Here is a 53,899-nt window from a genome sequence, read left to right on the forward strand (position 1 = left end):
GGTGCACCTGTATTTGGGGAGTTTCTCCCATTCTTCTCAGCAGATCCTCTCAAGCTCTGTTATGTTGGATGGGGAGCATCGCTGCAGTGCTATTTTCAGGTCTCTCCAGAGATGTTTGATCTGGTTCAAGTCAAGGCTCTGGCTGGGCCACTCAAGGACATTCATAGACTTGACCCGAAGCCACTCCTGCATTGTCTTGGCTGTGTGCTTAGGGTCATTGTCCTGTTGGAAGGTGAACCTTCGCCCCAGTGTTAGGTCCTGAGCGCTCTGGAGGAGGTTTTCATCAAGGATCTCTCTGTACTTTGTTCCATTCATCTTTCCTTTGATCCTGACTCAAGGATCTCCCAGTCTTTGCTGCTGAAAAACATCCCCACAGAATGATGCTGCCAACCCCATGCTTCACCGTAGGGATGGTGCCAGGTTTCCTCCAGACGTGACGCTTGGCATTCAGGCCAAAGAGTTCAGTCTTAGTTTCATCAGACCAGAGAATCTTGTTTCTCATGGTCTGAGGATTTTTAGGTGCCTTTTGCAAACTCCAAGTGGGCTGTCATGCGCCTTTTACTGAGGAGTGGCTTCCGTCTGGCCAATCTACCATAAAGGTCTGATTGGTGGAGTGCGGCAGAGATGGTTATTCTTCTGGAAGTTTCTCCCATCTCCACAGAGGAACTCTAGAGCACTGTCAGAATGACCATCGGGTTCTTGGTCACCTCCCTGACCAAGGCCCTTTTCCCCCAATTGCTCAGTTTGGCCAGGCAGCTAGCTCTCGGAAGAGTATTGGTGGTTCCAAACTTCATCCATTTAAGAATGATGGAGGCCACTGTGTTCTTCAGGACCTTCAATGCTGTAGCAGTCTTTGGTAATCTTCCCCAGATCTGAGCCTGTCTCGGAGCTCTACGGACAATTCCTTCGACCTCATGGCTTGGTTTTTGCTCTGACGTGCACTGTCAACTGTGGGACCTTATATAGACAGGTGTGTGCCTTTCCAAAACATGTCCAATTGAATTTACCACAGGTGAACTCCAATCAAGTTGTAGAAACATCTCAAGGATGATCAATGGAAACAGGATGCAACTGAGCTCAATTTCAAGTCTCATAGTAAAGGGTCTGAATACTTATGTAACTAAGGTATTTCTGGGTTTCTTTTAAATACATTTTCCCAAATTTCTAAAAAACCTGTTTTCACTTTGTCATTATGAGGTATTGTATGTAGATTGATGAGGAACAAAAATTATTTAATCAATTTTATAATAAGGCTGTAACGTAACAAAATGTGGAAAAAGTGAGGGGTCTGAATATCTTCTGAATGCTTAATATTAGATTCCCCCCCCCCCTGTTTTTTCCTCCACGTTTCATTTAAGAAAAACTATCGGAGGTGGTAGGTGTGGTGAAGTTCTCGGAGCCCAAGGCTTGCACTGACGGTCAGGATAAAGATGAGTCTGTGACAGTAGGAGTGATGTTTTTGGAAAAAGTGGACCCTTGCCTTTTGGCTGATCCATTTGTGGTTACAGAGTAGGTGAAAACAGAGTTGGGTGCTGTGGAATCGGTGAGGGTAACCAGAAGTGGTCTTGTGATAATTGTTTGTGTTTCTGCTGGACAGAGGGAGAAGGCACTCTGCGTTAAACGAATGGGGGCAAGACATGTGAATTGTTTTGCTCTCAAGAAAAGGGCGCCATTGAAAGGAGTGACTACTGGGGTAGCAGTAAAAGTTGACCAACTGAAGGGAAGATTCCTGATGTTTGTGATGCTCGTCGTTTGGTGCGACGCAGACAGAGCGGCGTTAGTGGTGAAACAGAAGTCATTGTTCTTTTGAGTTTTAATGTTGATTCTTTGCCCGACAAAGTGATGTTAGGATATATAAGTTATCCTGTACGAGCTTTTGAGCCGAATACATTACGTTGTTACAGGTGTCAAGCTTATGGGCATATGGCAGCAGTGTGTGGGAGGGAGGCTCCTAGGTGTGAGATGTGTGCAGAAGGGCATGAGACAAAGGAATGTGTAGCATTGGGGAAAGTAGTGGTGTTAATTGTAGGGGTGCCCATGGGGCTGGGGATCAGAAATGTCCCGTGCGAGAGAGGGTGGTGTTCTTTTTTATGATTTTTGTTTTGTGTTAGATGGTAGGGTATTTGTTTATTTATGAATTTTTTCAAGCAAAGTATAATGGAGTTATACTCCAGTCTAGTAGGTGACGGTAATGCAACATTTATTGGATGCCAACCGCCGTTAAACCTCATCGAAGAAGAAAAAGACAGTCATCAGGCAGTATTGGTTCTGTTTTCATGTCCAGACACTTCTCTTGTTTTGTAACGCTCCATGTTCTTTATTATTAAACTCACCATCTGCACCTGCTTCCTGACTCCCTGCATCTTCATTATATTGGGGTTCGTTCCTTGTTTCTTGTCAATCATTGGCTCATTGGTGAAATTCAGACAATATCTTTAATTAAATCATTCAAAACCCTTTATTAATGCAATTGCAGACAGAAGTTGACAACAGGAACATAGCACGCATGTTTCTGAGTAAGTTCTGCAAAATAGAAAAGGGTCCGAGGTGTTTTATTATGCCTACAGTCATATCTTAGTGATGTCACTGCCTACGTGATTACCTTCTACTCATGAGACCAAACCCATGCCTATACAGCTATATAAACAAGAGTTTCAGTGTTATCTAAAAGCTCAGCAGTAAATATCCACTCCCACATTGATTTATAGTGGAATGTCTGACTAGTCTCTTATCTCTTACACTCCCCTGCAGAGTTCTGTCTCACAGTCACACATTTCTCTGACCGTTTCTTTATAAGAGGCAGTGACTAGAAGAAACTGTGGAACAATATTAAACCTTTATAATGAATATAAATATTGCTAATCTGTAGTCTAGGACCTTATAAATGTAAGGAGGGAGGGGTCTTATAACCCCTCCCCTTATATTAATACAACATAGGCATAATCAATTATTATAATACATCAAACATTTGGTATCATTACCCCAAGGTGAACCCGACAGTTACACAGCCTGAATTCAAAACGGATAAAGAATATCTCACACAATACCCCTTAATGACAAAGTGAAAACATGTTTATTGAAATTTTAATTGAAAATGAAATACAGAAATATCTAATTTAAATAAGTATTCACACCCCTGAGTCAATACATGTTAGAATCACATTTGGCAGCAATTACAGCAGTGGGTTTTCTGGGTAAGTCTCTAAGAGCTGGATGGTACAATATTTTTCCATTATTCTTTTGAAAAGTCTTCAAGCTCTATAAAATTGGGTGTTGATCATTGCTAGACAACCATTTTTAAGTTTGCCATAGATTTTGAAGCAGATTTAAGTCAAAACTGTAACTCGGCCACTCAGGAACATTCACTGTCTTCTTGGTAACCAACTCCAGTGTAGATTTGGCCTTGTGTTTTAGGTTATTGTCGCCTTGTGTTTTAGGTTATTGCCCTGCTGAAAGGTGAATTCATCTCCCAGTGTTTGGTGGAAAGCAGACTGAACCAGGTTTTCCTCTAGGATTTTGCCTGCGGTTAGCTCCATTCAGTTTATTTTTTATACTGAAAAACTCCTCAGTCCATAACAATTACAAACAAACCCATAACATGAGTCAGTAATGTGTTGAATTGGATTTGCCCTAAACATAACACTTTGTATTCAGGACAAAAAGTTAATTGCGTGGGCCAGATTTTTTGCAGTATTACTTTAGTGTTTGTTTTCCATGAAAAATACATGAAATGAGTTGCAAAATGAATAGGAAATATAGTCAAGACGTTGACAAGGTTAATAATAATGATTTTTTATTGAAATAATAATTGTGTCCTTCAAACTTTGCATTCGTCAACGAATCCTCCATTTGCAGCAATTACAGCCTTGCAGACCTTTGGCATTGTAGTTGTCAATTTGTTGAGGTAATCTGAAGAGGTTTCACCCCATGCTTCCTGAAGCACCTCCCACAAGTTGGATTGGCTTGATGGGCACTTCTTACGTATCCATACGGTCAAGCTGCTCCCACAACAGCTCAATAGGGTTGAGATCTGGTGACTGTGCTGGCCACTCCATTATAGACAGAATACCAGCTGACTGCTTCTTCCCTAAATAGTTATTGCATAGTTTGGAGCTGTGCTTTGGGTCATTGTCCTCTCGTAGGAGGAAATTGGCTCCAATTAAGTGCCGTCCACAGGGTGTGGCATGGCGTTGCAAAATAGAGTGATAGCTTTCCTTCTTCAAGATCCCTTTTACCCTGCACAAATCTCCCACTTTACCACCACCAAAGCACCCCTAGACCATTACATTGCCTCCACCATGCTTGACAGATGGCGTCAAGCACTCCTCGATCATCTTTTCAGCGTCTCACAAATGTTCTTCTTCGTGATCCTTGAATGAAACTTAGATTCGTCTGTCCATAACACTTTATTTTAATCTTCCTCTGTCCAGTGTCTGTGTTCTTTTGTCCATCTTAATCTTCTATTTTTATTGGCCAGTCTGAGATATGGCTTTTTCTTTGCAACTCTGCCTAGAAGGCCAGCATCCCGGAGTCACCTCTTCACTGTTGACGTTGAGACTGGTGTTTTGCGGGTACTATTTAATGAAGCTGCCAGTTGAGGACTTGTGAGGCGTCTGTTTCTCAAACTAGACTCTCTAATGTATTTATCCTCTTGCTCAGTTGTGCACCAGGGCCTCCCACTCCTCTTTCTATTCTGGTTAGAGCCAGTTTGCACTGTTCTGTGAAGGGAGTAGTACACAGCGTTGTACGAGATCTTCAGTTTCTTGGCAATTGCTCACATAGAATAGCCTTCATTTCTCAGAACAAGAATAGACTGACGAGTTTCAGAAGAAAGTTCTTTGTTTCTGGCCATTTTGAGCCTGTAATCGAACCCACAAATGCTGACGCTCCAAATACTCAACTAGTCTAAAGGCCAGTTTTATTTCTTCTTTAATCAGGACAACAGTTTTCAGCAGTGCTAACATAATTGCAAAAGGGCTTTCTAATGATCAATTAGCCTTTTAAATTCATAAACTTGGATTAGCTAACACAACATGCCATTGGATTACAGGAGTGATGGTTGCTGATAATGGGCCTCTGTACGCCTATGTAGATTTTCCATTCACAATCAGCCGTTTCCAGCTACAATAGTCATTTACGACATTAACAATGTCTACACTGTATTTCTGAACAATGTGATGTTATTTTAATGGACCAAAAATGTGCTTTTCTTTCAAAAACAAGGACATTTCTAAGTGACCCCAAACTTTTGAACGGTAGTGTATATACATATATTTGTATTGTTTTTGAGGGGGATGCCTGTTTTGCATGTCACATATCAGTTTGCAAACAATATAAACAATTTTTTTTCATATCATTGAGTTAATAAAGCCGCATACAAACATGGTCTGTTTTTTGCTTAATTGAGTAAGGCAGCTCCAAAATGCAGGTGTTTCAACCTAGCTCAGTGCTTTATGTGGTGGTGAGGAAGCCAGCGGAAAATAGAGCGTAGGGGTTGGTAATGTTCTGTAGTTGCGCCGTGATTGGCTCAGTGTTCTGTCAATCGTAGGGACTGTCATGGTTCCTCCTGGCACCAGAGGGCGACAGAAACCACCCTAGAGACTTTTATAGGCCTCAGGTGTCTTATTATTTCATGATTGTGTCCCTGTTGTGTTTTGAGGTGTGTTTTCTGTGATCCTTTGCAGAAGCTTGAATTGTCTACCGTGTGCGTTTGTTTCCTGAGTGAGTTTTCGAGACTTAGTGTTTGTTGTTTTTTCAAGTGTACTGTGATCCTGTGGCTACTGTTTCTCAGTAAAGTATTATGTTTATCATTAACCAATGATTCCTCATCTGGTCTCTTCTCTGCACCTGGGTCCAACCTTACCACGTCACAGCAAGCTTCTGCCACAACATGGACCTAGCAGATATCACCCAGATCCGGAATGTGGTAGCCCCTCAAGGAGCACTGTTAGGACGGCAGCAAGAACAGCTCTCCCAAATCTCCCGGACCCTTCTGGCGCTTGCCGAGTCCCTCCAACCACGGCACGCCCCCAACCCAGGAGGAGCCAATGCCCAGGTCTCATCGCCCAGTGCTACAAACGTCGTAGTGGTTCCTCCAGGGAACCTGCACCGGGAACCGAAGATCCCAGGCCCCGAGCAGTATGACGGCCAACCGGGAGGATGCAAGGGGTTCCTCACTCAGTGTTCTCTGGTGTTCGAGCTACAGTCCTCTTCGTTCCACACCGATTGGGCCATAATTGCCTACATCATCTCTCTACTCTCGGGCAAGGCCCTGACGTGGGCAAAGGCAGTGTGGGAACAGCAGCCACTGTCCTGTAGCTCCATATTAGCCTTCACTGCCGAGCTGCGATGAGTCTTCGACCACCCAGTAGGCTGACGAGAAGCGGCCAGCCGACTGTTCAAACTCCGCCAAGGGGCCAGACCAGTGGCTGACTTCGCCATTGAGTTCCGCACCCTTGCCGCCGAGAGTGAGTGGAATACAGAGGCACTGGTTACCGTTTTCCACCAGGGTCTGTCTAACTCCATCAAAGATGAACTGGCCGGTCAGGAACTGGGAGAGGACCTCGAGTCCCTGATAACGCTGGAAATCAGGATTGACAACCACATCCGGGAACGGGTGAGACAGCGCTCTTTTGACACCACTCCAGCATTCCGGTTTCCTGAGCACCCCAAGCCCACTGAGCCCAGCATGGATGATCCCATGCAGCTGGGTCACACACGTCTGAGCCCACAGGAGCGTGACATGCGCATGCACGAAGGCTGCTGCCTCTACGGCGGAGGTCTTGGCCATCTCCGTGCTACCTATGGGAAATTCCAGGGCTTGCCAGGACAGGTGGAGAGCCTGATGAGCTGTGCAGTTACCTCCCGGCGACCCAGTCACCGTCTGTTACTACCCTCAACCCTCCACTGGGACAACCGTCAGCACTAGATTCAAGCCTTTGTGGACTCTGGGGCCGCTGATAATTTCATTGATTAAGACTTTGCCAGAGTTACAGATCCCCTGCGTGAAATGTACCATCCCTCTGCAGATTCAAGCCCTTGGCTCCGGTCAGGTGGAATATCAGACCAAGCCCATTCTACTGCAGGTTGGGGTGAACCACTCTGAGACTCTTAGTTTTCTGTTGATCACTGCTCCCGAGAACCCCCTTATCCTAGGGTACCCTTGGCTAGTACCCACTAGTTTCTTGGTCCACGGGACACCTACTAGACTGGGGTAAGGACTGCCAGACTAAATGTCTAAGACCCTCACCAAGAGCCTTGCCGTGTCCTCCTGCATCCCTTGAAGACCAAGACTTTTCCGCTCTCCCTCCCAAATACTTCGACCTCTGGGAGGCCTTCAGTAAGAGGTAGGCCGCCACCCTTTCCCCTCATTGTCCTTACGACTGTGCCATAAAATTCCTACCCGGCGCCACACCTCCCCGGGGTCGTCTGTATTCCCTTTCAACCCCTGAAGCAGCAGTCATGGATAGTTACATCCAGGAGTCGCTGGAGGCAGGTTTCATTCGCCACTCTACATCTCCTGCTGGTACAGGCTTCTTCTTAGTGGGTAACACCCATTAACACCCCTAATGGCTACAATGAGTATTTAGTCATGCCCTTTGGATTATTGAACTCACCAGCAGTCTTTCAAGCATTGGTCAGTGACACCCTGAGGAAATGAGGCTGAATGAAATGTTTCACTGCCAGATAAGGCTCTACTGATAGCAAGATGTAGCAGTGGTAAGGTGTTGGGACTCTGCTGTTGGGACAGCTTTATGTACTGTAGGCTCTAACAGTGTGTGGGCACCATTTGTCACCGTTATAGTGCAATTCATGTATTGTTTAGTATTGTGTTGTGTAGTAGGTTTGCTGGCATAAAACAAAGGTGTTTTAGTTTGCCACACCAAGATTTTCATGCTAAAATCGTCACTCAGTAACTACAATGTCTGAAACTGTTCTAAAGTCACCATTGGCCTCATGGTGAAATCCCTGAGTGGTTTCCTTCCTCTCTGGAAATTGTATATTTGTATTGACTGGATGTATTGATACACCATCCAAAGTATAATTAGTAACTTCACCATGCTCAAAGGGACATTTAATGTCTGCTTTGTTTTATTTTACCCATCTACCAATAGGTGCCCTTTGCGAGGCATTGGAAAACCTCAATGGTCTTGGAGGTTAAATCTGTGTTTGAAATTATTTAGGCTTGCCAATAACAAAGGGGTTGAATACTTATTGACTCAAGACAAGCTTTTCATTTTGAATTAATTTTGTAAAAATGTCAAACATAATTCCACTTTGACATTATATGGTATTGTGTGTAGGCCAGTGACCTATTCTTTCAAAATAGTATTTATTTATTTAAAGACACATATTGATGCCATAAGTCAATGGTGCCACCTGTCCATTTTTATTGAACCTCTATTTTATCAGGGAGTCATACTGAGATTGCGGGATAATTATGATTTAAATGGTTTCACTGTCTATATTCCAGATACAATGCATGCCTGATTAACTCCAGAGGTGGTCAGGAAAATCTGATCACAATCAGATCACAATGCATCTTTAATCATCTGCACCTTTCAGAAAATGTGGGCACAATCAGAATGTGGAAAAGATCAGGACAAAGGATGCATGTTAGGACCAGGTGACTAGAGGGAGTACAGCTACTAACGGAAGTGGCTTTTCGTAGCAGGTAAGGAGAGCATTTAAGCAAACACTTACCCTTTTCCTAACTTTAACCTAAATCTCCTAACCTGCCACGTTAATTAACCTAACCTGCAGCATAAATTAACCTGCTACGGTCGACTTCCGGTCGTAGCTGTACTCACTCTCTCTAGTCAGAACTGTATAAACTTCTGAATAAACTCTATTAACTGAAGTGTTTTAGTTACCAGAGTGCTCCTCTTGTAGTCTAAGTATTGTGGACTGTATGGGTCAGAGGACTGGGTGAAGTGTGAGTCCCACTTCAGGCTGCAGAACACAGATGCTGATTATCCTTGGCCTAGAGACAGTGCTGTCAGCAGGACACTATGGGAGCCATCAGCGATGTAGAGGCCTGCAAAATGGAGGTCAGCCCTTTCCTGCATGCACAGGTAATTTTCAAATATGACTTTGTCCATTCCCACACAGAAGTGTTCACCAACTTCTCATTCTTGCCCCACAAACCCCCCAAAAGGGCAAAGCCAAAGGTTTCCCTAGCTAACTAGCAGAGACGTCATGCCCATTTTTCTCTACGACCCCGAGTGTCACGGCACTCATCTGAAGGTAACACATACAAACGAATGAAAGTAGGGAGGTAGTTTTGTGCCAACAAAAATAAGTGCCAACATTAAATATGTATCCAAAAAAAACGTAAATATTTATTAGATATAGGACAGACACTTCAAAACCTTATTCCTTATTATAAATTGTTTGACTGTCTTTTTGCCATTTATAAATGTGTTATTCAATGTATTTCTATTGGCTATAGTAGTAAATGTCAAATTCAATATTTAATAAAAGAATTTGTAAATATATTTTATGATACCGAAAGGGGTCCTACAATTCCAAATAAAATAGCTAAATGGTATGACCATCTTAAAAAAATTCCATATGTTAGCTTAGTAGAACCCCCCCCCCCGCCCAGCCATCCTCACATAGTTTGTGCCCTCATATTTTTGGGGTGCAAGACGCCCCTTTAGTTGCTAGCTGGCTAGCAGTAGCTAGCGAAATACTTTCAATGCTAGCTAGCTATCTTTGGATTGCTAGAGTGATAGATAATGTCAAGCTACCGTGAAAATACATATCTAATTGCTCATTATACACATCCGTAATATTGTTAGAAATAGAAAGTGACTTCCCGAGATCGTTGGTACATTGGCACGTGGACTTGCTTGCCTCTGGCAAAGATGTTCGCATATGATGTCATTTTTTTGCCTAGACTGTTTGAAAATAGTGCATTTTCGATCGCAAAGATGTCACGTGCGCAGCTCACCTGCTTTTCAATAAGCTTTTTGTCACTCCAAGAGAACCTTTATGATACTTCTAAGATTTATTGGCGAATAGTTATTCCAGGAATCCCAACGGACACTAAAGAACCACGGAACCATTGAAGAACCTTTATTTTTTGCACTGTTTTCCAGTTTAGATCTGACTAATGTGTGGTAACATTATGGAAATGACTAGAGGGGTTCTGTTGCATGAAACAGTACAGTGCTCTAATAAAAAATGTAATCTTTATTTTCAGGTTGTTATGATTACATTGCTGGTCCTTTGATCAGACACTGCTCTGGAGTCTCTTGGTTTGGATTCGCCATATTGTGTTGGACAGTGAGTACAGAATGCATTGCATCAACTTCCATAATCATAAAATGTTTTTTTTGCATGCAATAGTATTCAAACAAATCTTCACTGCAGAAGAAATATACATTGCTTTCAGAAAGTATTCACACCCCTTTACTTTTTTCACATTTTATTGTGTTACAGCCTGAATTTAACATTGACTAAATTGAGATTTTGTGTCACTGATCTACACACAATACCACATAATGTCAAAGTGTAATTGTCTTTGTAGAATTTTTTTTAAATGAATAAAAATGTACAACTGAAACGTCTTGAGTCAATAAGTATTCAACCCTTTGTTATGGCAAGCCTAAATAAATTCAGGAGTAAAAATGTACTTAACAAATCAAATAATAAGTTGCATGGACTCTTCCCATGTTCAATAATTTAATAACTACCCAATCTCTGTACCCCACACATACAAATTATCTGTAAGGTCCCTCAATCAAGTAGTGAATTTCAACCATAAAGACCAAGGAGGTTATTCAATGTTTTGCAAAGAAGGGCACCGATAGGCAGATGTGTAGAAATGTTTTAAAAAGCAGACGCTGAATATCCCTTTGAGCATGGTGAAGTTATTAATTAGGCTTTGGATGGTGTATCAATACACCCAGTCACTACAAAAATACAGGTGTCCTTCCTAACTCAGTTGCCGGAGAGGAAGGAAACCGCTATGGAATTTCACCATGAGGCCAACGGCGACATTAAAACAGTTACAGAGTTTATTGGCTGTGATAGGAGAAAACTGAGGATGGATCAACAACATTGTAGTTACTCCACAATACTAACCTAAATGACAGAGTGAAAATAAGGAAGCCGGTACAGAATAAAAATATTCCAAAACATGCATTCTGTTTGCAACAAAGCACTTACGTAATACTGCAAAAACATTTTGTCCTGAATACAAAGCGTTGTTTTGGGCAAATCCAACACATCACTGAGTACCACTCTTCATATTTTCAAGCATGGTGGTGGCTGCATTATGTTATAGGTATGCTTGTCATTGACAAGGACTAGGGAGTTTTTTAGGATAAAAATAAACAAAATACAGCTATAAGCACAGGAAAATCCTAGAGGTAAAACCTGGTTCAGTCTACTGGGAAACAAATTCACCTTTCAGTAGGACAATAACCTAAAACACATGGCAAAATCTACACTGGAGTTGTTTACCAAGACGACACAATGTTCCTGAGTGGCCAAGTTAGTTTTGACTTAAATCGGCTTGATAATCTATGGCAAGACCTGAAAATGATTGTCTAGCAATGATCAACCATCAATTTAACAGAGCTTGAATCATTTTGAAAAGAGTCATGGACAAATGTTGTACAATCCTGGTGTGCAAAGCTCTTAGAGACACAAAAAAACTCACAGCTGTAATCGCCGCCAAAGATTCTTCTACAAAGTTTTGACTCAGGGGTGTGAATACTTATGTAAATCAGATATTTCTGTATTTCATTTTCAATACATTTTCAAGCATTTCTAAAAACATGTTTTCACGTTGTCATTATGGGTAGATGTGTGAGAAAATAATATTTTTCATCCATTTTTAATTCAGGATGTAACACAAAATCCAAGTCCTTTCTGAAGGCACTGTAGTTGCTCTTGCATTGAGACAATGTATGCATTAATCAAAATCAGTTTAATTTCAGCAAATAGGCCCAAATATTGTAAAATGGCATTACTTAAAATGCCACTTAAATGTTTTGAGGAAAAGCCGAAAATAGCAACATAATGGAGAATTAGATCTTTGTTTTCCTGCAGTTCTTTGTGATATTGGGAGTAATTTTCCACTACACTGAGTCGGATTTCTGAGGATGACAAAGAATGTTCCAAATAAACTTCAGTGCAGAGCTACCAGTAAGGAAGTAATACAAATATTTACCTTTTTTGTTCAATAAATAACCTTAAATTCAATACATTTTCATCTCTCTTATCAAAATTAAGAGAACCAATAAATACAAAAAAAGTATTTTGATTTGTTTAACACTTTTTTTTATTACTACATGATTCCATATGTGTTATTTTATAGTTTTGATGTCTTCACTATTATTCTACAGTGTAGAAAATAGTGCACAAATAAAGAAAAACCCTTGAATGAGTAGGTGTGTCCAAACTTTTGACTATGTTGTAAATAAATCATTATAAACTGTAACATATAAAAATAAAGAAGTCACAGTGATGCCGAAACATTGGTGTTTTACCCAATAAATTACTGGGAGTTTATATATATATACAGTGTGCGACTCTCTTTATTTTTATAGCTTACAGATTATTTGCAGTTAGTCAGCACCTCTAAACTAAATCAATTTCTCTGGGTGTACGCCAGCTCATGCTTTTTTTTCAAATAAATCATTACGACAAATCATTCTATGAACAAATTCCTAGAAAATATGTTAAGCCTATACGTGTATTTTTCATTTTCATATCTTTCTGTGGCTATACACAATACATCCAATTTTGGTCCATACAGAATTGTACAGGTCACAAATGTAGTATTATGTCAATACAGCTGCAAACAACCAGCATCCCTCTTCTGATATTCGTTTAACTCTTCGCAACATTTAAAGCATAGTGTTTGAGTCCTCTCTTTTACAATCTGCACTTGTATCATACACAAATACAAGTGTCAGCACATCCATTTCTCTCACTTCCTTTTCATTAAAACACAAACATTTCTCATCAAAGCCTGTTTTCATCACAACAGTCACTTTACATTAGGTATTTTTGTCATCTGTCCTCCTCATCCTAAAACTTTACCAAAACATTACTTTACAGTCCAATTAAGAGAACACCAACTATGTCAGTTTTGATCAATCCCTGGTAGCACTGGTAACACATACCAGTATAACTATTGGTAACATTACACAATATAGAATTGGTGAAGTAATGTCTGGCTACTAGAATTGAAGCCAAATAAAAACAACAACAACAAATAATTGGTCAAGTATGTTAATGACTATCTATAGATTCATAATTGGATAAATAAATACCATTAGTGTCTATAATACAATTACAAGTAAAGTAGCCGCTTTCTCCTGTTCTCATTACTTAGAATGTTGGAAAAACACTATCCTGATACTATGTCAGGATAAAAGCTGATCACAGCGACAATAGCTGGGCGCCAGTGGGTTCATACTGTATGAAGTCATTATTCAGTTCACAAAATATGTAAGAAAAAAGGTAGAAATAAAATCAAAGCAGCGATCACTGAAGGTACAACTCTCTTTGGCAAAAAGGCAATCTTGTGATTACCAATGATGACATGCAAACTAGTAAAAGACATTTTCTCAAATACCAATGGCACTATGGGTCGATGTAACATTTTCCTTTCTTTGGCTGTCTATCCTTCATATGCATATTACAAACATGTCTAACATTTGAATAAAAAATATATAATTTGAATATTAATTGATCATTACTGCATATGATTTGGACTAAAATCTTCACCACTAGTCAAGAATACTTATTTTAGTGCAGGACAGAGAGGTGATTGTAGGAGCATTGGAAACAAATAAACGGTTAATTTCCCAGAATAGTTTCATATCAAAGGTAGAATTATAGGCCCAATATTGCTCAAATAATTTACATAAGTCCAAGAACAGGGACGATGAGCAGAAGGATAACCAGAGTAGTGTTAGGAAACTGGTTAAACTGTCCAGTGTCTCATTCAATCTGCCTGTGGCTCCTGTTGTCAAATATCATGGACCTCCTCTGTGGCTGATAAAAGCAGCTGGTCGAGGTCTCCAGCCTCTGTCCACTCTTGGGTATTGTCATTTTGTTCCGCAGGGTCACCCCCTCTGGGGTCCTGAGATTCTCTGCCATCTCTTTAGAAAAGACATCGAGTGCTGATGTTTCAGTTGGACTTCTGATGGGCGAGAAGAGGAGCTTGCCATCATCCCCTAGCGGTGGGTAATCCATGATGGGGAAGGGTGGACTGAACAAGATGAGGCTCTGTGGTCTCTGGCGGTTCCTAAAGGACGGTCTTTGTAGAACAGTGGACCGTTCAGGTCTTGGACAATCAGCAAAGGCCTCTGCATTGGAGGAGCGTTTCCTCCTCAGCACCGGGGGGTCTGAAGTAGCTGTAGTTTTATTAGTCTCTGTAGATTTCTCTGCAATGGGCTGCCTTATTTGGGATTTGGGGGCTGGCTCCTTATTCTCCAACTCCTCCTTTAGATCCCTGATAGATGGAAGAAGAGGTGCAGTATCTAGTTTCTCTCCCCTGGTTTTTGTGAGTTCTTTCTCTGCTTCATTTCCTTCGTCATTGTTCGTGGGATGAGGTATGTGGCTGTACTGCACCTTTGGGGGGATGACAGGCACGGCTTTGGCCTGGCAAGTCTTTATCATGAAGGCCGTCCTGACAGACGACACACTGACGGGGGCGGAGTTCCGACGCACAGGGGCCTGACGATCGCTCAGGAACAGCTCCAGTTCCTGGGACAGGCCGTTGGATTTGGTCCCAGACGGGGTCACTGCCCCTCTCTGAATGGAGGACAACTCAGCTGATTCAAGGTTTTGCCGATTGGAAATGTCTCTGATGCATCGAAGTCCTAAATCCAAATTGAGTGAATAGGGTCTGTGTTTTGAAAAACTGTCCTGCACAGCTTTTTCTGAATAACATGCTTCATAAGATGTCTGTCTGTGAAATCTCTGGGAGGAAGTGGTGTGTTTCTGCTTGGCTATACAGCTGTTCCCTCTGTGTGGTCTCGTTGCGTCATCACTGACCACGGTGGTTTTGGCAGGTGACGTAAGTGGATGTGTGATTTTGGTCTCTGTTTTGCCGCTGCATGCTAGAGAGCTATTTCCTGGGAACACTTCTATGCTCCTAACAGGACATGATCCATTTGTTGGTTTGTCTTCTCTAGATTGAGGAGGAACGTTTAGATCTTTGGAGCTCAAACCTTCTCCCACAGAACAAGACGACGAAACATCTAGTTTTCCAAACAAATCCTTAAATGTGGGTGAATGAAGAGGACTGGTTACCCACTGTTTGGTGGAGCTGAAGACCTCCTCCCAAGGTTCCTCCTCCAAGTCCTCCAATTCGGAAAGTCCTCCACATCCATCCTCATCGTCTTGGTGTGGTAGCCCCAAGGTGTGGGGTCTTTCCTCCAAACATATTGAAAGCCTCTCAATGCCTCCCATGACAACTGACAAAGCATTCTTTCCATCATCATGGAAAACCCCTTTGACCCAATCTTGACTTTTACTTTTCCACGATGGCTCTTTTCCTTTCTCTGCTACAGACATGCCTATGTATGTTATGCCGTCCCCTGGCTGCAAATGGTTTATGACCTGGCTTTGTTGAGTAGAATGTAAACTTGGCTCTGCGAGGTGAGGAACCACAAGTCGTGGCTTGATGCTGATGGGTTTATCTGTTTCTGTGAGCTTAGATTTTGGGGAAATGTGTGGTTCGTTTTCTGTGTTATCTGTTGAGTCAGCAGCATGTAGAGATGTATTTTTCATATCTGTGCCAACCATGAAATGTAATGTTTTGTCAAATGGAAATAGTGTGTCTGAGGAGTTCTTTCTTGCTGAATGTGCTACTGTAGAAGCACTTCGATCAGTCAATGCTGGCCTGGTGGGCATCAAAGGCTGTCCCTTATATAATAATGAGTGAGTTGGAAGACTGGTTCTTCTTTTTGCCTTAACATCCTCATGAGTGTTCTTGTTGGAACAAACAACAGGCATAAACTCCTCTTCCATAATGTCAAGCTCAGGCTCAGTGATTTTCAGCTCAAGATGGAGTTCACACCACAGTTCTTCCTTGATAGGTAGAGATCCCATATCCTGCAAAACATAAATCACAATCGCCCTAATAAAGCGACAGCCATTGTCATTGTATTATCCTTTGTATATTATATGTGATGAAGCACAGAGCTAAACTGGAGATGAAACATACCAGTTGTGTCAGTTCTTTTGTCTCAAGCTGTGGTGCTGGCGGGCTGTCCAGTTGATTCCCAGGAGATTGCTGTTTCTCTTTATCTTCCTCTCTTGTGTTGGGAGTGGAGGTCTGTCTCAGGTCAGATGCTTCCACCTTCTCTTGAACCTCTTTCACCTCTCCTTCACTTCCTGAAACTAATAACATGAATAGATATGTCATTATTTTTATTAATAGAAGCTGTTACCATGGATAATAAGGATAATCAGGTTTTCAATCTGAGTGCATGCACACACATGCACACACACACACACACAGTCACAGGCTTTTTTCTATGTTATCAGGTGAAAATGTCCTACCTTCTGGCACACTTTTGGAAGCTGCCTCCTCTCTGCTCCTCTCCTCTGCTGTTCTCGCCTCCTTTTCCAGAGGGGTTGAGCTGCTGTTACTGTAAATACTGCTCTCACTCCCCACACTGCTCTCTACAAGGGGGTGCTCTCTGAAACTTGAGCTGCCGCTGCTATCACTCTGCTCTGACTGGGAGGTTTCTCTGCTGGGTTTCAGGGCAGCTGCAGCAGGCCTCTCTTTCCATGTTGCCCTGCAGGGGGTGCTGTTGGAGCTGATGACTGCAGACACCCTCAGGGGCACGGACACAGCAAATGGCTCTGATATGTTGAGAGCCTTGCGCTGATGCCTAGGGGAGGACTCAGGGAAGAGGCTTCCTGGGAAGGAGGGCCTGGATGTGCTGCTGTGGGTGGAGCCAGAATACAGCATCCTCCTGTTTTTAGGAGAGGTGGGCTGGCAGCTGCTGAGGTCATCGCCTTTGAAAACCTTCAGTTGTTCAGGTAGAGACTTCTGTTGGGGTGGTGAGACACTTGGTGAGCCCCTTCTCTTCATGTTAGGGCTGCTGCCACCTGTGGCCTCGCTCGATTTCTTAATCTCAAACTCCCACCTCTGGTGTTCACTGAGGTCATAGTCAGATCCAAGTGTTCTGGATTTTATGCCTGGTGCAAAGAAAACGTTGGCCTCGCCTGCTGAGTTGAAATTTCCTGCCTTGTCATCATCTGTGTGTTGGAAATGAAATGTGAAACAAATTGTTAGATACACATCTTCTCAGCCTTATTTACAAAGCAAATGCTACAATGAGGATTTGTTTATTGGAGAGAACTGCTGTGAGTAGATTTCACGATGACAAAAGTCTTTTGTATGCAATGTAGTGCATTCAGCCCCACCTGTTGGCAGAGAGCACAAAGAGTCCATGCTTCTAGCTGGTCGGATAGCTGCCTTTTCTGTGAATCAAGAATGCAGTCATGGGGTAAATCCATTTGAATTCAATACATTTCTGACAGCATCCCTTTTGATTGAAACAAAACCTTCCATACATGTCTGCCCATGGATGAAGTGGTCAGAGAGTGACTTTTTGGACCTGAATGCCAAATGATTTAGGAGATAGAGGTGCTCAAAGTTGAACCATTTTGCATACCCCACCCCACGGGGGATCTGGGGGTCCTCCCATTATTTTGGGCATCTAAAGCTCATTTCCTGCATTTCTACAATATCGAATATGACCTATGGACCTTCTAGCATCATTTAGAACAACAAAAAGTAAGCAAAAATGCCCACAGTCATCAAGCTAGGTAAAAGATCCTTATTAAATATGTTTAAGTGATTGATAAGACTGAACTAGATCAATGATAATTCAATAGTCAATATTGTGTTGCTCCTTTAACCAATAGCCTAACAAATGAACAACTCTTACAAATAAAGTACAAATACTTTTGATTGTCTTTATGAAGACATCCTCTATCAAATTTCAGCCAGACCACCCACCTGCCCCAAGCCGCCTGCACACCACCAGTCTAGTCAATAACTTTACTCTCTCCCCAACGCAGCTTCTTTCCCATCATTTTTTTATGTCTCAAGGGAAAACAAACGTTTTTATTAAACACACATACACCTACACATTAACACAGAGAAAAAGTACACCCTCCATATAATTCATATCATAGGCCTAAAAGTACTGTAAAGCTATTTTTACTTGCACACAATATGGCAGAGTCACCCTGTCCTGCCCCTAGGGGTCCACGGGCCCTACAGCGCCACAACCCAACACACCCCACTCAGCTTTAGGATCTTAGTGAAACATACATTATTGGTTTCAGGTATGTTAGGCCAAGGCAACCAACAGTGACAACCAACAGTACAGCAGACCCCCAGGGCCAGGACTGAGCAGCCCAGCAGCTAGGGATTGCTTAAATAGGTATCTCCTCTGACATGGGCATGTTTTCAATATAGACTCCTTTTGTCATACAGTATTCCATACAAGGCATCCAGACCTTATGAAAGTTGCACAGTATACCCTTAATCTTGTAATAAATCAAATCTAGTGATACAGTGCCTTCGGAAAGTATTCAGACCTCTTGACTTTTTCCACATTTTGTTACGTTAACAGCCGTTATTATGAGCCGTCAACAGTCCTGCCACAGCGGCTGCAGCATAACACTTGATAACACTTGATTTACATCATCATCAGCATTCGGTCTGGTTGGCTGACAGCCTATGCGCAGCAGAAAGACACAGTAGAGAGAAGCGGCTGCATCTACGACCCTCCGACCCAACTCCATCCCTTCCTCAGTCGGGAGTTACACATGTGTGTCAGGGCAGCAGCAACACAGGTAGTTTGGACTCTTGCTAACCACCATATACTATAATATCCATACAAGCCACTAGCCGGCCTGTACTGTACAGTATATCACGAGTTAAAATATTCTGAATATTAAATGATGAAGTTATTATTTAAGAGCATTGAAGATAAATCAAAATCAGTAAAAAATGCAATGTGGAGCTAGCTAACAAGCAGATTTACATCAATCAGCAATGATGAACTGATAGCACACCCTTTTTTCCAGATGTCAGTCATGCCTTTAGGAGGTCCTGTAACTAGCTTGCTTACAATTTGTGATGAGTGTTGTTGCAGAAATAAATAGGCCTATGCAAAAAATATATATAAATACAAATCGCTACAGAGGCAGTTAGTAGGCTATGTTATGAATTTCGAGATATGAAATATGAATATTTTCCCCCCTTCATTTTGAGCACCTGCAAAAAATATGCACAGCCCTGTTCTGTTAATATCAATTATTTTGAGTAGAATGTTCATTTCTGTGATATTCATTTTCATTGATCATTCACTATAAGGTTGAAATAAAATGTGTAGGGGAGAGTGGGATAAGGTGAGCCAAAGGGTTAGTTGAGTCACCCCTTGTTTCTCGGAAACCATACACAAAATGCATAATGTGACTAAATATTTCGAGAAGTGTCCATCATTTCATGGAGTCTGTGAAGGATGAAACCACATGGAAAAAGTGGTAAGCAAGTTAGGTCCCAAAAACTGATTTTCACAAAGTTTATTACATTTATTGGTTATAGGTTTCATGATGCTTGTATCTAAACCAAAGTAAATAGTTGTAAGATTGTTTAGTACATCAGCTGGGTCTCTATAGCTACAATATGAGGTCCTAAACCTAGCATGAAAGTGCATCCTGAGCCAATGGCCACCATACCCCACACAATCACCCACTAAGGCGTCTCAACTTACCCTGTCCCTCTGCTCAACTTACCCTGTACCCGTAGTAACTTGTGTCAAGAGACAACTTTTTTTTGGACAACCTGTGTTTTCAAAACTTATGTTTGAAATATTTCAAATTATTTCCAGGGATACACAACATCCAGAGATATATGTAGACTTCTTTGCTAGAAATAATACTATATTTCCATTGACGCAGTTATGCTGAATGTAAAAAGAAAAATGGCTCAACATACCCCACTCTCCCCTACTATGTTTTCCATGATAAATCATTTAGCCTTAGCAGTTAAAACCCTTACCTGCAGTCAATGACCAAAAGCGCCCTCGTTGGCCTCATGGGTGGAGTGTTATTAATATTGTTCAGAATTTCATAATTAAGAAATATTATAAAACATCCGGTGTTTCTATGTCAAACAGTTTTGTTATATTTCAGTCTTCTGTGATGTATATAACGTGTAATATTGGGATGCAAACTCAAAATTGAATACATTCCAACTCTATATCTAACATGGTACAGATGTCTTCTTTTTTAAAGCCCATAACCATGTGTATGAGGTGTATACTTTTGTTTCAAAGTAGATTTGTTTAAGACCACCAAGAATCACCCTGACCCTGATTTAGCCCACTGCAGTAAAATATTAAAGTGCTTTTACCTGTGATGTTCTGTGCTCTCAAGAATACGCTCCCGTTCCGGCTCAGTTTCCCCTTAGAGTCTGTCACAGACTTGCCCAAGTTGAAGATGGACTTCCACGTTTTGGATTTCCCAGAAAGCTTTCTTCTGACGGAAAAGGAGAAACATTTGTGAACAATATGGCCTGTTTGGTTTTGTATTTGTTGATAATCAGTGTGTTTATTGAAGAGTAAAAGCAGTATGTACAGCAAAACAATGCAGTAACAATAAGGGTACAGTAGCTAAACCCATACGATCAACCTAGACTGATTTGCCAGGCACTGTACTGCATACACTGCACAGTGTATGAGTTATTGTATACTACATTGTTTGATCAGGTATTTTTTTACATTTGTTTTCACTGCCAAATGTATCCAGGTGTCTGACAGCCCAGAGGATTTGTGTTTTAAGCATGTTTGTTGAGTATACTAAATAAATCAGTCAGTTGAATCCTCATCCATCTTACTTGCTATCCGATATGTCTATGACGGTATGGTATAGCGTGGCAGTGCTGGTATCTGGTAGACTATTCTCCCGTTGTCGCTCTTTCCGTGCTGGATGGTTAGGGCTCAGGGAGCGAGCCTGGGCCTCTTCCAGGCTCATCAGCTTCATTGGCCCACCCTGGCCACTGATAGGCAAAGTGGCATACTTCTCCCCACACATCAAACCAGGTCCTATAATAATACATTGTGTAGGTTTTTACTGTTGGCATGACAATAAATACAATCTATTGTCCAATGGCCATATAAATGACACAAGCAAGAGGGCAACATTCATGAAATGTCTAAATGCACACTTTCAAACATTGTGCCATGCATACCTTTAGGTTTTATTGGTACAGCTGCATGGTTGAAGATCTGCTCAGTGTGATTTAAAATGAACTCAACCACTGACTGCTGTACCCGCACCTCCAGGAAAGCCATGTCCCCATTGCAGGAGGCAACTTCAATATCTTTAGAGCTACAAAACACAAAGCCAAGAGAGAAAGTAGAAATGCTTTCAGTCACAACCAAGGAGGGATTTTACCGTTGCCCATTGAGAGTTACCATATGGAATAATGCATCAGATAGGGTATAATTCAAACCAAATGTAGTTATCACATAACTGTTTTAGTATGTTCTTGGATAAGGTGATATTGGTTTGTGTACAATATGTGTAGAGCTCACCGCAATAGGTTTGGAGCCCATACCAACGCCAGGTTGCGGCTGTGCATGTTAGTCTGGGGGCTTAAGGTGGCCAGGTGGGCCAAATGCTTGGTAAGATATTCCAGAGTCCTGAAGAGAGAGGACACACACTTTCTTTTAGCTTATAAACCACATATAAATGTTGGAAAGGTCCTTTACTAGGGAAACAAAGGTCTGAAGTGAGTTTTACCTAAAGTGGGGGAGTGGTAGCTCTTTAATGACATCCTGAATATGCTGTAATCTTTCATGATCTTCCTGGACTGAGACGGCTTCCTGAACAGTAAAAGACGAAGACAAGTATTATCAGTGTTGCACATCATTCTTTCTTTAAATGACTAATCTCTCATGTAAATCAAACAGGGATTCTTGTGACCAAAGTGGACACATTACAGATGTTTTGTACCGAATCACTTTCACTGGCTCTATGCACACTCACTAGACTCTACCCACACACTCATACATACTACACTGACACTCCAACACACACAGATACGCACACTACATATGCTCACACACAACACACACACACATGCATATTGACACCTCACACATACACACACGTTCACACATACGCTGCTGCTACTCTGTTCATTATAAAGTGCTATGAAAAACTATTTGCCCCCTTCCTGATTTCTTATTTTTTTGCACATTTGTCACACTTAAACGTTTCAGATCATCAAAAACAAATTGTAATATTACACAAAGATAACCCAAGTAAACACAAAATGCCGTTTTTAAGTGATCATTTTATTTATTAAGGGAAAAAAGCTATCCGAACCTTCATGGCCCTATGTGACAAAGTAATTTCCCCCCCTTGTTAAATCATGAATTTACTGTGGTTAATCACATTTTTTGGAAAGCTGAGTTCAATTTCACTAGCCACACCCAGGCCTGATTACTGCCAGACCTGTTGAATCATGAAATCACTTAAATAGAACCTGTCTGACAAAGTGAAGTAGGCCAAAAGATCTCAAAAAGCAAGACATGCCACGATCCAAAGAAATTCAGGAACAGATGAGAAACAAAGTAATTGACATCTATCAGTCTGGAAAGGGTTACAAAGCCATTTCTAAAGCTTTGGGACTCCAGCGAACCACGGTGAGAGCCATTATCCACAAATGGAGAACATTTTGAACAGTGGTGAACCTTCCCAGGAGTGACCGGCCTACCAAAATTACCCCAAGAGCACAGCGATGACTCATCCAAGAGGTCACAAAAGAACCCACGACAACATCTAAAGAACTGCAGGCCTCACTTGCCTCAGTTAAGGTCAGTGTTCATGACTCAAACATAAGTAAGAGACTGGGCAAAAATGGCATCCATGGCAGAGTTCCATGGCGAAAACCACCGCTGACCAAAAAGAACAAAGGCTCGTCTCATTTTTGGCAAAAAACATCTTGATGATCCCCAAGACTTTTGGGAAAATATTCTGTGGACTGACGAGAGAAAAGTTGAACTTTTTGGAAGGTGTGCGTCCCATTACATCTGGCGTAAAAGTAACACAGCATTTCAGAAAAAGAACATCATACCAACAGTCAAATATGGTGGTGGTAGTATGATGGTCTGGGGCTGCTTTGCTGCTTCAGTACCTGGACGACTTGCTGGGATTGATGGAACCATGAATTCTGCTATCTACCAAAAAATCCTGAAGGAGAATGTCCGGCCATCAGTTCGTGACCTCAAGCTGAAGTGCACTTGGGTTCTGCAGCAGGACAATGATCCAAAACACACCAGCAAGTTCACCTCTGAACGCCTTAAAAAAACAAAATGAAGGTTTTGGAGTGGCCTGGTCAAAGTCCGGACTTGAATCCGATTGAGATGCTGTGGCGTGACCTTAAAAAGGTGGTTCATGCTTGAAAACCCTCCAATGTGGCTGAATTAAAACAATTCTGCAAAGAAGAGTGGGCCAAAATTCCTCCACAGCGATGTGAAAGAATCAATGCCAGTTATTGCATAAACTTGATTGCAGTTGTTGCTGCTGAGGGTGGCACAACCAGTTATTAGGTTTAGGGGGCAATTACTTTTCCACATAGGGCCATGAAGGTTCGGATAGCTTTTTTCCCTTAATAAATAAAATCATCACTTAAAAACTGCATTTTGTGTTTACTTGGGTTACCTTTGTGTAATATTTAAATTTGTTTGATGATCTGAAACATTTAAGTGTGACAAATGTGCAAAAAAATAAGAAATCAGGAAGGGGGAAAATACTTTTTCACAGCACTGTATATCCTGATTGCCTAGTCATTTTTACCCTTAGCCACATGTACATACTTTATTACCTCAACTACCTCGTACCACTGCACATTGACTCGGTACTGCTGCTCCTTGTATATAGCCTCGTTCTTGTTTTTATTGTGTTACTATTTTCTTTAGCAAATATTTGTCTTACTTTTTAACTCTGCACTGTTGGGAATGGGCTCTTAATTAAGCATTTCACTGTAAAGTCTACACCTGTTGTATTCGGCGCATGTAACCAATAGCATTTGATTTTGATTTGATTTTTATAGGTAGAAAGGAAAGGGGGATACCTAGTCAGTTAAACAACCGAATGCATTCAACTGAAACGTGTCTTCCGCATTTAATCCAACCCCTCTGAATCAGAGAGGTGTGTGGGGGGGGCTGCCTTAATCGACATCCACGTCATCGGCGCCCAGGGAACAGTGGGTTAACGACAGATTTTTACCTTGTCAGCTCGGGGATTCGATCCAGCAACCTTTCGGTTACTGGTCCAATGCTCCTACCCGCCAGGCTAGAAACCCTGCCTCTTTGAACAGTACTCACAGTGAATTTCTTGTAAAGCTCATAAGTGAGTAGAGGATTGGGTAGCTCCCTGAAGTACAGCTTGCATAAGGAGCCCACACAGTGGATATCCTGGAGGTACATGTCCTTTGTGAGGTCAGGGCACAGCTCAGTGCAAAATTCCTGTCTGTAAGTAAGCACACAAACACATGGGTATCGATACAGCTGGAGACGAATGATGCTTCCACAATCCCTCTAGTATGTGCAGGTTGTTTTGTAAGATTGAAATGTAGGCTGCTAAGGGTTTATATTGAATAAACTAAAGTTGTACGACATGGTACGTTCATAATGGCCTAAATCTATAAACGTACTACACAAACATGCTTAGCATAGAGCCCAAACTGAAATGTTGACTTCCCTGTCCAAATTCTTTTGGAAGGCACAGTAAGTGGTTCAAATAGTTACCTGAGTCGCTGGATATTGGAGGTGACCCCTGAGAGTCTGTATATCCCATCCACAATGCCATGTTTCTCAATGAACTCTGCGCACGTCCTTAAAACTTGGGGAACTGAAAAAAGAATGATAAACAAATATTATTTCAACCATCCATTCGACGTGAAAGGACACACACACATGGAAAAGCAAATAAAAACCTTTTGGGGGTTCAGTCTGGCACCAGACAGACTTTGAGGAGTGAAGGTCAACATATTATAGGGTGGTCATATTAAACTGTAATGGATGCTGTAAAGAAGGTACGTGAATAAGCTGTTATTTATGAGAGAAATCATAACATACGAAGTTACGTATCTTTTGGTGTTCTATAAGAGGCAACATTCTCATTTTAGCAGGAATGATGTTCAACTGAATATCTTTCATTATATTATTTTAAAATGTAACGCCATGTCTACAGTCTAGGGAGGTGGATGGAAAACGTGGCAACTTGGGTTTTAGCAGTTGGGAAAATGCTGGCATTCCATTTCAACTGCTGACATAAGGCAGAAAGAGGAGGGACAGAGAGGGCCTCTATGAACTGGACAGGGTCAGTTTAATGCTGTATTTACTATAAACAGAGCCAGAATCTGGATCTTTGGCTCATTCTTTGAGACAACCCTTTTTTCCATGGCAGAAAAGGACAGAGAAGCGTGAGGAGGATAGTTTGGGAGAAACCAATTGCCATTAGTATAAATTGTATTAGTACTTATGAATTATTTTAAATCATCCTGAACATACTTTACGCTGTAGCTTGGCTTTGTATTCCATAGGGTTGCTGATTGTGAAGAAGGTGGAATTTCACAGGAAGTTAAAAATGGTTTGTTTGTTTCAGAGGAAGGTTGACACACCCAATCCTTGCAGCTGGTATTACTTGTGACACTTCCTCTAATAGAAAATGGCCTTTCAAATGTTACCACCCAATTCGCTATTGCTTTCCAAAATCTGTTCCCTACTGGGATGTCTCTATTCTTAAAATATGTTATCTACGATGCTGTATTTGAGAGGAATGTAGGGTTGCTTTCCAAACCAATGAATACTTGTAAATCAAAGAACATCTTCAAAATACATTTCAACTGGAAATGAAACATGTATAGCACCCCTTTTGCACGGTATGGCGTAGACTACAGAAGTTAGTGTCCCTCCTTACTACGCTAATCGAAAAACCTTATGATATAGATCACTTCTTTTTGCCAAAGTTGTTCCACTCTGGACTGAAATCAGCAAACCAATGTATGCAACAACCTTAGACGAGAAATACACAGCGCACAATGTTCCTGTAAGCTCCTCTATCCCTCAAGGAAAGCACTTGAGACTCATAGCTCAACTAATTTAAGCTAAATAGACCTTCCCACTTTGCAACCAGGCATTCCCCACTTCACAGATACACTAGATGAGGCCCTTCCCAGAACTCTTTACAAGGGGATAAGGAACCATCTCGCCAGTGCCCCAGTGACAGTGGATCGTTTCACATTTTAGCCGCACAATGACAAGCATGGAGGTCAATCTCTCGTGTCCCCAGAGAATGCAGAGCGATATAGTAAGCACATTCTATTCAACAACTTACAGTGGAACAGTGGCATAGATCAATGACAGTTTACAGATTGTTTCCCTCATTTGCAGACTCTTAGCATATCTCATGAACAACACAACTAAACCTGAACAATAAATCAGTAAGCACATAGACATGATGATTTCTTAAAACTGCATTGTTGGTTGGGGGCTCGTAAGTAAGCATTTCACTGAAAGGTCTACACCTGTTGACTAATACAATTTGATTTGATTTGATTTGATATTACTCATATGCAGCTGAACATTAGCTAAGCAAATGTCAAACAATTTATTCCATCTTTGGAGCTTTGAAGCGTATTAGCCAGAGGTTCCCCTGGGCAGTATGAATGAAAGTCTGTTCTCCCACATGAGGCTTGCTTAGGGACTACACATCTGAACAGACACTCTCAGTGACATGCCTGTGGTCAAAATGGTGGCTGGTCTGAATGGGATTTGAGTCACCGTGAGTTTAGAGTATTTTCTCAGAACGAAAACTCCTGCTTGCCTGAAAATCTTCTTGAGGATTCAAAAGGAATCCAAGAATACGGCTTATTGAATAAGATGCTGTTATTTTAGACGACAATTGTTAAATCAAATAACATCCTCGTAGGTAAATTGTTTGTGTAAATGACGTAATTACACACATCATTTGTCTTCCCTGTCTAGGGTCAGACAGATTTAGTGACATTTCAGCAACCTCAATACCAACTCAACAACAGCTGATATCTCAAAGTGCCATGTCAACAAAAGCAGATATTATTATAAGCCACTCGTAATTATATATGCCATTTGACAAATAAAAACTAAAAGTATCATCATATTAACCATACACAGTCATTTATACCTTCTCCCCTGTAGCAGAGAAAAATGTGTATTGTGTAACAAAGATCTACTGTATCAAATCTGTTACATCTGCTCATCTGTTAAATCTGTTCAAAATAAAGGTTTCCAGGTCACATCACATTACCTCACTTCATATTACAATTTTACCTCCATTCAAATACTATCTGGGTAAACACACCCATCCTCAATTGTTGTCTAAAATATTATCTGTTGGCTGACACTCCCCCCTATGAGCAGTGTTGCCCACCCAGAATCCTCAGACAGAGAGCCAGACACAGGCCTCTTGGTGGGCAGGGGAAGTTGACTAAAAGACTATGAGCCACACCCTAACTCACAAATCCCCTATTTAAAACTCGGTGGGAGCCTAAAGGACTTAATGGAATGTAAAACATATGTACATTGATGTCCATATTGCAATATACATCTGTGTCACATACCTAAAAACGCTACATCATCTACTATACAACTGTTAAAAACAGCATGGATCTTCAACTGTACCATTACACATCCTGTCGCAAACTGTCATCAACATTGTAGTAGCTAAATTAAAAACAAAATCTAGACTAAGTTGTTCAATTCTTACCTGTTTTGTCTAAAAAAAAACTTTTCCCAATGTAGGTTGATTTGGAAAAGTGTTTTCGTAACAATCACACTGAGTTAATATTTTTTCAATTAGCATAACTATTATTATGATTATTTGTTGTTTATTTGGTTAATACTACGTGTCTAATAAATCTGTAAACATGAAATATGACAATGGCCTCCTCCATAACTCTAGTACATGTTGAATAATGGGCCAATAATTAGGCTCTGTTTCTGTGTAACTCAGAATTCATAAGGTCAATATTATGGGGCATGATGACATTTTCTGAAATCTGCTGGAAAAGGGAAGCAGCAGGAAAGGGAAGCAGCAGGAAAGGGAAGCAACATAATAAACATTGAAAGAAACAAGTTTACCGTCTTGTCCTGAATTCTGTAGATGTTCTGTCAAGTCACAGCCGAATGCATTCTCACTTCCTTTCTTTTTGGACCTCTGCTTGGCTCCTTTATTCTTCATCTGGATCCAGTTAGTAGTCCAGAAGTTCAGAACAAACAAATCCTCAAATACACAACCATTGATCCAACAGACCCTGGGAAAGGGGTGAGATGTAGCCCAGAAGTAAAAACCATACAAACCTCCCAAAAAGGATTCAGCCGCTCACATCTTGATCAACCACACTAAATGTGTGGGAGACTGAAAAGTCCTTGTGAGAAGAATGAAGCAGACGTCACTTTTCTGTCAGAGTTGTAGTGCTTTATACATTTCCAATCAATCTTACAAAAATGTATGGGAAAACCCCTTGTCAGTTATAATTGTAAAATGTGGATTGGGAATGGCAGTCCTCTGAAGTGATTTATCTCAGGAGGATTTGCAGAAAACAGCACCAGAATTATTTGGTTTCCTGTCGTTTTTTTACTCAGTGTCCCTCTGCCTTTTTTCTCTCCTCCTCTTTTCCTCTCGTCCACACAATCTCCCTGTTCTTTGGCTCCTCTGTATATGAGGAAATGTACCCAGTGAGGCGCAGGAATATTGTTTCTTTATCCTTCTGCTTCCAGTTTTCCATGTTTCGAAGGTCATGGTAGTTGTGGCACTGGCGTGGTATGGAGATTTGAAATGTCAAGTCTGTGAGAAGGGGAGGGAAGTGAAGTCAGGGGAGGGGAATAGCTGACTGCTCTTTCTCCTCTGGTTTAGAGATTACTGACCCCTTTTATCCACCCTTTTTTTTGTTGCCATGGTCCTAACAGGAAATCTGCTCTCTGCCTTCCTGAATGCTCCCAAAGTACACAATTTCCTGTACAGAGAGCCTTGTTTGGAAAACAAAAACAGACTGGTTCTTAAGGAAGAGGGAAGTGGGGGAGAGTGAAATGAGGGCTTTAAGGGAGCAGATGGGAAAACTGGGAAAAAGGACACATGGTTCTTGTTACTGACTGCTTAGCAGTTTAATCCTTTTCCCTCTAAAGCAGACTGAAGCTCCAACCACGTGTTTGAAGTACACTTCCTCATATCAAATTAATGTTTAACGGATCAGAATGAATCAATACTTAAAAAAAACCTTACTAAAAACTCAGTAGGCCTAAATACATAGATACTGGGTTGGTTGAAAGACATTCAGGGTTTTCCATTTCGTTTTAAAGCAACTGATGGACGTCGGATGTGGAATAAACTTAGCACATTAGATCCCTTTTGAGGTCTGAAAACAGACACAATTTTGAGTGAATAAAACTATAGCTTTAATGAACATAGGCCGACTACAGCTATACATTTCTTTGATTTGGTTTAAATTGTTTCTTGGCAATCTGTAGAACTGTTGAAAGAGCATGGTCTTGTAGCCCTCCCTGTTCAAACAAGAAATAAGTACACTACCAAATACCAAGTGAATTCACATGCCCTTGCTGTTCCTTAGGTAGTGTCAAGTATAGTCAAACAAGGGTGTTTATAGTTGTAAAAGCTATAACTTGGGCCCATAGCTTTTCCAGGTCAGGTTATGTTGTCAGGTCCCTAACTTTAGCACTAGGTCTTTAGCCATTAAGGGTCATTTAATTGAACATTTGTTTTGGCTTAAAATAAAGTTTCCAGTCAAGTGACCAGGCTTGCTGAGCCATTGAAATAACAACCCACGTAGTAGGGAGTCAATAGTTTCGACATATCCTTAGTAAAAAAAAAATTCAGAGGTCAGCTGGCTAATAGTACAGTAGGAAGCTTTGCTGTGGTTTTATCATCATTTTAAGCTCTTTATGTCTGCTGTAGTGCGAAGTACATTTCAAACTGTACATTCTATGATATCATGTGATATCTTGTTTGCTGGGCTCAAAGCTTAATGTTTCAAATGTCAAAAGTTAGCCTTTGGTGCCCTGGCCATCCTAGCCTCCATTGAACAAAGCTTTCTTTCTGCACCACAGGAAAAAGAGATGACATCATTTTGCCCATACAAAGGCTCGGACATCACACTCCTTCCCCTCTTTGGTTCCCTCCACAAGACTGGACTGGTGAAACTAGTGCTCCCTTCAGATCACAGCCTTCAAACTTGTAATCAAACTACTATACTGAACAAAAATATAAAACGTAACATGCAAATTGTTGGTCCCATGTTTAATGAGCTGAAATAAAAGAGCCCAAAAATGTTACATACGCACAAAAAGTTTATTTCTCTCAAATTCTGAGCACAATTTTGTTTACATCCCTGTTAGTGAGCATTTCTCCTTTGCCAAGATAATCCATCCACCTGACAGGTGTGGCATATCAAGAAGCTGATTAAACAGCACAATCATTACACATGTGCACCTTGTGCTGGGGACAATAAAAGGCCACTCTAACAACAACACAATGCCACAGATGTCTCAAATTGAGGGAGCGTGCAATTGGCATGCTGACTGCAGGAATGTCCATCAGAGCTGTTGCCAGAGAATTTAATGTTCATTTCTCTACCATATGCCACCTCCAACATCATTTTAGAGAATTCTGGTTGGCTGGGCCTAGCTCAGAAGTGAGTGGGCCTATGCCCTCCCAAGTCCACCCTTGGCTGCGCCCCTGCCCAGTCATGTGAAATCCATAGATTAGGCATTAATGAATTTATTTCAATTGACTCATTTCCTTATTTTGGACTGTAACTCAGTAAAATTGTTGAAATTGTTGCATTTATATTTTTATTTAGTATAGATAAAAACGTTTCACATTCCATATTGTCCATCATTTGTAGAGCAAAGTAGAGGGTGAAGAACGGGGACTTTCTGTTTAAGTTCAGCTAAGGACCCTACTTTACAAATCAGTATCATCAACCCACTGTCTAAACAATCACATTACACAAAACTACATTGCAAACTAAAACACACTTGAAAATGACTTTGTTTATAGAAATAGATCATTTATTTCTCTTCAATTCACAAGTCCCACCTATAATACAATCTACAAGAGTAAAAATGTTATTTTGAAAGGAAAAGATTCAAGAGAGAAAAGGTGTCGCCGAACAAGGCACTCTTAATGAATCAGTCATTATGGCATCCCAAAACATATTCTAAACATCAATATGTTATAAATCATCAGATAAAGTAGGACAACAGAAACAAATGTTGAACGCTACAGTACTACTCATATAGCTGTAACCTCACACCATGCAAATATGAATGATGCATAACTTACAGAAGCATATATGTGAAAGAGCAGGCCATACCAAAACCATATTAAAAATTTAAACACAATAGTCCTATTTGATTTGATAAATAACATTGTTAAAACAGGCATAGACTAAGAATAAATTTGATCAAAACGGTAAAAGTGTCACAAAGGCAGTAGGTGGCTCTTAACAGCCTAAATGGGACAGCTTGCTTTGACTCAAGATGGCCCACAAGGACCTAGATAGACGGACGGGATTGGAACCCTTGTACCTTTCCAATGGACAGAATGTTTGTTTTTTTCTATTTAAAACTGGTTGGATTGATATTTTTACCATGTAGGCACCTGCAACTTACCACAGGTGAGAAATTACACAGTAAACGAGAAATTGCCTCCAACCAAATTATTTAGAATGTTGAATATTGCAGGCCATTTGACTTCGATGTGAAAAATCTAAATTTCTGTTGGTTTTTTGGGGGGAGTCCTGTGCAGTTGTAAAACCTACAAATACACATGTGAAGAACACGTTTTGGTTTATTTCAACTTGTTTGAGAATAAATAGTGAATCATGTAAGGGTGGCAATATATTTGACCGGAACTGTGTAGCTCAGCAATAAAAAATAAAAAACAGGAATGGACCTCTGGTACTTTTACAACTGGATGAATTAAGGCAAAATAAGCAAAGTATTTTACAATATTAGACATTTGACAAAATTAGTGTTCGAGTTACTTCACAAATCTTGTAGCAGCATATTCAAAATATAAAACTTGTGATGTCTAGAAAATGAAGTAATCTACACTGTGATATCGCTGTTGGCTGTTTTAACAAGATTGCATAAAAACTACAATTAATTTCCATGTAGCATACTTTCACAAATGTGAGAATGATTCATATGGAAACGTGTTCCTTATGTCCTATGTTGTCCCTTGTTTCCCCATCTTACCTTCTACATTCATCAATTCATGTAGGAGTGATTTGAGAGCAATTCTTGGTTCCCATTTTTATTTGACAACCAGAGATTAAGAAATGACCAAATCCAGGATTCTTTACAAAAAAATGTAATAAAAAGAAAGCATGACAACATGCTCTATTAGAATGCAAATACTTGTTGAAACAATCAAGTCACAGCAAACCTCTATCGCAGAGCAAAATTTTATTTGGGTTTTATTCTCACCCCTAGAAACGACCTACCAGTTTTGACTGAAGGGCTTCCAGACTATGTTATTAGGACCTGGCAATATTACGTGCCCTGCTTGGAATGGTTTACAGTGAAAACTTTTGCTTACCAGCTACTGCCACTGACCCCGTTTGTTAGGGCAGGTACATAACATGTAGGCATGAACATACCAGAGCACCATTACTGTATTCAATGTAGTAAATCAAGACAGATGCTCTGAAACCTCAGTGCAGTGGTTTGCCAATGTCCACTGTGACATTAATGTACAGAGGTGGCCTCTCAACTGAGAGAGTACTGTAGGAGCAGGTGTTAAGGCCATCCGTTCTCCAGACTTGAGGTGTCCGTCCTAGCAAGAGCATCCTGTGAAGGAGACAATTTCACAATAAAATGAATTAAATGACGAATAATAGGTTATAATTACAGCAAGCAATTTATAAATTGATGTGTCCACAGTGACTCACCGGTCTTTATTAATTTCGTTGCCGCTATCTCTTTTATGAAATACCATGGTATAGCGTGCTATAAGAGGGGGTGGCCGTATAATCTTCATTTTCTGGAGCTCCACCCTATCAGAGACAAATTAAATCAATCGATAACATCCCGCATTGACTAAGATGTAGGACACAAATGGAGTGAGGTCCAAAAATTATACATTAAGCCAACATGGTTAGGACTGTTGCGATGACCCGTATTACCGCCAGTCATGAGTCATGACCGCAGTAAAATTCCATGCTAATCATGCTAGTCATGCTAAAATTCCATGCTAATCTCCTTTTATGCACTGCTAACTACTATAAGGTGGCTAATGACCTGGTACTCAGGGCTCTATTATCCCTCTAACCACTGACATCAACGCAAATAAGATTAGGGAGGTAAGGCAATAAATAGGCCATAGAGGCGAAATAATTAGAATTTAGCATTAACACTGGAGTGATAGATGTGCAAGTAGAGATACCGGGGTGCAAAAGAGCAAGAAGATAAATAACAATATGGGGGATGAGGTAGTTGGTTGGCTGTGTGCAGGTACAGTGATCGGTAAGCTGCTCTGACAGCTGATGCTTAAAGTTTGAGAGGGAGATATAAGTCTCCAGCTTCAGTGATTTTTGCAATTTGTTCCAGTCATTGGCAGCAGAGAACTGGAAGGGAAGGCAGCCAAAGGAAGGATAGGCTTATACATAGGCTTATGAGCCCAAAAAAGAAACTGAATTAAATGATTGTGCCCTTATAGAATGCCATGCATAATATGCGGTAGGCTGAAAAACAAAACAAAAATGATTTAAGATGTCTGTTGTACATAAACGGTCTAGCCTATACTCCAAAATTAAACAAAAATCGAGTAGTCGCCTTTGAGTGTGGACTGTATTGCTATGCATACTGGATGGACTGGTTACCTTACGCTACACTCCAAAATATCTATGAATGAGTCTGGGAGAGAACATATAGCAATGCTGTTGGTTCATTGACTGTGCAGGGCAGCTTACCATTAGCCTACAATTAGTGAATTTGTATTTGATTTGGATTTTAGCTTAACAATAGGGATTTTTAAAAATATTTTCATAATTAAATTCAGTGGAACAATGCCTTTAGCTATACAGAACATCTCACCGCAAAGTGTTTCCATCTCCTCCTCTCTCCTTTATTCCTTTCTCGAACACGCACAGCCCGACAACAGTTTAGTAAAATATGTTGTTACGGAAAAAAAAGCTACTATCGATGTTCCTGAACAGATTTCACAAATTAAGCATTGGGTAGCTGCAGGAACAAGATTGGAGAGCCCATGGCATACAGAGTTTGGGCGAAATATATTCTGTCGCGCAGCGAGAGCATGCACCTCAAACAGTGGTTGACGCCTGGAGTGAAATAAGTGTCCTTATATTTATTTCTCAGCTGCTCATATTAAGCACATGCTCTGCTATAAAACTGAAGTAGCCTACAAAACGGACCGACGGGAAAGCGCTTGGCCTCCATTTGCTATTCGAGCACATACAGATATATTTTTCGTCCTGCCCATTTGATAATGGTCCAATCTAAATCAAAACTAATTTGACAAATTAGTAAAGACCAGATTAAATTGAGAATAGTCTGTGAAAATATGATCAGCTGTAAGAACAGCTGTGCAGCCTGAGGCAAGCTTTATTTTGCTGCTTCCAAAATCATTAAAGAGCCTATAGTCGCACCACGCAGTCCATATACATTTTGATTTCTAAGACATTAAGGTTTGTATCATTCACAACTAAAGTTGCCAAAAAAAACCATATAGAATCTGTTTCAAATTATCACTTTTACACTCAACATAGTCATTTCATATGAGCACTTGCTACGCAATGCGAAAAATATCCTCCTTTTATTCAGCTAAGTTCAATTATATGCTTCTTACTATAAAATCATATAAAATAATGGCACGGGACTTATAAGCATATCTTGTCAGCTAAATGAACAAGCCTACAGCATATGACATGGAACATAGCCAGATAACATAGGCCTACAGTGGGCCAACTCATATTCTGTTCTTCTGAAATAGATTTTCTTCATATCATAAAGTTCCTTTAGACCTGACTAAAATAAATAATGGATTTATTGTGATGGTATATATGAAATTGATGAATTAGACTATTGTTTTTTTAAATGTAGATGTTCCAAAGGTGCGCACTAGCGACTTGTATGAGTGGAGGCCTGGATATGCTAAATGCGTTTATGCTAATTAACGGTCAATTACCGTGAGACCGGCATACTTTCGCATGAAAATAAATCAGTGGACAAAATTTCAGGACCACCACAGCTCTGACCATGGTGAAAAGTAATAGGGGTCTCACCTGATGCGAAGATCATCATCCTCCCCACCCCATCCCCAGTAAGTGTTTGAAAAGCCGTTCACTTTGTGAAACTGGTCCTTCGTCATGGCCGTCACCCCTCCAAAGTACCCTTTGTATCGCAATCTACAAGAGCAAAAACAAAAAAAAGCAAGACATTACAGACCTGTTCCCAGGACTTTGATTGAACGTTGGTAATAATTGAAATGTTAAAAAGTGAATTTGGTATGAAAAGTCCATTTATAGTGATAGCTGCCACATCAGAGAGAGCATATAAACATGTACCTACTTTTGCATAAAGGTAGACATGAGTTGAGAGCTAAGTTATTTACTTGTATCCTGTGGCGTTCCTACCGACCACTAAGTGTTTGGGCTGTTGGTCACACTTGTATAGGTTGTAGTCGTTCTCTGGAACCAGATCCACATCGTGAAAAACGAAGCAATCCCAATCGTAGTCCTTGAGTGCCTCCAAGTACCCCACATTAAGTAGCTTGGCACGATTAAACGTCACCTCTCCAGCCTGTCAAAACACACAAATCAACCACAAACATCAACCTCTTTCAATTTCAACGTTTGTAACTCTTATCAGCTCAAATCGATACAAATATAATTGAGGAAATGACATAATGTAGTGTAACTTCATATGAGAGTAATACCTGGTGGATGACATAGATGCCGTAGCGCAGCTGCTGCCTCTGAAGGAAAGGGTGCAGGTGATGCAGGAGGTAGAGGAGGTGTTTCTCCCGGTTACGGTGAGGGATGAGGATGGCCACACTCTGCTGGGCGAGGCAGTCTGGAGGCTGGTATTGGCCCTCAGCCACTCCGCTGTTCTCACTCTCCACCTCCTTCAGCGTTAGAGAGTCCTCGAATGTCAGCTTCAGGGCTCCGTCTGTAGGCAGAAAACAATAGGCATGATGAAAATCTAGACGACTAAGTTGTAAAGTCTTACGGAGAAACTCCATTGCAATATATGTAATTTCAAATACAATATCATGAACTGAAAAACAGCATGGTCTGGACAGATAATTACAAACGTGCGTGTGCGTTCTGTTTGGGCCACGGACATAAACACAAGCCGTCTTCAAACAGGAATTTATGTTGATGGAAACCCACTGTAACACTGTGCCATCTGCCTCCCATATGGTGTAAGCCTTATTACAACAGTTGTTCACTTCCTGTCAACAAGGAGCCATTGTATGTAGGCTACATGCAAACTGTTACCACATAGGCGACAGTATGTGAAAATAATCAAAATGAGCCTCAGTCTAGCAATGTTTATGAGTAATAAATCAGGTGGTTACACAATCCCTACATTGCACATTCAAGTATTCACTTGATTACCAATGTTCTTCTCTCCAAGTTAAGTAAGCCACACTGCACATAATGTTCTTTACAAGGAAGTACACAGTAACATGGCATTATCATCAGTAAGTAAGCTATAGCAAAGCCTGTATTAAGCTTACAATAACATCTGTGGATACTGTGTAGCCCTACTCACGAAGCAGTGGTGATTTCTCAGGACAGCTTTCTTTTGGTGGTGGGGTGTCAGGGAGAGGATTGGAGAAGACTTGCGTCACTGTTTTCCATGAGTATTGCATGCCCCCCCTCAGGACCTCAGCGTTATCCTCAAGTGTCTGTGCTGACCTATGGGTATCCTGAATTGATTTCACGGTTTCGCCGGCAAAAGTGGCGAGCCAAGCCAAAACGGAGACTGACAGCAGCAACAGTATCATATACTTCCACCTCCGGAAGTACCTGGACACAGCAGGACAGACTCCCATGGCTGATTGGTTGTACAGGTATTAAATCCCCCAAAATGCGGGAGGCTTCAATCTTGGTTTATGACATCTGGTTCTCCTTTGCAGCAGCCACAGGAGAAATTACTTAGAAGAGAGCACCAGGCCCCTTGACATTCAACCTATGACACAACGTTCTGGATGAGTTTCACAATTTTTGTCAGTTTCATAATTTTTTGTCATGTAAAAAAGCATTAGGGTACTTTACATTATTTAGTTGATTTTCCAGAAAATATAGTTGCATGTGATGGAAGGTGTGCCACTTAGAGGAATTGAGTTCCTCTGAGTGCTGTACATGTAGAAGAAAATATTTCAGTTTCATTGACACTTCCTACTTGAATTTATAGCATTTGACTAGTGCATTATGCAAAAAGTAGCCTCAGGCGCCCGGGCTTTGGTGAAAGCCTGTGAAAGAGGCTAGGCCTATGCGACAACAGAATTAACAGTACTTTACATTGGCTGTGCACTGAGGTGTTTAATCTATACACACCTGGCTCTATGTACTCCCAGCTACACTCCACCCAAAAGAAACGGTAACTTAAGTGGAACGGTTCTCTTTTATACTTCATCACACCTGTTTGCGCTTTGGTTTCATGTTGACACAATCATATTGTCTTTCAATGCACACTATTCAGGGATGTCCTGGATAGTAATCTTAGGCTTTAACTGTAGCCTGCTTTTGTGTGTGCTTAGCTTAGACACATCACATGTTGCCACGTTGTGCTTATTTCTCATTCTCTAGTCACATAACCAAAATGGGATACCTACTATCCTAATCAAAACGGTCATTAGCTAAAATGACTAAAGAACAGGCCCAGGACAAAATATTCAAATTTACTGTAAAAAGACAACTGGCTGTAAAGTCCTTGCATCACTAGCTAGTTACCTATCATGACATGAGCAGTGGAATTTAAACATGACGACATGTTGTGCAGAAAGCCAGCAGCCTTCAGCACAATTCTACAGTCAGGGAATTAACGTAAGTTGTTGTTTGAATGTTGCCTGTCATACATTCAACGTTCCTCAAACTGGCTGTAGTTAGCTAACTTAGCTCGATGCTGACATCTTTTTGGGTGGTCAAATGAATTGGTTTATTAGCGTCACGCATAAACATAACGTTAACCTGATTTGCAAACGGATTGTTCTCTGAACAGTGACACATTTTACTTCAGACCTTAAGAAATGGCTCGTGTAGTCGTGCAACCAAAAGCTAGCGTTTAACTAGCTAAGTAACGTTAGCTCGTAAAGTCCAATGTAGATAACAGCTTTTTAGCTTGCTGAAACTAACCAACAGCTATTACTGCAACCACATCGGGTTAGCTATTTCGGTATGAATGAAGTCCCAGAGAATACGGGTTTAAATGTACACAGCATTTACCATATTTAACGAGAAAAACATTTTCTTAGGGAATGATGAGCAGAAGTCTTACTTGCCAGTTGCCTAGAGTTGTTCTGCTGTTGTTTTGGGTAGCTGGCTGGCCACTCCCCGTTGGTACTACTCCTGCAAACACCGTACTAGAAGGATATGCGCGTTCAAGACTCACACATGAACGTCAAACAGAAAAACAAGGGGTAGGGTGACCACATGTCCCGGATTATGTGGGACAGTTCCGAATTTTGGCCCATTGTCCCTCAACCAAACAATCACGTCCCGCATTTTATCAACACATTCAAACACCACTCATTTAGAAAAATAAGTTGTCCTGTATTTCAGTCAGACGTTCCAACCTGTGTATTATAATAACGTTGCGCTTATGAAAATATATCATAAGGATGTGGTACTGGTGATGTTAAACGCTTCGTTGTTGAGATCTGATATTTTGTGCAGCGCAAAACGAGACAGTAGGCCAATGTCATAGGACTATCGTCAACCAATCACATTTCTCAAATCCCTTTGCACTAAATTCCAGCTCAATTTGGAGACAGGCCTAAATCGAACAAACTAATAATAATGTTTGTGAGGTCTGGGGTCCGCTCGCCTACCAATAATTCACAAAATGGGACAAACAACTCCAATTTGATAAACTCCCATATCTATTGGGTGAAATACCACAGTGTGCAATCACAGCAACAAGATTTGTGACCTGTTGCCACAAGAAAAAGGCAACCAGTGAGAAACAAACACCACTGTAAATACAGTTGAAGTTGGAAGTTTACATACACTTAGGTTGGAGTCATTCAAACTTGTTTTTCAACCACTCCACAAATGTATTGTTAACTATAGTTTTGGCAAGTCGGTTAGGACATCTACTTTGTGCATGACACAAGTAATTTTTCCAACAATTGTTTACAGACAGATTATTTCACTTATAATTCACTGTATCACAATTCCAGTGGGTCAGAAGTTTACATACACTAAGTTGACTGCCTTTAAACAGCTTGGAAAATTCCAGAAAATGATGTCATGGCTTTAGAAGCTTCTGATAGGCCAATTTACATCATTTGAGTCAATTGGAGGTGTACCTGTGGATGTATTTCAAGGCCTACCTTCAAATTCAATGCCTCTTTGCTTGACATCATGGGGAAATCAAAAGAAATTGTAGACCTCCACAAGTCTGGTTCATCCTTGGGAGCAATTTCCAAACACCTGAAGGTTCCACGTTCACCTGTACGAACAATAGTACGCAAGTATAAACACCATGGACCACGCAGCCATCATACCACTCAGGAAGGAGACACGTTCTGTCTCCTAGAGATGAATGTATTTCGGTGCGAAAGTACAAATCAATCCCAGAACAACAGCAAAGGACCTTGTGAAGATGCTGGAGGAAACAGGTACAAAAGTATCTATATACACAGTAAAACAGGTCCTATATTGACATAACCTGAAAGGCCGCTCAGCAAGGAAGAATCCACTGCTCCAAAACCTCCATAAAAAAAGCCAGACTACGGTTTGCAACTGCACATGGGAACAAAGATCATCGTTTTTGGAGAAATGTCCTCTGGTCTGATGAAACAAAAACAGAACTGTTTGGCCATAATGACCATTGTTATGTTTAGAGGAAAAAGGGGGAAGCTTGCAAACCGAAGAACACCATCCCAACCGTGAAGCACGGGGGTGGCAGCATCATGTTGTCGGGGTGCTGTACTGCAGGACGGACTGGTGCACTTCACAAAATAGATGGCATCATGAGGAAGCAAAATTATGTGGATATATTGAAGCAACATCTCAAGACATCAGTCAGGAAGTTAAAGCTTGGTCGCAAATGGGTCTTCCAAATGGACAATGACCCCAAGTATACTTCCAACGTTGTGGCAAAATGGCTTAAGGACAACAAAGTCAAGGTATTGGAGTGGCCATCACAAAGCACTGACCTCAATCCTATAGAAAATTTGTGGGCTGAACTGAAGAAGTTTGTGCGAGCAAGGAGGCCTACACACCCGACTCAGTTACACCAGCTCTGTCAGGAGGAATGGGCCAAAATTCAGCCAACTTATTGTGGGAAGCTTGTGGAAGGCTACCTGAAATGTTTGACCCAAGTTAAACAATTTAAAGGCAATGTTACCAAATACTAGTTGAGTGTATGTAAACTTCTGACCCACTGGGAATGTGATGAAAGAAATAAAAGCTGAAATAAAATATTCTCTCAACTATTATTCTGTAACGGCCGTCGTCAAAATGAGACCAAGGTGCAGCGGAGGATGTGTTCATCTTGAAAGATTTTTAATGGACCGAATGAACACTTACAAAAACAACCAGCAACAGTTCTGTCAGATTACAAAACTAAACAGAAAACATCTACCCACAAAACCCAAAGGAAAAAACTTGCTGCCTAAGTATGACTCCCAATCAGCAACAACGATGTACAGCTGTTCCTGATTGGGAGCCATACCCGGCCGAAACAAAGCAATCCCCAACATAGAAATACAGACATAGAATGCCCACCCAAATTACACCCTGACCAAACCTAAATAGAGACATAAAAAGGCTCTCTCAGGTCAGGGCGTGACATATTCTGACATTTCACATTATTAAAATAAAGTGGTGATCCTAACTGACCTAAGACAGGGAATTTCTATTAGGATTAAATGTCAGGAATTGTGAAAAACTGAGTTTAAATTTATTTGGCTAAGGTGTATGTAAACTTCCGACTTCAACTGTACAACCTATATTTATGTTTATTTATTTTCCCTTTTGTACTTGAACCATTTGCACATCATTACAACACTGTATATAGACATAATATGACATTTGAAATCTCTTTATTATTTTGGAACTTTTGTTAGTGTAATGTTTACTGTAAATTTTTTATTGTTTATTTCACTTTGATTTATTATCTATTTCACTTGCTTTGGCAATCTAAACATATGTTTCTCATGCCAATAAAGCCCCTTAAATTGAAATTGAATTGAGTGCAGCGCCTGTGTTGTGGTCGGCGAACACTCAACCTTCTGTCCCGTAGCCCCTGGGTGGCATTGACTGTGCCACAAAAACAAAGTAGATATCCATGGGTCGCTAACCATGAAGGGCAATGGGTTCTATAACTGATTCAAGTATTTTTTGCCAGATCCAAATTGCACTCTCCCTACATGTTTCATTACTTCACGATCAGAGCCGTTTGCAGACAATGATCAGCAAGGGAGAAATCAGATTTTCTCAATTTTGATGCCATATTTATAACTATATAAAATGTATACAACAAATTTTCCACCAACAGGTTACTGTGCCAATGCACCACACAACCAATAGGTCTAAACAAAACATACCGACATGGTTTGTGTTTTCAACAACACAATAAATAGACTATGTCAATCTCGACAAACAGAAAACACATCCCTCCCTACCTTGTAGGCTTACCCAGTATCGAAGGCTTGGCTTGACAATCTGAATGTCATGAACATTTTTAGGCCTATATACAAATATTTGTAAAAGTGACCGGGGTTGCACAATAAAGTCGGGTACTCATTTCCATTGTGGTCCCTACATTTGCTGCAGCATATGCTACGGTAATATAAGGACTGGATGCATGTCTTACTTACATATCTCCATCTGGCTTTTGGGCGTCACCTTGTTTTTAAACATAGCTACATCAGCTTTTACGTTTTTTCTGTCGTGTGAAATGTGCGGTAGCTATGTACTGGATAAGAAGACAATCATTTGGGCTTTTTTGGGCTTGGCCTCATAAAATGTCTTTAATGCAGGGCTCATAACATGTGTTTAATATATAGCTCATCGGGCATCAGACTTGTAGCATCAGACTTTAATGTTCATGCCGAACAAAGCTATAATCAAATCCAGACATATGCTTTATATGCTTTAGATTGACACAATCCGGTCTGGGTAGGAAACACGGGGTTGCCTTGGAGAAAAGTGATTATTCTCGGAGTGGAACATTTGTAAAATAGTGGGAAAATATTCAACCCTAGTCTAGATCATTCTTTAGATGTTTGGGGCTGCTGGTGAACCATGAAATGCAGGCATAATCAAAGTAACACTGGACTAGCGCATTTGCCAGAGTCTTTAGGGTATCCATGCATTTCTTTATGTCAGATGGCTACTGCGTCTGAAATACAGATATAGATGTACGTGAGGAGGCTGATTTGTTAAAGATAAGCATTATACTGTTAGATTATAAGAGTAAGTCTGCTAGAACTCAAACCTTATTTCTCCCGTCAAGTTCAAATGTCAGAGTCAGTTGGAGCACAAGTGCACACTGCCTTTATATCATAGGTTTTCAGTAGCTAAAGCTTAATAAAAGGCACACCACACCAAACCGTCACACATTTTCTAAGTTTCTAAGCCATTGTTTCTAAGAAAAATAGGAGCAGGCTATTATATTGCGGCAAACACAGCAATACAGTTGGAACCTAATTTGGCCAAACAAAATGACTCAATAGAATGAAACAAAACACTTGCGAACTGGTTTAAACATTTACAAAAATTTTGAACAGGCTATATTGCAACAATTACCAACAAAGACACGTGCCTACCATACCCAACCAATTAGAGAAATAGGCTAATGTTGTTTATTTTACAACAGACCTACTTATAACCTATCTTAAACAGAAAATGGAGCACACAATTCAAATCAGATTTAATTTAGCCAAAGAAAATGTCTCAGCCAAATTAAACAAAACAGGTTTTGCATATTTAAAGAACTGGTTTCCGATTAATAAATAGGCTTACAATAATAACAATGATATACAATAATAGTAATAATGATAAAACAAATTATTATAAATATATACATTACCGGTCAAAAGTTTTAGAACACCTACTCATTCAAGGGTTTTTCCTTATTTTTACTATTTTCTACATTGCAGAATAATAGTGAATACCTCAAAACTATGAAATAACACATATGGAATCATGTAGTAACCAAAAAAGTGTTAAACACTGAGATTCTTCAAATAGCCACCTTGATGACAGCTTTGCACACTCTTGGCATTCTCTCAACCAGCTTCATGAGGTAGTCGCCCGGAATGCATTTCAATTAACAGGTGTGCATTCTTAAAAGTGAATTTGTAGAATTTCTTTCCTTCTTAATGTGTTTAGCCAATCAGTTGTGTTGTGACAAGGTAGGGGGCATATACAGAAGATAGCCCTATTTGGTCAAATACCAAGTCCATATTATGGCAAGAATATCTCAAATAAGCAAAGAGAAACAACAGTCCATCATTACTTTAAGACATGAAGGTCAGTCAATACGGAAAATTTCAAGAACTTTGAAAGTTTCTTCAAGTACAGTAACAAAAACCATTCAAGGGCTATGATGAAACTGTCTCTCATGAGGACCACAGGAATGGAAGTCCCAGAGTTACCTCTGCTGCAGAGGATACGTTCATTGGAGTTACCAGCCTCAGAAAATCCAGCCCAAATAAAAGCTTCACAGAGTTCAAGTAACAGGCACATCTCAACATCAACTGTTTAGAGGAGACTGTGTGAATCAGGTCATCATGGTCGAATTGCTGCAAAGAAACCACTACTAAAGGACACCAATAATAAGAAGAGACTTTCTTGGGCCAAGAAACACATGCAATAGACATTAGACTAGTGGAAATTTGTCCTTTGGTCTGGAGTCCAAATTGGAGATTTTTGGTTCCAACCACCATGTTTTTGTGAGACTCTGTGTGGGTGAACGGATGATGTCAGCATGAATATTTCGCACAGTAAAGCATGATGGAGGAGGTGTGATGGTGTGGGGTGCTTTGCTGGTGACACTGTCTGTGATTTATTTAGAATTCAAGGCACACTGAACCAGCATGGCTACCACAGCATTCAGCTCACAGTAGTTTTGGTCACAGAGCCCTGCTTCTGTAAACCAGATGAAACATTAACTGGGAGAGGGCAGTCGATTTCCTTCAGCTAATTAAGCCAATCTTTGTTTACGCCTCCTTTTTCAAATTCATCGTATAGACCACTACGATCTGCGAGGTACTTACAGTTAAAAATGCTGTCACAGAGAAACCAAAAATTACTCAAACCGTCCATACCATATCATATAGTGCCTTCAGAAAGTATTCATACCCCTTGACTTATTCCACTTTCTTTGTGTTACAGCCTGAATTTTTATTAAATGGATTAAATATAAATAAAATTGTATTTATGTAGTCTCATCCATCTAAAAATGTAGTCTCATCCATCTACATACAATACCCCATAATGACAAAGTGAAAACATGTTTTCAGAAAGTTTGCAAATTTATTGAAAATGAAATACAGAAATCTCATTCACGTGAGTATTCACACCCCTGAGTCAATACATATTAGAATCACTTTTTGCAGCAATTACAGCTGTGAGTCTTTCTGGGTAAGTCTCGAAGAGCTTTGCACACCTGGATTGTACAATATTTGCCCATTATTCTTTTTAGCTCTGTCAAGTTGGTGGTTGATCATTTCTAGACAGCCATTTTCAAGTCTTGCTCTAGATTTTCAAGCAGATTTAACTCAAAACTGTAGCTACAGTAGGCCGCTCAGGAACATTCAATGTCGTCTTGGTAAGCAACTCCAGTGTATATTTCGCCTTGTGTTTTAGGTTATAGTCCTGCTGAAAGGTACATTTGTGTCCCAGTGTCTTTTTTGCAGTTTTACTTTATTGCAAACAGGATGCATGTTTTGGAATATTTTTTATTCTGTACAAGCTTCCTTCTTTTCACTCTGTCATTTACATTAGTATTGTGGAGTAACTACCATGTTGTTGATCGATTTTCAGTTTTCCCCTATCACAGCCATTAAACTGTTTTAAAGTCCCTATTAGTCTCATGTCGAAATCCCTGAGTGGTTTCCTTCCTCTCCAGCAACTCAGTTAGGTACTTTTGTAGTGACTGGATGTTTAGATTTTTTTTACCAGGTAAGTTGACTGAGAACACATTCTCATTTACAGCAACGACCTGGGGAATAGTTACAGGGGAGTGGAGGGGGATGAATGAGCCAATTGGAAGCTGGAAATGATTCGGTGGCCATGATGGTATGAGGGCCAGATCGGGAATTTAGCCAGGATACTGGGGTTAACACCTCTACACCCCTAATGAAAGCAGTGCCACAGATGGCATCTCCTAGAATAATGACATGGGCAGTAACACTACAAGCATATGAGTATGTTATTACTTACAGAGCAGGCAAGGACAATGGTAATGCAGATGCTCTCAGCCGACTCCCTCTCCCAGAGTGTCCGCAGCCGCCCCGGAGGCGAGTGCGGGGCAAGGAGAACAGCCCACTGATGACCTCCCAGCAAATCTAGAGCTGGACAGCGAAAGATCCAGTCCTGTCGAGGGTCCGTGAGTACACACTGAGGAGGTGGCCAGATCACAATGTGGGACCCGAGTTTGCTCCATACAAACAGAGACAGCACGAGCTAGGTGCCCAGGACGGCTGTGTGCTGTGGGGAGCCCGTGTCATCGTTCCAGAGAGAGGACACACAGCGATGATGAAACAGCTACATCAGAGTCATCCCGGCATGACCAGAATGAAAGGCTTGGCCAGGAGCTACATGTGGAGGCCTAATATGGACTCTGACATTGAAAGGAAGGTAAAGTCATGCACCACATGTCAAGAGCAAAGGAAAGCACCTGCTAGTGCGCCACTCCATGCATGGGAGTGGCCCATTAAGCTCTGGAGAAGGCTACACATAGACTATGCAGGTCCTTTCATGGGGAAGCTGTTTTTGGTGATAGTAGATGCTCACTCAAAATGGCTGGATGTATATCCAGTGAGCTCAGCTACATCTGCTGCTACCGTGCCTCAGGAACAGTTTCAGTATTCATGGCATTCCAGAGATGACGGTTTCAGACAATGCTCAGCGTTTTGTGTGTGAGAACAGTAAGGAGTTCATGGCAAAGAATGGAATCACACATGTCCCTTCGGCACCGCACCATCCTGCGCCGAATGGTTTGGTAGAGAGACGTTCAGACGTTCAAAGAGCTAATGAAAAAGAGAGCAGGCGACACTTTGGAGACAGATTGTTTAGCTATTGTGTCACGCCACAGTCAACCACCGGACTTTCACTGGCTGAGATGATGATGGGGAGGAAGTTGAGGTGCACGTTAGACTTGATACACCCAGCCCTAAAGAGTAAGGTGCAGGCTAAGCAAGCAGGACCGAAAACTTACCATGAGAAACATGCAAAATATCGCAGTTTTGTAGTCGGAGACTCAGTGTATATCAAGAACTTTGGGTATGGACCTAAATGGATACATGGGCTGGTTCAAGAAATCACAGGGCCTGTGTCATACACTGTGCTAGTGGGGGATGTTAGAGGTGTATGTAGGCACGTTGATCAGCTGTTCAGCAGACAGGAAACAGATTATGCAGAGCCAGTGACAGACAACAGAGATGAGGACAGCAGACACAAACAGGACTATGCCAGTGACATGCAACACAGAGCTCAGTCCAGCAGGCAAGGAGTTACCACAGGACACAGGTACTCCACGGCCACCAACGGACAATGCACTTCTTAAGAAAACCAACAAAGATTCACCTAGAGGGGAATTGCGACGCTCTCAAAGAGTTAGGAAACCTCCAGCTCATTTTGGAGAGTTTGGAAAGTAAAGGAGATATTTGTTTCTCATGGGCTAGAATGCGCCCATATCTCCTTTAGGAAGTAAGGTAGTCTACCCTTGTTTCCAATAAACAAAAGGGAAAAGACAATGCAAACATTGAATCAGTTGTTCAGTTGATATAAGAAACACACTGGAAGGTTATGTCATTGATGCTAAGTGAAGAGATGACTTACCAGTTACAATGAGAATGGTTGCTGTTATTGTTGTTGGAATACTCATACAGTAGGTGTTAAATTTGAAAATGTTCAACTAACCGAGAGTTAGTTCATTTTTATGGGGGGAGGAGTGTTATAGAGTGATAAATGATGCTGGCTCATCTAACCAATAGGCTATCACCGGTCCTAGGCTGGTAACCGTTCTATGAGCAATAGATAGTTGAGTATTGGTCTCCATGATTGATAGTGGTGTAAATCAGTTCCTAATAAATTACAAGTAAAGATTACATCCTGTGTCCTCCAATTATATGTTGGTCGATTCAAGATACTACACACCACAACACTGAATAAAAAAAATACAATCATTAAATAAAACAAAAAACAAATAATTCATTAAAACCCCAATCTATTGGACATATTCTCTAAAACATCCCCTTGAGCCATTGAGATCACCAATTTTGGACAGTTTGCATACCATGTCCACATTCTAGAACAAATCATTCTGATCCTCTTTTTTTCCTGAAATGACACATACATCTAAAATGTAACATAATCTGTCAAAAATGTTGTACTTCAGAGAAGTGAAAGTCAACAGGAGAGAAGCCACAGGATGGGTTTGCGCCCACGAATACCGAGGACAGAATCCAGAACAACCCAGAGGGACTGCACCTTAACAAACAGCCAGGAAGGTAAGATCACCGTAACTATACTAAACAAAAATATAAACGCAAAATGTAAAGTGTTGGTAACATGTTTCATGAGCTGAAATAAAAGATCCCAGAAATTTTCCAGATGCACAAAAAGCTTATTTCTATCAAACGTTATGCACAAACTTATTAACATCCCTGTTAGCGAGCATTTCTCATTTGCCAAGATGATCCAGGTCTGTTATATCAAGAAACTGATGAAACAGCAGGATCATGACACAGGTGTACCTTGTGCTTAGGACAATAAAAGGCCACTCTAAAATGTGCAGTTTTGTCACACAACACAATGCCACAGATGTCTCAGGTTTTTAGGGAGCGTTCAATTGGCATGCTGACTGCAGGAATGTCCAACAGAGCTGTTGCCAGAGAATTTAATGTTCATTTCTCTACCATAAGCCTCCTCCAACGTCGTTTTTAGTGAATTTGGCAGTACGTCCAACCGGCATCACAACAACAGACCACGTGTAACCACGCCAGCCCAAGACCTCTACATCCGGCTTGTTTCTGTCTGTAATAAAGTCCTTTTGTGTGAAAAAACTAATTCTGATTGGCTGGGCCTGGCTCCCCAGTGGGATTTTATTATATGAACTGTAACTCCGTAAAATCGTCGACATTTTTGCATGTTGCGTTTATATTTTTGTTCAGTATAATTACTTATAGTGACGTGCACTATAGCCATATGTACTGCAGCCTTGGTCCCAACGGGATGGATCTGACTGGTCTCATCTGATGCTCTAAAGGCAATATCTCTTCAATGCAAGAACTGCATCTAATATCAACATTCAGACAGGGAGAAGACAAACCACTCCTAGTCTTACACAAATATAATTTGAAAAGAAAACAGCAAATTGAGTGCTTGATTAAGTTCAATATTGGTTATGGTTGGTCATAGCTCTGTTTGATTTTGACATTAAATATTATATTTGTCACTCTGATCTGGGAATCAAATTTGTTGTCCAATGTAGAATATGATCCTACTTATGAAATTCTAGAGACTAAATTAACTTCATGCAAATGTTAACAGTCGTAGTAGTTTTGTCTATAGTGTCTTATCAGCAGAATAGACAGCAGTGTTCAGTATATCTATAATTAAAACCAAGACGGCCTGTCATTGGTTGATAAATAAAGTGGATTTAATAATTCGTGTTCTATTTTGATTTAATAGAGGCCTACCATTACTTACAGCGTTCTAAATGAGTTGATTGTCCAAATGATGTCATCAATTATATTTGGACAAATCCTCTGCTCTTGCAGAATGTCTGGTGCCAGGCTGTTACTGTTCATACAGAGCCTGTCTCTTAGGAAGCCCATGGAGCCAGAGGGGGAGGTGTCCAGTTTCAAACAATGTTTGATGACCCTTGACCTGGTGGCTCTGGGGGATAGCAGCACACTGGAGGCTGGCGTGTATGTGCTTTCAGGAGATATGGCCAGGGTCGTGGTTGGGCCCAATTTAATTATATATTTCCTTGCGGCAGCAATAGCCTCCATCTTTGCAGGGCTGTGCAATGCTGAATTTAGAGCTTGGGTGCCCAAGACTGGCTCTGCCTATCTCTACAGCTATGTGACAGTGGGGGAGATTTGGGCCTTCATCACTGGCTGGAACTTGCTGCTGTTATGTCATAGGCATGTCAAATTTAATAATCAATATAAAATATTAGATATAAGCTGTTTTATTGGATGCTCCGTCAGAGCTCAAGCCCATACGGACCAAAATATATCAACAATACCAATCAGAGCTCACTGCTGCATTGAAAATGTCTCATTGACATACTGTAAAAATCCTTTATACAAAGCAGACGTAACCACCTTTGGTTTCTCGATACAGTATTTTTCTTCTCTGATCAGGAACATCAAGTGTAGCCAGGGCATGGAGTGGGACCTTTGATGACCTCATTGGAAATGCCATTGCCAACTCTTTGGGTTAACATGCAGCAATGGATTTGCCAGGCCTTGCTTCCTACCCAGACTTCTTTGCTGCTGCTCTCAGAATGCTGTTGGCAGGCAAGTTATATTATCAAAAAGGTTTTATGGGGCAAAATAACTGGTAAATGGTGACAGTAAAGAACTCTTTAACTATATATATTGTATACTGAACAATGAGCTTACTCTTGGTACAATTTATCACTTGTTTCTTCCATAGGGATTTGGCATTTAAAGAGTCTGCTATTGTGAATAAGATTTTTTACAGCAGTAAATACAGTAGTGTTTGTTTTTGTTATCATCGCTGGCTTCATCAAAGGTGACATTGACAACTGGTACATTAGTGAGGACACTATCCTGAATGGAACAACATATGAGTAGGAACTTTATACATTTTTTAAATGTTAATCTCAGCACTATTATGAAATACGATGTGTTCTAATAAAGTACAGTATATTGATATTCAAACAACATAAAGTGTGTCATATATCCCTTCAGAAACTTCACATCTGCACTAAATTAAATCAAATATATTTGCAGATGGATACACTGCTACCATGAAGGGATGCACCTGACTGGCAATGATGTTCAGATATCCCGTGGCACTCAAATGTTGCAACACTTAGATTTTAGATACAAAACTATTCACATGCTTCATAATTCGCAGTTGTAAATGAGAACTTGTTCTCAACAGGCCTACCTGGTTAAATAAAGGTTATATAAAAAAAATGTATGATCTCCTTAACTATAGAAGTTGAATAAATGTATATTATTATTATTAATATTATTTTGGCCTCCTCACTGGTCATTGGAAGAGGAAGTGTAAACTCAATTTGCTAGAAAGGTAAAGGTATCTTGGCGGTGGAGAGAAAATGTTGCTTTTGTACATTTTTCCATTGAGCTGAAAGAAAAAATTGTAGATTTTAAGCTAATTTCCAACAATTCTACACAAAGCTGAGAAAGAACTTTGCAGTTTCAAAGCAAATTTCCTGCAATTCTATACATTTTGCCATGGCTGCTCAAACATAACAAAATCAATTGGCATGTGCCCTGAATGCCTGATTTCTTTTTATTTTCGATCCCTGACTGTATAGATTTTATTTGTTTGTTAGTTCTCAAAGATGGTATACAAATATAATTTCTGTATAATATCTATCTGGTTTTGGTCGTTTAAGTTGACACTGAAACTATTTTTCCATCCCGAACATTACCACTTAGAAGGCCCACCTCAGAATATTATATACAGAAAATCCTCTGTAATTAGCTCCAATGACTGTAATGTCCTCCATGTTATGGGGATAGTTTGAGATTTTTGCAGTGAAGCCATTTATCTACTCCCCAGAGTCGGATGAACCGGAACAGCTAGCATGCTAACTGTTCCGTAGACTTCCAGTCATTGTGCTAACACTAATTAGCATTTGCTCGTGAAACTACCTCTAATATTATTCATACTGGATACAGAGACATAAAATGGTATTCACGATGGTATTCTCTTGTATCTAGCGATATTCATAAAAATGTTTTTGTCATATTAAAAAATCCCCACAAATATTTTCCCCCCAAAAATAAGCAGGCCCCCTGCAGTACCTCCATAGACCACCAGCGGGGCGCGGAAAAACCCCAGAGCCAGATAGAACAAGGGATTGGCATCCGCCAGCAATATTAAAACTTCCGTTTTTCCGATTTTGCCTTCAAAATAAAAGTCTTCGGTGAAACGCTAAGTGTATGATACAAAATCTTTTTTTGCAGCTTTGGATAGTTCAAATATTCAAATTATTTAACAAAATTATAGCTACATTAGGGAAAAATCTAAACTAAAGAGAATGACTACTTTATATAAGATAATTAATATTATAAGGTGGAGTACATTGCAAAATGGCTGTTTTTAATATTGTAATTTTATGTTATGACTGGTGCTATGCTTAAAAGTGTTTCTTGGTTCTTACAGATCCTATCACGTCATAATTTATTTCCAGTTTGGTTGAGATGTATTCCTGGATGATTATATGGACTAGTGGCTTATACACTGAGTATACAAAACATTAAGGACACCATCCTAATATTCAGTTGCTGTCCCCCTTTTGCCCTCAGAACAGCCTCAATTCGTTGGGGCATGGACTCTACAAAGTGTCTAAAGCATTCCACAGGGATGCTGGCCCATGTTGTCTCCAATGCTTCCCACGGTTGTGTCAAGTTGTCTGGATGTCCTTTGGGTGGTGGACCATTCTTGATATACACGGGAAACTGTTGAGCGTGAAAAACCCAGAAGCTTTGCAGTTGTTGACACAAACCGGTGCGCCTGGCACCTACTACCATACCCCGTTCAAATGGATTATAGCTTTCACCTGGATTCACTTGGTCAGTGTGTGTCATGGAAAGAACAGGTTCTCCTAATGTTTTGTACACTCAGTGTACATCTTGTTCTAGTAGCACCCTCTAGCACCCTCAAGTCAGAGTTGTGTGAAACCATAAAGCTATGTGCTGTACCCAGCAGTTGCCTTACTATCTTTCAGTGCTGGAAAAAAAAATACTTGAGTAAAAGTAAAGATACGTTAATAGAAAATTACTCAAGTAAGTGTGAAAGTCACCCAGTAAAATACAACTTGACACAAAGTTGGAAGCACAGAATCATCTAGAATGTAATTGTATGCTGTAGCATTAAGATTTCCTTTCACTGGAACTAAGGGGCCTAGCCCGAACCATGAAAAACAGCCCTAGACCATTATTCCTCCTCCACCAAACTTTACAGTTGGCACTATACATTCGGGCAGGTAGCGTTCTCCTAGCATCCGCCAAACCCAGATTCGTCAGTCTGACTGCCAGATGGTGAAGTGTAATTTATCACTCCAGAGAACGCGTTTCCACTGCTCCAGAATCCAACAGCGGCAAGCTTTATACCACTCCAGCCAGCGCTTAGCATTGTGCATGGTGATCTTAGGCTTGTGTGTAGCTGCTCGGCCTTGGAAACCCATTTCATGAAAGCTCCCCGACAAACAGTTCTTGTGCTGAAGTTGCTTCCAGAGGCAGTGTGGAACTCGGTAGTTGAGTGTTGCAACCGAGGACAATTTTTACGTGCTTCAGCACTTGGCGGCTCCGTTCTGTGAGCTTGTGTGGACTACCACTTAGATGTTTCCAATTCACAATAACAGCATTTACAGTTCACCACGGAAGCTCTAGCAGGGCAGAAATTTGATTGACTGACGTGTTGGAAAGGTGGCATCCTATGATGGTGCCACTTTGAAAGTCACTAAGCTCTTCAGTAAGGCCATTCTACTGCCAATGTTTGTCTATGGAGATTGCATGGCTGTGTGCTCGATTTTATACACCTGTCAGCAACAGGGTATGGATGAAATCACCGAATCCAGTCATTTGAAGGGGTGTCCACATACTTTTGCATATATAGGGTATATACAGGGTAAGTACCAGTACCAAATGTACAATGTACAGGGTCAGGATACTGGAGTTGTTAAGGTAGATTTAGATGTAGGCAGGGGTAAGGAGAAAGTGACTGGTAGCAGGATAAATAATCATTATAATAATTAATATAGCAGCAGTATAAGTGGTGTGTGGGTGTGAGTGTATGTACGTGTGTGTGGGTGTCAGTGTGTGTGTACGTCCGTGTGTGTGTTTTTACATGCGTGTGTGTGTGTGTGTGCGTGTGTGTGCAGGACGGTCAGTGTAGGTGTATGTGAGTGTCTGTCTAGAGACCTGTGAGTGGCATTTAGTCAGTGCAGATAATCAGTGCAGATACACTGTGGGTGAGGGTGGCCAGCCATCACCTAGCTGTTGAAATGTCTCAGTGCTTAGGGATAGAAGCTGTTTCGGCGCCTTTTGGTCCGAGACCCAATGCTTCTGTACCGCCAGCCAGACGGTAGCGGAGAAACCAGTCCGTGGCTGGGAACGACACAATGCGGAGTGCCTGGATACAGCCCTTAGCTATGGTATA

The 53,899-nt window shown here is 40.8% G+C and overlaps 2 protein-coding genes across 6 annotated transcripts; both read right to left on the reverse strand.

The window, feature by feature from the left end:
- Nucleotides 1-10,415: 10,415 nt before the first annotated feature.
- LOC106603046 (rho GTPase-activating protein 31) lies at nt 10,416-28,946 on the reverse strand. 2 transcript variants are annotated; one of them, XM_014196177.3, is made up of 12 exons: nt 28,197-28,946; nt 24,822-24,924; nt 24,399-24,543; nt 21,808-21,890; nt 21,600-21,707; nt 21,254-21,393; nt 20,900-21,107; nt 20,417-20,538; nt 17,410-17,466; nt 16,537-17,241; nt 16,199-16,374; nt 10,416-16,086 (listed from the first exon to the last, which is right to left on the reverse strand). In XM_014196177.3, the coding sequence occupies exons 1-12, from the start codon at nt 28,294-28,296 to the stop codon at nt 13,966-13,968; spliced, it is 4,068 nt and encodes a 1,355-aa protein (XP_014051652.2). In that variant the 5' UTR covers nt 28,297-28,946; the 3' UTR covers nt 10,416-13,965. The 2 variants fall into 2 exon arrangements, with proteins under 2 accessions (XP_014051652.2, XP_014051650.2); XM_014196175.3 differs by having other exon boundaries at nt 20,417-20,541.
- Nucleotides 28,947-30,401: 1,455 nt separating this feature from the next.
- Nucleotides 30,402-38,731, reverse strand: LOC106603047 (beta-1,4-galactosyltransferase 4). 4 transcript variants are annotated; one of them, XM_014196180.3, is made up of 8 exons: nt 38,604-38,668; nt 37,382-37,462; nt 36,876-37,295; nt 36,034-36,266; nt 35,710-35,897; nt 35,381-35,503; nt 33,029-33,133; nt 30,402-32,927 (listed from the first exon to the last, which is right to left on the reverse strand). In XM_014196180.3, exons 3-8 carry the CDS (start codon nt 37,156-37,158, stop codon nt 32,792-32,794), a joined length of 1,068 nt encoding a protein of 355 aa, XP_014051655.1. In that variant the 5' UTR covers nt 37,159-37,295; nt 37,382-37,462; nt 38,604-38,668; the 3' UTR covers nt 30,402-32,791. The 4 variants fall into 4 exon arrangements, with proteins under 4 accessions (XP_014051655.1, XP_014051653.1, XP_014051654.1 ...); XM_014196178.3 differs by lacking the exon at nt 37,382-37,462 and having other exon boundaries at nt 38,604-38,731; XM_014196179.3 differs by lacking the exon at nt 37,382-37,462 and having other exon boundaries at nt 38,552-38,663.
- Nucleotides 38,732-53,899: the final 15,168 nt, after the last annotated feature.

The sequence above is a fragment of the Salmo salar genome, chromosome 04 (genome assembly GCF_965601325.2).
Source record: "Salmo salar chromosome 04, fSalSal1, whole genome shotgun sequence".
Lineage (NCBI taxonomy): Eukaryota > Metazoa > Chordata > Actinopteri > Salmoniformes > Salmonidae > Salmo > Salmo salar.

Coding starts and splice junctions, on each gene's coding strand:
- LOC106603047 (XM_014196178.3), bottom strand. CDS start 37,158: ATGGGAGTCTGTCCTGCTGTGTCCAGGTACTTCCGGAGGTGGAAGTAT. Junction 33,134..35,380: donor GATGATGATCTTCGCATCAG/GTGAGACCCCTA, acceptor TGTCTCTGATAG/GGTGGAGCTCCAGAAAATGA. Junction 32,928..33,028: donor AACGAAATTAATAAAGACCG/GTGAGTCACTGT, acceptor TCTCCTTCACAG/GATGCTCTTGCTAGGACGGA.
- LOC106603046 (XM_014196175.3), bottom strand. CDS start 28,296: ATGAAGAATAAAGGAGCCAAGCAGAGGTCCAAAAAGAAAGGAAGTGAG. Junction 17,242..17,409: donor TTTGTGCTCTCTGCCAACAG/GTGGGGCTGAAT, acceptor TCCAACACACAG/ATGATGACAAGGCAGGAAAT. Junction 16,087..16,198: donor CAAAAGAACTGACACAACTG/GTATGTTTCATC, acceptor TATGTTTTGCAG/GATATGGGATCTCTACCTAT.